The sequence below is a fragment of the Meles meles genome, chromosome 16 (assembly GCF_922984935.1).
Source record: "Meles meles chromosome 16, mMelMel3.1 paternal haplotype, whole genome shotgun sequence".
In the NCBI taxonomy this organism is placed as follows: Eukaryota; Metazoa; Chordata; class Mammalia; order Carnivora; family Mustelidae; genus Meles; species Meles meles.
Genome location: NC_060081.1, coordinates 57,537,371 through 57,606,706, shown reverse-complemented (window position 1 = coordinate 57,606,706; position 69,336 = coordinate 57,537,371). Strand labels below are relative to the sequence as shown.

Below are 69,336 nucleotides of genomic sequence, written 5' to 3'. Positions count from 1 at the left end.
AGCCCAGAGTTGTGGGTGGGTATTCCTGCGAGTGGGCTAGCCCCCATGCCTTCCTGTCACCCACTGCGTCCCTGCCCCATTTTGCATGTTCCTGTATCCTCTTCTTCCCACCCTGTCCCGGAGCTGTCCAGGGGGAGGGAGGGAGAGAGAGAGAGAAGTCCCTGGGGAGCAGTGGGATGGAGGTCCCTGGGGAGGGTAGTGGGATGGGATCCAGGAAAGGACCAATGTGGAGAGGAAGTACAGTGGGTGGAAGTACAGTGGTCAGTGAGTTGGGGGTGAGGGGCAACAGGGGGTAGGGGTCCCCAGTGGAGCAGTGGGCTGGGGTGGGGAGCAGGAGGGTAGAGGGACACACTCACCCAGAGCCATGCAGGCCCACCTTGGTGTGCAGGCTCAGCTGCACCCCAAAACCAGGCAGCAGCTTCAGTGACACCTTGGGCAGTGTGAGTTCCTCGATCTTCAGCCTGGGATGGGCATCAAGGAGAGGGCCACTCACCTCCAAACGCCCCCACCCCACAGTGTCATTCCGTTAGTGCTTGGACCTTCTCAGACCGGTGGTGCCTAGAGCCTCTCTGGCCTGTGTCCCACATCCTATCTGTAACCCATAAAGCCGACTGTGGGCCCAATTACTTTGCCCACAGGGCCTCAGTCTTTTCAGCTGTAAAGTGGGCCAATACTAGTTTCTGCCTCAAACGTTGCAAAGACAAGTGAGATAAATGTGTGTACTCAAGCTGGTACCACATGTGTTCAGTAAATGTAATATCGTGCTTATTGGAGGCTCAGTGAATTAAAGTGTTCTCACCCCGTCCCCATGGCCTCCGTCCTGGTTCAGTCTCTGACCTGGATCATTGTCTTCCTCCTCGCACCCCCCAGACTCATGCACGTGCAACTCAACCAGGTTCTCAAGCTCCCCACAGCTCATTGCTTTCTCTGTCCTCTGGGCCTTTGCCCAGGCTGCTCCCTCTGTCTGGAACATTTTTCCGTTGACTTTCCTTCCATTCTGCATCCACCTTCAGCTAGCCGACTCCTCCTGGCTATCCAGGCTGACCTTGCCCTGATCACCACCAACCACCCCCCTGGGGCAGGCAGGTAAGGCCTGTGATTAATACCCACACCCCCCACCACCATTCTGGCTGGATGAGCTTGAACAGGTACCTTGGCTGCTGAGGGCATCAATCTCACCTGTTAAATGCTATCGATAACAGTCTTACCTCTAGATTCCATGGGATACTTAATTTACAATGTTCAACACAGTGCTAGTTACACAGAAAACCTGGCTAGGTGGTAATTAAGTTATAAATATTAGCCATTATGTGATTTCATTCATTCATTCAAAAATACTTTTCGAACATCCATTATATATCAAGCACTATTAATGATATTGGGGATATAGCAATAAATGAGCCAAACAGAAGCCCTACCCATCCTGGGGTTTATAACCTAGCAGGGGAGGCAAGAAACAAACCAGTAAAGCATATATGGGGCGGAGGAGGGATTCATCTTCTGGAGAACTTGAAAGCAGGCAAGGGGACAAAAAGGGTTTGTTCAGAGCAGGGCTTCTTGGAGTAGACACCCAAAGGATGTGAGGGAGGGAGCCAGGCAGATACCTGGATTAGTCCAGAGAGACTAAGCAACTTGCCTTAGCTCACACAGTGAGTAACTGACGTCAGCCCCAAAACTAGAGCCCTCAGCCACAGGGATGTGCTGCTACCATGTTTCCTGATAGGCAGTGAACTCATTATTTCCTGACTCAGGCTGGGACTGCCTATCCAGGGCTTCCCACATTACCCCCACTGCCTGCCAACAAATTGAAGACAGTCAATCTCTCCTCTCTTCCCCGAAGCAAAGAAAGGATTCCTATAGGGCTCATGGTAGGTGGGGAGTTGCGATGCCACAGGGTATGGACTCACCCAGAAATCTCTTCCACAACGCCAAAAACCCCTCCATAGCTCAACAGGCCGCCTCCTCCGAGCAGTCCCCCAGAGCCCAGGAGGCCCTGGTTCACAGATGTGACCGTCCCCAGGACGTTCTGCAGAATGGGCCCCCCAACCAGCGAGTTCTGGATGGCTGCAAGGACGGTTGAGGGAGGAAGTTCATTTTTCAGAAGGGGGAAGTATGGCGTAGAGAAGGACAGAGACTTGCCCAAAGTTACACCGCAAATCGGGTTTGGGACCAAAAGTATGACTAGGGCTCCTTGACTCTGGGCCACTCTGTAGCACCAAAAGAAAGGGCAGAGCAAAGGAGGAAGCCCACAGCCACCAGGGCTTGACCAAGATGGAAGAGGTGACCTCTGCTCTTCCTGGGTACCCCTGGCCTGACTGTAGATTGTGAGAAAGGCAGCACAGAAGGGACTTCCTTGGGGAGGCCAGGGCAGGCCGGGTCAATTCCCTGAAGCATTTCCTATTCACGGTTGCCATACATTACCGCTGAGACTGTGACCCTGGGCCGTTGGGCCATGGAACACCCCATGCCTAGTTGAGTTCCCCCATCCTGGAAACATGGGGCAAAGACGCTGGCCCAGACAGCCCCCTACTCTTCACCTACCCCAGCCCACCCGGCCCCATCCCTCCACAGCGCCGAAGACTGCCTCACACAGCCCACCTCTCAGGAGAAGGTGAGCTGATCACCCACGGGAACCCACAAGCAAACCTTTAGCCCCCGAGCTCTCTGAGTAGATGAGAGTCACTGCCTGTTTTCAGCTCTTCCTTAAAGCAGCCATCCTAGCATATCAGGGCGGACGTCCACACGGCAGCTGGACCCCTCACACACTACCCGCCTCAGGCTCACCTTTGCCAAGTTCATCCTTGTCAATCCGAGCGAGCGTGCCCACCTTCTCGAGCAGCCCCTGGCACGGAGTCGCCAGCCCCCAGAGGAGAAGCAAGGACCACATACCCAACATCTTGGATGGCACACCTAGCAGGGGCGGAACCGGGAGCTGAGGCATCCCTTGTGCCCAAGTCTTCGCCCGCTCCCTGGGCCCCATCACCAGTGTGGGGCCCTCCTGCCCACATGGCCTGGCTCCGTCCAGCCTCACTCCCAGGAGAGTAGCGGCTAATGTGCCTGACTTAGAAGTCTTAGTCCTTTGAATCCCCGGTGAACGTAGACCTGCAGGTCTCTGAGGGAGAGTGACAGAGAGACCTTCCTTTCCAGGACAGCAGGATGGGAGCTCCATTTCCTGGCCCTGCTTTCTCATTGGCTCATGAGGCCATCTCAGAAGGTGTGGCTGACTGGGGACCCGCTACTTAACATGTCGCATTTCTCTCCTCCCCGCTTTCTATCCTTCCATGTTGAAAGGAATGAGACAGAAGGTGAGAGCATGGCTGACTTACTAGTTTCATAGGATGAGACTTATCTTTATGGAGCAGCTGCGAGCAGACTCACATACCCATCTAACCCCTTGTGTAACCTCTGCTTAAACCCTGCTTCCCACTGCCTTTGAGATAGAACCCAGGCTTCTTGCCATGACCCACTAGGTCCCTGCCTGCCTCTTCGACCTCCTTGGCCAAGCCATTTTCCACCTCAGGGCCTTTGCACATGCTCTTCCTTCTGTTAGGAAGGCTCTTCCCCTGGTTCTTTGCATGACTGACTCTTTGTCTCAGGTTCTGAACAAATGTTACCAGCTTGGAAAGGCCTCCCTCCTTTCCTTTGTCTAAAGAAGTCTGTTTGTCACTAGACATCAATCAGAATATTTATTTTAAGGTGCTATCATAATTTGCCACTATGCATTATGTGTTTGTGTCCTTGTTTGCCATCTGTGTAAGCTCCACAAGGTCAGGGACTGTGTCTAGGGCCTCCGTGCATGATTGTGTGCTGGCTGGGCACTTGCTGAAGGGACAAGAGCGGAGGGAAACCCAGCCATGCCTTACTAACCTACCGTCTGCCCTGGCACAGGATGTGTCTGCCCAGGAGGGCACCTTCCCTTACTTGCACGAATGTACAAGTGGGTGCCATAGGCACCCGTAGCAATCTTGGCAGTGTCTATCTTTTTCTCTAAGATTCGTCCCAGAGCAGGTCCCTGTAACCTCAGGGTCACTTACAGAAGGAAATATTCCCACTAGGGGAAACCTAGATGGTTTCTATGGCTTAAAGAAAAATGGGCCCCCCCTAGAGCCCTGTCCGTAGGGTGGTTCGGTTCCTCTGTCCTCTATTGCACCCATCCCTGCCTTTGCCCCTGGATGAACCCCAGTTTTCCCATCGGTAAAATGGGATTTTTGTCCCATCACCCTCCAGGTAGCCCCAGTGCCCTCCAAGGGTGAATTCTTTCCATGCCCGTTATTCAGATGGGACAGCAGGATGGTCGTAGGGTCAATGGTTGGGGATCTGGATGAGGCTGGGGCTGCCACAGGCTGCCTTACCCACACCTGCAGCTCCACGAGGGGTGGGTGGAGGTTCCCAGCCTCTTGCCAGCTCCTCCACCCTCTTGGGCCTGGGGGCAGCCCTTATATGCCCACAACAGCTCTGGGGACACAAAGGGGCCACAGCCGCCAGAAATCCATCAATGGGTTATGTCAGAAGCAATTGCGGTTTTTCCTGCGGGCCTGAGCTAAGCCTTCCTTCTGGGGGGAGAGAGAAGGGGGAGGGGGTGGGGGCTGGGGTTAGTGCCCGGGGGCGGGAGTGAAGGTGTGGGGTTTTGGAAGCAGCCGGGTCCTCCCAGAGCTGGGGGCAGGGCAGGGCGGGGCATTCACCTGTGGAGTCTCTCTCCAGGGTTCCCCGAGGGCCACCCGGATGGTACAGAATCTATTCCGCCTCCCACCGACCCCAGGCCTGGCATGGAGATAGCGGTGAGGCCTGGAGAGAGGAGCTCTGCGCTAACTTGGGAGATGGGCACCAACTCCACCCCCACCTGCCAACCCCCAGTGTCCCCAGGCTCCAGAACAGGAGGTTTTCCTCCTTCCTGAGGCTGGTGCCCATGATGATGGAGAGAAATTCATCCATCCATCCATCCGTCTTTCCATCCATCCCTTCCTTCACTCGTACCCCCTTCAGCAGGCACTTGCAGAGTACCTACTGTTTGTTGGGCACCAGGGATCCAGAAATGAACAAAAGGAGCAAACCCCCAACCCCGCAGGAGGTAACCCATAGAACCACGACATGAATGCACGTGTTCTAGCAGCCACGTTTTTATAAAGGTAAAAAGAAACAAGTGAATTCATTTTAACAGCACAGTTTATTTAACCCAATATATCCAAAATATTGTCATTCAACATTTAATACACAATTATTAATGAGATGATTAATTAATGATTAATTAATGAGAAAAAGATGCTCTTTTTCTCATATTATGTCTACAAAATCTACTGACCTCACACCAAATTTGACTCATCACATTTCAAGCGCTCAACTGTCCTATTAGACACTGCAGCTCTGGAGGAAGGACCAGATAAACCCACGACACAGAAAGGCAGAGGCTGATGACAAGAATAAAGCAGGGGTGGGTGCAGCTTTCAATATGGTGGTCAGAGGAGGCTCCGATTGGTGCAGGCATGCCTTTGACCTGCAGGAGGAGAGGGAGTGGGGATGTCTGGGGAAGAGCTCATAAGGCCAAGGGCAGGGCAGTGGGAAACAGATGGCCAAGGAGGCGATGGGAGCCTACAGGTCACTGTATGGATTTAAGAGACTTTGGCTATTGTTTTGCCATCCTTCTATAGGTACTGGCTCAGGCACCCCCTCCTCCAGGAAGCCTTCCTGACCCCCAAGCCTGCTGTGATCCACAGCCCCCTGGGATTCCCTCTGTCAGAGTCTGTGACACGTAGATCTGTTGCCTTGTTTCTGGGTTTTTGTGGGTCTGTCTCCTGCCCAGAGCCCGGAACCACTACCTGGTGAGATGGGGAGGAGAGACGGTGTTTGCCGCATTCACCCCATAGCCTCAGAACCCCTGTCTTTACAGTATTCATCCTGATGACTTCAGACGCTGAGCCAGGTGATGCAATCACACCACTTTTTAAAAATTAACTTTTTATTCAACTAGAAAGCACATACAGAGAAGGGCCCAGATACTAATTTACAGCTCGATGCATAATTACTGATTTTTTTTTTTAAGATTTTATTTATTTATTTGACAGAGAGAAGATCACAAGTAGGCAGAGAGGCAGGCAGAGAGAGAGGAGGAAGCAGGCTCCCCGCGGAGCAGAGAGCCCGATGCGGGGCTCGATCCCAGGATCCCTGGGATCATGACCTGAGCCGAAGGCAGCGGCTTAATCCACTGAGCCACCCAGGCGCCCCGCATAATTACTGATTGAGGACTCCAGCAGCCCTTCGTGTCCACTTCGAGTCATTGCCTGTCGAGGGCGACCACAGTCCTGACATCCAACACAAGGGATGAGCTCCATGTGCTCTTGAGGGTCCGTGCGTGGAGTCGCGGGTGGGCACGGTTTCCTGCTCCATGTCTCTGAAACTCATTCATGTTGTGTGACGCAGTGACGTCCTCCCCTTTGCTCTCTACCGCTCTATTCTGTGAACATACCGCAGTTTGCTTCTCCCTTCTCCTGCGAGAGGCGCCTGGACTTCCCCAGATGTCCCTTGGGGCCCTGCAACGCAAGTCCAGCCAGACTAGCTGACTAACGCTCACCATTATAACCACTGCCCAGCCTGGTTCCTTGGAAGGCAGGAAAGTGCTACCTAGTTTCTGGCCTGCGTTGTCTTCTCCCAACTCCTTCCAAATACCATCCACATCCCAGACACCTGTAAGCTGCCTCAGGCCCCCAAGCTGAGTCAGAGATTGGGCCTGCCTGGGGGAATTAAAATACATATCTCCAGGCCCCACCTGGCCACCGTGACCCAGCAGGCCAGGGCTGGGGGGCCTGGGAACTGGCAGGTCTAACAAGCCTCTGAGGGCAATCTGATGGGCAGCCATATTGAGAGCCCCAGGGAGGGTGATGGGGAGCCAAGAAAGGGATTAGAGTGGGGAGGGGGGTGGGGGGATGGGGGGACTTGAGGAGGTCAACTACCCCCAGGCATTAGCTCCTAGAGTGAAGACACTGAAGCCAGAATTCTGGGGTTCAAAACCTGACTCTGACTGTCCAGTGACTTCTCTCGCAGAGCTGTGATTTCCCCATCTGCAAATTAGGTGCCCACCCTCCCCTGAGCAGTGTGGCTGTGAGGACAAATATCCTGGAAATGGACTTTAGGGCATTAAGAAAGGGTGCCCAGACTGCCCGGAAATCCCGGGGATGGCGAGATCCCTGGGAAGTCTTTGCAGAGTTGAGAGTGGGCTGGGACGGGAGAAAGCAGAGTGCGTGGTGATTGGGGTGGACACAAATTTGGGGGAGCATTGTGTGGTGTTCCTCTTCCCAGGGCTGGGCTCCTTGGCAGGCCCCTGAGTTGAGAGCTGTGGGGCCCAGGGTCAGAAACCTGAACCAGAAAGACTTGCTTCTTTCTCGCTCTGTTACCTCGAGCCCGTCAAACACCTTCTCTGAATTTCCTTACAGGAGAATGATGCGTCCCACTGCTGAGTGTGGCGTGAAAGGGGAAGGAGGAGGTTCACATGTGGGCAGACAGGGTTCACGTCCCAGCTGCACACGCATGCACCCTTGGGCCCGTCACGTCACCTCTCTGAGCTTCCACTTGTTCATGTAGGGCTGGGAGAGAATGGAAGGTGAGCAGGGCCCATGGGCTGAGAACCTCAAGCGTTACCTTCCAAGGAGGTGGGGTCACAGCACAGGGCTCCCCTGGCCAGCTTAGACCCCATTTCTGCCCCGGGGGAAATCCGGGGTAACTGGCCACTCAAAGAATGTTGAAATCAGATTAAGGTCAGAGCATCCGACCTCTCTCTCATTTCCCAGATGGGAAGACTGAAGTCCAGAGAGGAACTGTGGCTTGTCCAAGGCCACAGAATATGCCCCCAGTCATACCATGGGGGGAGCCAGACCTCCTGACTCTCACAGATATGTGCCTTGATTTCTCCATCAGAGCACTGGCCTGGGGAAGGTGACGGCGAGGCTTCAGGGGGCCATGTGTGTACTGTCGGAACATCCAAGGGCGGTCTGGGGGAGTGGAGGGGCGTCTCTGGCATGCCCAGGGTAGGGTATCAGCCAGCGCTGGGTCACCCAGGCCTCTGGATCTGCCAGGGCTGCCTCAATGCTGCCATTGTCCCGGCTTTGGGGAAATGATGGGTGATGGGATTAGGCCTGGGACGGGAGATAAGGAGACAGCCCTGGCATCCGGACCATGGCACCGGACCATGGCAAGGGAGGGCCGTCCCTCCTCTGTGGCGTCGGTCCAGGCCAGGCTGGGCCAGGGCGAACCTGCCAGGGCCCCATAGGCTCTGGGAGTGCTGGCCTCCCGACCAGACCTCTGGCCACACCATGCCACCCACAGACATGGAGCTCCCACCCTCACAGACCCACCCAGACCCCCCACGTACAAAGACTCACCCCTTGGGAGACAAAGATAGCCTAACAGACACACGCACTGAAACCCAGACACAGCCTCATGGCTACCAACCCAGGAGTTTTCGGGGCTGGAGCACCAACTGATCACTCCTGATGTACATTTTTTTTTTTCCCAAAGTCATGGATTTTTTTTTTTTTTTACATTCTAGCAAACTTTTTTACCAATTTTTAAGGTCCATATAGAGCAGACTTGTTTTAAAATGTGTTGTTCACTTTGTTATGTATAAACATACATTCACTCTCTATTTTTATTTTTAGTTGAAATATACTTGACATACACCCTTGTGTAAATTGAATGTGTACAGCATTTACTTGTAAACAGAGTCCATGTAGAGAACAGTAGCCGTGCCAATCTTGGAAGAGGTGACAGGCAGATACGGCAAATCCTGGGAGCCGATCCTCACGCGAGTGTTGTCTGTGAGACACAGAAATGCCCCTGCACAGACTCTGTACACGGGAACACATGGACACCCAGAGAAGGATGGGCACCAGAGCTCCTATCCCACTCAAACCGCTATAGTGGACCTTCCCGTCCGCACACACGCCCCAGACCGCCCTGACACACAGGCTGTTTATTGACTGGCATATGCTCACAAACACACAAGCTGGCCCTTGGCCTTACACACTTAGCATCCCCCCACTCACCACTGCCAACCTGACACACCTGTTCACATCTCTCTGAGCCTCAAAAACTCATCTGTGGCTGACACTTATTGAGCACTTACTGTGTGCCAGGCCCCGTGCTCATGAGGACTTTTCATCATTTGATTGACTTAAACTTCAGGAAAACACTGCAGAAGTTGGTACTGCCATCATTCCCATTTTACAGGTGAGAAAACAGAGAGGTGAAATGACTTGCCCAGGGCACATGGCAAGGAGACAAAGCCAGGATTTGAATCCAGGGAGACTGGCCCAAATTTCCAATCTCAGCCCTGTCTCCTGACTTGCAAGGTGCCTGGGGCCAGTTGTTCAACTTCTCTGAGCCTCATTCTCCTCATCTGTGAAATGGGTACAGTTCTCGTGTCCGTCGGGTGTTGTGAGGGTTGCAGAGGCTGATGTGGGAGAGCTTCTGCAGGCTCCCTGTGGATGAGGCCATCCTCAACACAAGATCTGGGGCAAGCAGCTGAGATGGGCAGAGAGGGGCTTTTGCCATTTCCCTTCCCTCATGAAGGGAGTCGGCCCTGTGCCTCAACTTCCCCATCTGTAAAATGGGGATGGCCATTGCATGGGTTATTGGGTGGATGAAATGAGATAGTACAAGTAAAGTCTGTAGCATGGCATTCAGCAGGCGATCCATATATGCCCACGTCTGCCCCGAAGGCTGTGACCAGTGTTCCTGTAGACTCCAAGCCAGTCTTACACTCCAAAACCCACTGAAGTGGAAGAAGGGCAGGCGTCACTTTACTACAAATAAAGAGATCAAACCATCAGATGTTCGTGAGGAGCTTTCTCCTGTTTATTGCCAAGGCCCAGCCCAAGCCAGCCCCTCTCACTCCTTGTCAAAGGGGGTGGCCACTCGCAGTAAGGGGGCCTGGCCCACTGGCTCCAGTCGGGGGCTCCTCCAGGGGGCGCAGCTGGGCAGGTCTGTGGGGGCAACCGGCAGGCGAATCCTGCCCTGGTCAGTTCAGCTTCAAGTTCAGCACCAGGGCATTCTGAAAGGAAGCAAAGGGCCAGATGGGGCCAGGGGACAATTGCACAGGATGGCTCAGGGCGGTGGCCAGGAAATGGAAGCCAGGGTGGTGTGTAGGAGCAGAGAATACGCTAGACCTTCCTGGGGCCCTTTGCATCTCTAAGTGTCCGTTTTCTCAACGATAAAGTGGGGACAGCATCCCTACCTCCCAGAGTGGAGAGGTCAAATGAGAAACACGTATATTTAATGCTCTCTATTAAATACTTGGCGTGCAGTGTAAAGTTAATATTTATTAAGCACTTACTGTATGCCTTTAGGTGAATTATCTCAATAGTTCTCTGAGGTAGATACACCCATATTATCAGCCCTATTTTAAGCAACAGAAAAAGGTGAAGTCATTTGCCAGAGGTACCAGAGAAGGGAAGAAGCAGGACTCAAGTTTCCTTCTGGGGAGCCCCTGGCCAAGGGGAGCCCTAGGTCTGAGGAGGAGGTTCTTGTTCAGGAAAGCAGCAGGATTGTACTGATGGCTGCTGCCCTCCTCAAGCCTCCTCCCTCCAGGCTGACAGAAGCAGGCTTTTGCTCATCACTCACTGGCCAAAAGTACTGACTGACTCAGCTTTTCTCAGCTCCTTTCCTCACCTCTACTATGCTCAGCTCTGCCAGGTTGTAATCCGTGTCCAGAAGGTCTGGAAGTGGGAACCCAACTTGGAGCACATCTGAGAAACACAGTAAAAGTCATTTAAGCTGATGGCTCTGCAGTGGATTGATTCCTCCTTAAAGCCACTCCTTGGCCACTGGGAGAAGAGTAGCGGGAAATAGCACAGGGACGGATTCATGATCTCTGCCAGCCCGCATGGCGTGGAGAATGTAAGCCTGGACACCACGTACTCACATCCCAGGTCTGGGGCAAGATCTGACTCATGGTGTGGGGTCCAGAGCCGATGGTCCCAAACTGTGGGAGGGGCCTTTGTCCCCAGACAGGTGACATTCAGACTCCATTAACTTCAAAGACCCGGCAGTGACGATCCACTCCCTCTTAGCCTCCCTTATCTGGGGCCAGTGAAGGGGATTTGAGGCCACCAAGGTGGCATCCCCTCCTTACAGTGTTTCTTGACACCAGTAAAATCAAAGCCCCCTGGAGCCCTCACCATTGACTACTGGGACGTACGCTTCTTGGAGATAATCAGTAATAAAGCCAGTCAACTTCTTCTCCTGGGGGTAAGAGAGAAAGAGAGAACACCCACATCACATCATTTGATTCAACTCAATTCAACAGATTTTTGCAGTCCTCACTTCAGCCGGGTCTGGAGGGCCAAAGGAATGCATATTAGAGACATCAAATTGTCCACCAAGGATCAAAACTGGGCTGGCCCCTGTTTGACTGTATGCTAATGCCCTACACTTCTACTTAGTCCCTGTTGAGTGACATGATGGGCCTTGGGTCATGATGCAGGCACGGAGGAATTGAGGACACAGAGGGTGACCTGTGGGTCCCATGTTGTTCCTACAGAAAACTCAGTAGTTTTGATCAGTCATCCATTCACTACCCCTCTGTACCTCAGTTTCCCCATCTGTGAAAATGGAATATAATAGTGCATATGCTCAGGGATTCAGTGAGTTTGGGTAGAGGACAGAGCACAGAGTAAGTATTTAGGAAGTGCTATTATTGTTATTATTATTATTGGTGCCGACTGGTCAGGTTCTGTCCTAGGACCTGAGGCTACAGAGACTAATAAAAATGACAGCTGGGCCAACCAACCCAGCCCAGGCTGCTGCTATGCACAACAGTGTAATTAAAATCAATCCACGGAGATGTCTAGATTCTATCCAGAAAAGGAGAGGTACTCAGAGAGGCTAAGTGAATTTCCCAAGGTCACACAGCAAGCTAGCTGCCCCAAGCCCCAGCTTGAGCTGCTCTATTCCCTCTGCCTCCATTTCAGGGGCTATCCCTGCAGTGCCAAGGGAGAACAAGCACAGTCTTGCCCTCAAACCAGACCAGAAAGAAGCACTTGAGATACTTACTTTGAAAGCACCAATCGATGAGGACTCCCGTGACAGGCTCAGTAATCTGCAGGGGGTTGCGGGGGCAGGGGAAAAGGAGTGGGCAGGGCAGTCAGAGCTACTGCTCCTGGCCATGGATAAAGGGGATGTCCAACACCTACAGACCCTCCCTGATGCAGAAGTCCCTATACAGCCTTCAGACCAGGTGCTCGTAAGTCCCTACTTGGATACTACCTATGACGGAGCACTCCTCTCCTTTCATTAAAGCCTATTTTGTTTCCTACAGCTCAAACCACTCCTTCTTCTCATGGGTCCTGACTCTTCCCTCTGGGTCTCCCAGCCATGTCTATGCTCCTGCCCAAAGCTAGGCATGCAAGGGTTTGCTGCCCAATGAATCAGTCCCATATCCCTGCAGGGCATAGGATTAAGACCCTTCACGTGACCCCATCCCTGCACAGCCTCCAATAAGCACTAACACATGATGGCACCCATGAGGGTCATCTGATTTTGTCTTCCCAAGTTCTATTCTTTACTCAGTAGCAGACCTCCCATTTTCCACTCTCATTCCAAGGCATACAGAGTCCCAGGGTGAGCACATCCAGACCTGACCAATCAGAACATTCCATCTCTGGCGTCAGTGGCTAGTTTCTGACTGGTGATGTGATCCATGCTAAACCAATGAGAAGCAGCCTTGGACTTAGAACTGAGCCCCCATTGGACAAGAGGCCTCTCTTGGTGTTGGGGCCACTTTGCCACCATCTAGGGACCGGCTGCTTGAGAATTTAGCCAACAGAGTGGACAGTGAAGATCAAGGGAGGAGGGAGATCCTGAGGATTTTGTGTACCTAATATCCAGCCATGCCTGAAATTAAGAAATTAAGATCTACCCCTAGAATTTTCAATTATGTGAGCCCAAAGATTCTTTTTTGGGCTTAAGCCAGTTAAGTTGGAATTGTCTCTGGCACCAAAAGAATCCTGGCCTGATACAAGTCAGATCCAAGATTAAGACAAATGTAAAAAGTAATGAGGAAGTAGTTGAAGTACGATAATGAATATAATGTATGGAGCCAGTGCTTCACATCGAGACAGAGCTCTATAAATGTTAACTATTAGTAGTAGAAGGACAGGCTTCCAGGAGGAGGTGGCATTTATGGTGGGTGCCTGGTGGCAGGTGGCATTTGGATGACATGGGCAAAAGCTTATTAATGGAAAAGGGGACATGGACCCATGATCAGACTCACTGTGCAAGAGCCTAGAAGAGCAGAAGCAGTGGTGGGAGAATTTGAGAGGGGCCTTGAGTGCCAGGCTAAGATTTGGGAGAAGATCATGCAAATAATGGGGAGCTATTGAGGATTCTAGAAGAGAGATGGTGACCAGAGCAGCCCGGCAGTGTGGGTCATGCTGGATGGATCAGAGGGAGACCCTGGAGCAGAAAAACCAAGCACTGTTGGTAATGCCCATGCAGGGGAACAAGGACACCAGCATGGGCAGCAGAATCCTACCTGTCCAGAGTGGTGACCATCTGCAGACGGTTCTCATGAACTGAGTACTGGATTTTCAGGTTGAAGTGCTGGCAGGTGGCAGAAGGGGACAAAAGCAGGAAGAAGGCAGTGGGTGCCCCAAAAAGGCTGGTAAAACCCAGGGGCTCCACCACCTTCCCTGCCTCATTGTCAGGGCAAAGTAGGGGTCTTCCTCTCTGCCCATCCCACCTTCAGGAACTGAATCTAGTAGTCTCCCCCAGCCCGCAGCCCAGGTTCCTCAGCATCTCTGTACCTGCCCCAGGACTAGACTCTTAAAAATATCTGGCACCGGGGCACTTGAGTGGCTCAGTTGGTTGGGCATCTGCTTTGGCTCAGGTCATGATCCCAGGATCCTGGATCGAGTCCCATGTCGGGTTCCCTGCTCAGTGGGAGCCTGCTTCTCCCTCTCCTCCTTACCCATGCTCTTTCATTATCTCTGTTTGTCTCTCAAATAATTAAAATTAATTTAAAATTAATTAAATTATTTAATTAATTTATTTAAATAATTTAATTAAATATTAATTAGATTATTTATTTAATTGATTTATTGTTTATTATAATTTACATATATTTATATATAAGTATATATTTATAATAAATAAATTTATTATTTATAAATTATAATTATATAAATTATAAAATAATTATATATAAATTATATATAAGTCATAATTATATAAACAATAAAATAATTATATATAAATTATTAATTAATTAATAACTGATTAATTAATTGAAATTGATTAAATAATTAAAATTAATTTAAAAATATATATCTGGCACCTTGTAGGTCCTTGCACACACCACATTATTGCTCCAGCCTTTGCACATCCTGCTATATCTACGTGGGGTGCCTTCTATCACCTGCATTAACCCTTTCTTTGGCCAGCTCCTGCTCAACCTTGAAAATATAGTGCAGGCATCACCTCCTCTGGGAAGTCCTCTGTGATTTCCTCAACTAGATTTGAGATCTTTCTAGGCTCCTATATCTCCCTAGGTGAGCCCTTTTCAGCCCTTGTATATGCTAATGAATGTTGGAGGAAGGAAAAGAGGTAGAGAAGGGGGGAAGAAGATAGACATGGAGGGAGGAGAGAGGAAGGAAGGACCCAACTACTGACCCTCAGTTTGTAGATCTTCCTAACCATTCAAAGGTTCAGTGGCAGAGCCAAGGATCAGATATCAGGTGACAGCTCCCAGGAGGTTAGGATCACATAATTGGGATTAATTAAGGATTTTTCAATACATTACTTGGCTATCAACTAAAATCCTACACTCCAGCCTTGAGTATCCATAAGGCGGGGCTTAAATGGGACAGAGATTGTACTCACACTTTCCAGGAGAAAGAGGGACACAGGAGTCTTGCCCCGCCGCCGAACAGCAAACATCTCCAGGGTGCCATGGAGGTGCAGTAGGCTATTGCCTGTCTCCATGGTGATCTTGGGGGGCTTGTTTATCCTGATCTGGGTCACCAAGGGCTTCGGCTTGGGATAAGCCTTAGCTACCTACAGAAACCAGAACACTCCCTTCAGGGCCCACCCTCAGATAGGCGGCTTCAGCTGAAACCAGGAGTCCATCATGAAGTAGGTGATTAGTGCCCTGGATACAGGAAAGATGACATGCAAGGTCTGGGATGTGTCTACTGGGAAACAAAAGAAGCAAAACAAGCAGTCTGGCTCTTTCTTATTAGACATAGAAAGTGTAACCCACAAAACCTGAGCTGTTTCTATGCTAGACCCAAAGAGGTCTTTATGGAGAAGTCAAGATGATTCTATATTAGACAAGGGAAATGTGACCTTGAAAGTCTGCCTCCCAAATCCCTTGTCCCTTCAACCAGAGAATAGGGCAGGGAGACATGGTGATCATGGGCAGTCAGGGCACTCACTTTAGGGATAAAGCCAGCCAGGGTCTTCGTGGTTTGTGGGGGCAGTTGACCAATCTACAAAATAAATCAAGGTTAAGATTACTGTAGTCTTCCCCTATCCTTCTGAACAGACACCTCCACTGAGTCTATAAGGTGAGCCCTCTGTGGTTCCCTCCAGCATATTATCACTCTGTGATTAAGTAGATAAGGAGCTCCCAGGTAGCCCAGATTGTGGCTTACATGACCCAATGTCCATGGCTCTTAGCATAAGGTCAGATGCTGAGAAAATGTTGGATGAAAAACTGGCAGACAGATGGGAGAATGGATGGATGTGATGCATAAGAGTAGTGTGGGTGGATGGACTTGTGGATGGATAGATGAATGGGGAAATGGATCAACAAATGAGTGCTGAATGGATTCGTGGATGGATGGATGAGCACTTACACAAGAGAATGAATAATAGATGGATAGGATGGAAGGATGAATAATAGGTGGAAGGATGAAAGGAATGATGGATGGGAGGCTGGGTAGGTAAGAAGAGGTGGGGTGGTCTGATAAGTGGATGGGAGAGTAGATAAGGAATAGATTGGTAGGTGGGAGGATGGATGAGAAGGTGCATGGATGGATGGAGGGTGTATGGATGGGAGGATGAATTGACAGATCAGCAGTGATGGATGGAAAGATGGATGAACGGCCAGATGAGTAGGAGTCTGGATAATGGAGAGTTGGGTAGGTAGATGGGTGTTAGGGTGGTGAAGGACAGATGTATAGACTCACTTCTTTGGTAGTATCAGACCCTGTTCTGGGTGTGGATGATATGAAGGGTGGATGGATGGCAGCTGGATAGATAGAGTCTCAGGCATGAAAACATGATAGTGAGATGGATGGACAAGGAGCTGATAACTGGATAAGAAAAGGTGGATGGATGGCCAGAGCATGAGACTTGTAGGTTGATGGATAAATACTTGGTTGCATGGACAGCTGGATGGACGGATGAGTAGATGGTGGTTGCCTGGACAGAGAGATGGTGGGTGCTGGCTGATGATTGAGACCCAAATCAGTCCCGGCAGCTCCAGTCTTGGTGCTTTCCCCAGCCCCAGGATAATTCTCAGAACAGACACACCAAGCAGGGACTGTCATTACGGGGCAGCTCACCTTTGTATCATGGACATTCACATCGAACGACTTCTGCAGAAGGGCCAGCTCTGCAGTGAGGAAGGTGGCTGAGAGCAGCAGCTGTGAGGAGCCTTCAGCATAGCCTTCAGGGAACTCGAAGGCCTCCCCAGCGTTGGCAGACTGGATGGTGTTGCCCCCTTGCTGCTGCACCGTAGGCTGTGGACAGCGGGGAGAGAGATGCTCGGCCTTGGCCATGAAGGACTGTGGTTGGGGACAAGACTCTGTCCTCCAAACTAAGTGGCACTCAAACCAGCCCTCAAGTCAGCAAGTCACTAGATGGAAGGGCCAAGAGCAGGCTATCTTCCCAGGGTACAGATGGGTAAACTGAGGCCTGTGAGGATAAGGGACTCAGTCACTAAGCCACAGGTGGTCGCTCATGGGATTGCTTAAGTAACCCCAGTGAATCTGACTGGGTTGGAGCGCTCATTGGTGTAGCCGTGCTTTCTGCTTATACTCAGAAGGAAGTGAGTGGCAAACAATGCAGGGCCTGGGAAAACGCACCAGAGGAAGGCCTCACAAGAAGATGATGTTGCGGGGTTTTTCTTCCCACTCCTGGAAGAGGCGTCTCACCTAGTCACCTGGAGTTCTGGAGACCTGGCTGAGGACCCACCTCTGCCACCGACTCGCAGTGAGACCCAAGTCCTGCCTCCCCCCCCACTACCTGGCCCCAGTGTTCCCATCGGTACAACTGGGTGAGCCACTCTTTGCGAGAAGCAGACAGCCTTCAGAAGGTGTGAGTGTGGGGTCAGCAGTCCTGGGAGGCAGCTCGGGACTCAGGATTCATGTTGAGAGCAGAAAGAGGGAGAAAGCTTCAGTGTCAGGGAACACTCTCCTGGTGGTCTTGGTCTGCCAGGGCCGGAAGGACCCTCCCACCCTCCACAGCCCAGTCCAGCCACTTCCCCAGCAAAAGCAGGCTGGTGAGATCCCAGGCCCCGGGTGGTCCCCTGGCACTTACGCTGAAGTCTACTTGGACGTAGCTGGCCGTGGTGGTCGGCATGGACGTCAGGACATATTTGATCGTGCCCATCTGGCCCACGGGCATGGGGGCTGTGCAAGAGGGAGTCTACTCAGAGAGGGTCCAACTAGGGGCAGGTTATAGACGCTGGCATCAGCCAGCTGCTACCTGGCCCTCTGTGTGACCCAAGGCAAGTTGCTTTGCATCTCTGGGACTCAGTAATTTCATCTGTAGAATGGAGCCAGTGGTGGCTGGCCTGGAAATCCCGCTCCCTTGCATCACTCTGCAGCCACAGAACTCGAGAGCTTCCTGAGGGCTGTTGTGGCTCAGTTCCCACAACAGACTGGCATGATCAGGATTCTTGGCCCTGTTTCACAGATGCGTAGACTGAGGCTCGGAGGAGTAAAGTGTCCCAGGCCATGCTGCTGAGCACATGGGCCAGTTTTCTTCATTCCCAGCCATTGGGTTTTCCTCTCACCCCACTAAGGAATCCCGTGAGCCCTGAGATAGCAGATGCCATAGATCCTCGGGGGCAGAGGAAAGAGTCAGGTATCATCACTATAGGATTACTATTCAGGGTGCGAGCTTTGTGGAAGATCCCACATGACTGCTGTCCTTGGAGTCTCGGGGGTCATGGATAGAATATTGGATGGAAGGCTGAGACGAAAATCCCAGAGTCCCTCAGGCCCTCAGGTTTCCCATCTGGACAGTCGGCGGGTGGACAGGCACTGAGACCTTAGATCTCTTCCATCCCAAGGCTGGGCTTGGAGCAGACACTTGAAAGCGGAATGAAGGCTACCAAATCCAGCCATCCTGATGTCCCCATGTGGGAGCGAGGCATGGCTGGGGCCACTCACCATTCAGGCTGGCCCACTTCCTGTTCACGTACACCAGGACCGCGTCGATGGCTGGACACATCTGGAAGCAGAGAAGGCGCTGGGCTGAGGGGACCCCGGCATGAAGGACTTCATTCCTCACAGCTGAATGGGACTCCATGGGGAGACCCAAGAGCCCTGGGGGGACAGGGACTGGAGAGGAAACCGAGGCCCCAAGTCACACAGAAAGTCAGTGGCAGAGCCTGGCCTAGAGTCCCAAGCTCCGGACCACAGTCTGCAGAATCAGCAAGGACTGGTTCCCCAGCAAATGGTAAGTATTCCTCCTTCTGTGCTCGTGGCAGACATCACTAGATGATCCAAGCACTTTCTCCCCCTGGGACAGCCATAGCCTCAGAGTCCTCTTCAGTCAGTCAGAGTGGCACTCGAGAGAAAAGGCGCTTGCCAGCCCTGGTCCGAGCACTGCCCTGGATGTGGGTGCGGGTGGAGGCTTGCTCCGGGCACTCACCAGGCTTGGAAGAACTTTGTGTAGCGTGCTGTCCAGGAACTTGTTGACAACCTTAGGCAGCATGCTGGACACAGAGGAAGGGACCAGGGCATAGATGGTAGGCAGTTAGGCACAGGAGACATACAGGGACACAACAAAGGGAGTGACTCAGGGAACCAGACATTGGGCAGGGGCGGCAACGTGGACCCCACCCACCTCCCCAGCCGCGGAGTCCCTCACTTGCTAGGCATGTTGGTCTTCACGCTGACCAGGATGATCTCACAGCCCTCGCTCTTAAACACGGGGAGGCCCGTTTCCTCATCCTGCAGAAGCCGGTCGGTGGCTGTGATGTTCAGAGCCACGATGATCTCCATGTTCCCACCCATGAAGCTGGAGGGGCGGGCAAGCAGGCATCATGGACAGCTATGCCACTGCGGCCACTATCCCTATCTCATCTTTGCTCTCAGTCTCAGCAGCTCTGGGAGGGGGAAAGGGTAAGAGGCACCACCCCCACAGGACTGAAAAGAGGATGGGACTTGCCCAAGGTCACAAAACCAGTCTTCCTGTTCCCTCTTGCTTTGGGGAATTCCTACACATCCTTTAAAACCCTCCTCAGCTATCATTATCTCCCCGAAGCCTTTTTTGATTGCCCTCACACTGCTAGTGCTTCCTCTGTCCTAGGCTAACGCTCAGTCTGTGATCGTCTGGGCTCAGGTCTGGTTCCCACCCAATGCAGGAACCAGATATGCCCACCTCAGAGCACAGCGCCCAGGCGGTCCACAGTAGGTACTCCATAAATGTACACAGAAGAGTAAGACAAGGGCATCCTCCTCTCACCCTCCCCTCCTCTGCCATCCTCACCTCTTGCCAGTGATGGTCATGCCGGTGGACACACACTGGAAGATACCCACTCCAGGGATGAAGTTCAAGGTGATGACAGGCAGCTGTACATCCTTCACTTTCATACTGGGAGGGGTCAGACATCCACAGCAATGAGAACCCAACAGTTGAAACCCAGGCCCCGAACCCGTTCCTCCACCACCTTGTCGGGAACTCTTGGGTAAATCCCCCCGTCCTGTCACAGGGATAAGCCTGCGTCATGGGGCCATCGTGAAACGCAAAGGCTGGAACCTGTTTGTACGCAGTACTTGCCATGTGTGAATCAGGACCCTTGGCTGGCCTTGGACTGTAGCCTTCCCCTTTGGGGGCTTCAGCTTCCCCATTGGCAAGATGGGGAGGTTTGCCAATGGTGTCACTGTTGGCATTTGGGGCAGAATAATTCTTTTTTTTTTAAATTTATTTATTTGACAGACAGAGATCACAAGTAGGCAGAGAGGCAGGCAGAGAGAGAGGGAGGGAAGCAGGCTCCCCGCTGAGCAGAGAGCCTGATGTGGGGCTCGATCCCAGGACCCTGAGATCATGACCTGAGCCGAAGGCAGAGGCTTTAACCCGCTGAGCCACCCAGGCGCCCCTGGGCGAATAATTCTTTATTGTGGGGGACTGTTCTGTGTCTTGTAGGATGTTTAGCAGCATCACTGTTTCCTGACATTGCCAAATGTCCCTTGGAGGCAAAATCCCGCATGGTTGAGAACCAAGAGTCGAGATCCAGGATAACAAAGGTGTGGCTCATCTAACACCCCCTATCACCACCATTGCCAACCCGAGCTCTCGGCAGATGCTGCTAATTGGTCACAGTCTATTTCCTGCTCAGTGCAGAGTGCTCAGAGTCCATCCTCCCCGGCACATCCCAGGCAGGCTCCTCTTCCTTCTGCCCTCTCAGGTCCTGGACACAGCATTCCCAGCCACCCTCTGCCCTGCCACCCCCGAAGCCCATCCCCTGCTCACTTGGTGATGCCCTTGATGGGCTTCTTGCTTGCCTCAGCTGCCATCTGTTCCAGGATGTGGCTCTCATCCATGGCACTCTGCACCTCTAGATGGGACGGGGTGAGGGGGTGTCACAGAGAGATGCTTAGTGGGGCTCCCCACTGCTTTCCTGTCTGGAGCCAACCTCTCAGACATCCCAGGCATAGGCCACTCACAAGTGGCACGACTCCATGCCCACAGTCCCTGTGCCCCACCCTGGGCTGGGTGATCGGGGGACTCAGAGAAGAGCCACACCTGGCCCCTGTTCTCCTCCAGCCTCATGCAGCAGACGGTCACCAGCAATGACAGGAACAAGTGACAAGAGCCATAGTATGCAGACAGTTGGAGGAACCACAGGAGGGGTTTGGTCCAGGAGGAGAAGAGTTAAGGAAGGCTTCCAAGAGGAGGTGCCCCATCGGCTGTTTCTTGAAGGAGGGATAGGAATTTTCACCGAGAGGCAGAGACATAACGAAGGCTAGTCCATGAAAAATGCATAAGTGGAGAAGCGAGGAAGAAGGCAGCATAGAAAGTCAAGAGAGAAATTCAGCAAGGCTGGAGGGCGGGCCCGGACATGACAGGGAGGACGCAATCTGTAGGGGGCATATCATGGAGGTCCGAACCCCAAGCTAGAGCATTGACTTTATCCTGTGGCCCAGCCACTCTCAAAGCTGCGTAACGAGGGAGCATCTGAGAGCTTGTTAAAGATGCCGGTGCTGCTGGTTCCCCGCTGGGGGTCCCAGCCCCGAATGGCACCATGCCAGAAAGACCATCAGAGACCGATTCCCCGAAAGGGGACGAAGACAGAGCCAGAGGAATTGTCATCAGCTCTTTGCAGCAGCCCGTGACTTCGTTTCCCCGGACGTCGTGGAGCTAGGAGGTGGCAAGTAACTTTTACTCAAGGCCCCCCAGGAGAGCGTAATCTCACACTTCATCGTATGGACTGGTCACCCTATTTTCACATTTCTTTACATTTTGCATTTATAGATGAGCAGACCCTAACCCAGAGCAGTAACACCTTGCCTGAGGTCACACAGCAAATTGTTGGCAGAGCTGGGGTTTGGCTCCGGTCTGTCTTCCACACAATCCTCTTATGGCCCTAGGCCTGCTGTCAGGGCCTGGAGAGGCTCTGGGAAAGCAGGGTTTCCAGCTCTGCCTCTAACTTGTGGAAGGACCCTGGACAAGTCACCCCATTTTCTCTGGGTCTCAGTTTCCTCCTCGGCCAAAGGGAGGAATAATATCATTGCCGTTAACTTTTATTTTGAGGACCATGGGATGCTCAAGGCCATGCAAACAGGAGCAGTCACCACGCCCCACCTGCCCCCAGCCCTGCGCCCGGCCCGCCAGCTCACCGCGGTTCATGATGTCCATGCCCAGCCGCAGCCGTGCCCCGGGGTCTGCTCGGGTGTGGGTCAGCGGGCCACAGAGGGCCAGAAACAGGATCCGCAGCATGGCTCCACCTGTACCACGGGGCTGCAGTTGGGTACAGCCCCCCAGGCCCCAGTTTCCCTGGGGGCCTCCCATGCTCCAAAAGAGAACAGGCCCCCTGGATGGTCTTAGGGGTCCAGGAGCCTTTGAACTCCAGCCAGTTCCACAAACCTCATTGCTGACTTCCAGAGGGGTCAAAAAATGTCTGGATTAAACACAGAGCCTCAGGGGCACCCCAGGAAGGTCACTTCCCTTTTCCAAGCCTCAGTTTCCCCATCTGTGGGCATGATGTATTCTGACCAGCCTGCATTATGGGGTCAGTGGGGGCGGGGGTTCAGCTGCTGTTTTTCATAAGTTCAAGGGCAGCTCAGTGCCAGGCAGTGCCGGGGCCACAGAAGGGACTGGGAACTCCCACCATAGTATGGGAATGGGGGAACCCTCTGCTCCCCCAATCCTGATACTACAGCCAATGGCATCCCCCACTTCCTTTGGCTCAATCTCACTTCCAGAAATCTCAACTCACAGCTCCTTAAGGTCCCTTGAGATATTACCACACCAGAAAGGAAACTGAGGCACACACACAGGTCTGGTAGGCAGTGAGTAGAGAACTGAATAAGGAAAGCTTCACCCTAGCCCCGGACTCCCAGAAATCCCGCACTCTTACTTACCAAGACCTGAAATTCTCCCAAGCAGAGGGCAAGTGTTTATTTCAGGTTTGAGCTGTGGCCGAGCAGATTTAAGGAGGGACCGTGGGGCCTGGCCCGAGTCACCCAGAGAGGGAGAGTTCCAGCTGGACTCCTGCTAACATCAGGCTCTACCACTGGGGGCTCCATGGACCCACAGAGCTGGGCGCCTACTGGAGCCACCTCCCTGGCCAGAGCCCATACCTGCGTTCATTCATTCACCTCACATTTACTGAGTGTCTACTATGTGCCAGGCAGATCAGGCCACAAGGTACACATGGCAGAGATAGTCCTACTCCTCCCGAATCTTAAAGAGAAACAAGAGAATGGGATAGAGTGCGTGCATGCATGCGTGCATGTGCGTGTGGGGGGGTGTGCGTGCGTGTGCGTGCTCACTCAGGGAATGAAGGCTGGGGTGGTCAGGGAAGAACCTGAAGAGAAGGAGATATTGAGACTGAGACCTGAAGGATGAGAAGCAGCCAGCTTTTAAAATGCCAGGAAGGGCGCCTGGGTGGCTCAGTGGGTTAAGCCGCTGCCTTCGGCTCAGGTCATGATCTCAGGGTCCTGGGATCGAGTCCCACATCGGGCTCTCTGCTCAGCAGGGAGCCTGCTTCCCTCTCTCTCTCTCTGCCTGCCTCTCTGCCTACTTGTGATCTCTCTCTCTCTCAAATAAATAAATAAAAAATCTTTAAAAAAAAAATAAAATAAAATAAAATGCCAGGAAGACCATTCAGGCCTACAATCAACATTTGCTAAATGAAAAAGTGATCTCTTTCTCTCTCATTCAATTTTTAAAATTAAAAAAATTTTTTTATTAACATATAATGTATTATTAGCCCCAGGGGTACAGGTCTGTGAATCGCCGGGTTTACACACTTCACAGCACTCACCATAGCCTCCCATTCCATTTTTAAAGCTCTCTCTGGGCTTAAACATAATTGGTCTTAGTGTTTCCTCGACCTCTGTAAACACACACACTCATGTGTCATGTGCATGTGTGGGGTACCTGCATGCCCAAGGCCAAGCCTCTTTGAAAATCCCCAGAGTTACTGTGAAGTTCAATGTCAGGATGACCTAGCAGGAAGGGGCTTGGTGAAGGTCTCCTCCGGCCCCAACCCCACCTCCCAGTCCCAAGACAGCCCACCTCAGTCTCCCATGCCTAGGCCAGCACTATTTCCAGGTATTAAGGCCACTCTGGTAGGGAACACCTGGGTGGCTCAGGGGGGTAAAGCATCTGCTTTCAGCTCAGGTTATGATCCCAGGGTCCTGGGATTGAGTTTCGCACAGAGTCAGTCCAGCATCAGGCTCTCTGCTCGATGGGGCGTTTGCCTTTCCCTCTCCCTCTGTCCTTCCCTTCCACTTGTGCTCTCTGTCATGCATGCTCTCTCCCTCTCAAATAAATCAATAAAATCTTTTTTTTTTTTTAAATGAAAAGCCTACTTGGGGGATAAGCAGCTTGGGGTAACAGGGTTGTGTGAGTGTTTCTGGGACAGTCAATGATGAGGTTTTGTTTCTGGCATTGCTTGTCCTTTGCCTAGGCTGTTCTTCCTTCTTAGAATACCCTTCCCTGCCCCTATCCACAGCCTACTCATCCTCAAGTCCTAATTTCAGCCTTTGTCTCCTCCACTAGGAGGAGGAGACAAACACCCCCAGTCTCAAAGATCACAGCTTGAACTTGACTGTCTTAATCCATCCTATTGAAGATGAGTGTCTCCAGCTGTCCCCACCCTATCCTTTGCTCACACGTTTTCCTCCAACTGAAGTCCCTTCCCCCTCTCTCTGCCCCTGTTGCCCCAGCTCAACTCTGAGCTCCTGCAAAGCAGGATCTCCACGGTCTTCCCTCAGCCTCAGAGCCCAGCGGAGCCCCTCAGATCTTCTGTCTCCATCTTGCCTAAGTCCTGCGGCATCTGAAAATTTCAGTGGCTTCCTGTGGGTTGGTGGGGAACCAGGCAGGGGTCGGGACATTGATCCAAGCCCTGACCTTCCACCCACTTGCTGTGATCTCAAGCAAGTCCCTTCTCTCTGGGCCTCTTCTCATCTGTAAAATGACAGAGCTGGAGATGACACCGTCTGGGGAGAGTTCCACGGATGGGGCCTGTCCTTACCTTGCTGAGCCCAGGGATAGCCTGCAGATGACAGACCTCTGCCTCCCAACCCTGAGACGAGAAAGTCCTTATATTCAGGAACCTGATTAGCTGTTTGGGTAATTAAGGGTTTAATAAGGCCCAGATAATTATCTAGCGGCCCAAAGAACAGGAGCCCCGAAGCTCACGTGATGCTTCAGTCTGTTCCAATGTCAATAACACAGAGGAGGGGAGTGGCTGGGGAGCCTGGGTGCTGCACAAGGGTGGGCACTGGGAAGGGGAGGATGCGGTCGCCTTAGCTGGTGTCAGGGCTCACAATGCCCCCCCCCTTCCCTGCATTCAGCACCTCCCACCAGGCTGGACACGTAGTTGGCACTCATCTGTTTCTTCCACGAACGTTTAATTGAGAACCTACTGTGTGCCGGGCCTGTGCAGGGCACTGGGGTGCTGCACTGAACAAGGCTGTTGAGGTCCTCCTAGAGCCTACAGCGGGAGATAGATGTGCCACAAATTGACAATCACAGAGCCAGGTCGTTCCTGGGGTGGTAAGGATGGTAGAAGCCGCTGACCCAGGGGGATGAGACAGGAAGGGAAACAAGGAGTTGACGTTAGTGCCGAAGATTCGTGGAGCAGAGGGTATTACAGCTGATGTCCGAGGAGCGAGCAGAGCCCCTGCTCAAGGTGTTCCAGGCCGGTGTTGGCAAGTAGGCCCGGCAGACATCGCCGGATCGCCGGAGATGCACAGGGGACGCAAGGAGCTAATGGCCCCACGGGGGATCCTCAGAGGGACCCTCCTGGAGGAAATGCCGGGAGCTGGTGAATAGCCGCTCAGCTTCTCTCCAGGTCCGAAGCCAGGACAATGAGGGCAGGGGGATCCCAGGGCCGCACCCACACCGGCCACAGAGCTGGGGCTGGAACCTGGGCTTGGCTGTCCAGCCTCTCATGTGCTTTCCATGATGCCCTAGGAGGTCTGGCGGGGGGACCCCTTGAGAGTGACGGAGAGTCCCGGGGTGCTGCTGGAGGACGGAGGTTTTCTTCATCCACCCCGCAGGGAGCCCGAACTCTGGAAGACAGAGGAGGCTACTCTGCTCCATGTGCGCTGGGGTTCCTGAGGCCAGAGGGGGTGAGGGCCTGCCTGAGGTCAGCGGGAAGGAAGCCAGGTTGGGACAGGAGGAGAGAAGGTCCTAGGTCGGCCCAGTCAGGCTCCATCCTGATCTGAGCCCTGAGCTGGAGGAGCCAGTCCACAGATAGCATCGTTTTATCCCTGCTGATCCGCCCCTGACAGGCAGACGGACAGACAAACGTCACCTCCTCCTACCAGGGGCAAATCTCCCCCCCACCACACACACACTGTGTGCCTCCAGTCAGCCAGCCCTCCCTGCCTCTCCCAAGGGCCATTCTGGGTACTGTGGGGAGAGCAAGGAGGCAAGGAAGGACATGGTGGGGAGGCTGGAGAAACCCCCTGGCTAAGATGTCCTGGGAGAGAAAGAGCCAAGGCAAAGGCTTAGAGGGCAAGTGTGCAAGGCGTGCGTGCAAGGCATGCGTGCAAGGTGGGGATGGAACTGGGAAGGAGCCAGACCTGAGCGGGTCAGTGACCTTCTGAACACACCTACACTCTCCTGTGATAAATGAGGGAATTCAATGCGTCCCCATCAGAGTGAGGGCAATGCTGACTCTTCTCAGTGGCGGGCAGTCGGATCCCTGCACTGATCGCTTCCTGCATGGACCCTGGATCCCGACCCCACAGTCTGTTCCTAAGTTATTACCTTCCTCTCCTGGCTGGGTCTGTATCTTAGCATTTTATCTTTCTCCTATTCTAAATCACCCAGCCCTGGGCTAAGCCTGTATTAAGTCCCAATAAAAATAGGATTAATGAATGAATTAACTAACCAAATGAAAGAAAAGTTGTGCTCTCCTGAAGGCAGTCACGAGGTTGGATGTTACGGCCGTACCTCTCCCCCCTCTCAGCGCTGCTCACACCTGCCACCCGCCATCCAGACTCTGGGTTTGTCCAGGCCCCTCAGCCTGTCACACTAAGACTTCAGGGTGAACCCGTAAGCCTTAGAGGGAGACAGGCTAGTGTCCTACTGCCCCAAAGGCCTTGCTCACTGAGGGTTGGAATTCAGGCACATTTCACCCCCGGAGAAACATAAACAGAATGCGAAGCCTGTATATCTAGGCAGGAAGGAACACTCTGTCTGGCTAAGAGCTTAGGTTATCAAGGGAAAAAATCACATGGTTTTCGCCTGTCAGGGTTTGCATCCCTTGTCTTCCCTAGGCCATCTTGTCGTGCTGACCCACGGGGTTCGGAGAGCTTGTAGAGGTAAAGGAGAGAGACTGGCTTGTGGGGTCACAGCCCCAGGAAGCAGGCTCCCTTCTTCCTACAGACACTTGCCTGTGGCCCAAGTAAGGCCAAGACAGAGAGGCTGTCCAAGAAGGCAGTGCACTCCCTGTCACCTGAGGCTTGTGACCCAAGGACAAGCCCCAGATGTGGGGACGGGGGAGGGGGGTGCTGGACATCTTATTCCTGGAGCCCAGGAAGGCCTCGGGCTTAGGTGTCTGCTGTCACATCCCGCTCTGAGACCTGGCACGTGGCTCTCCTGGCTGGGCCTCAGTCTTCACCTCTGTCAAATGGAACCCCACAAGCCTGCCTGCCTTGTAAGGCTCCTCTGAGGTTCTAGAAACAAGATGGGGTGTGACACTGTAGAAGGGGGACACCACCAGTTGAGGACAAGACGTGTCAAGTGTCACCGTGGTATTGGTAACTTCCAGCCATTCTGCGGCTCTCCAAGGGCCCCCTTTCAAAATCCAAGCTTCCCCGGGCAAGCAGGAGAGGGAGGCAACAGATCTGGTCAGCAGAGACCTGGTAACATGCTGTTCTTCTGCAGGTGCCTTTAGTGGCTCCAGGGACAAACAGGACCCAAGAACCGGATGGAGGTCGCTAGCTTCAGGTTTGCGCCAAGTTCACCAGGCCTGGCTGGAAGTTGTGGCTCAAGAGAAAATGTTTAATGCGAGAGGGGACAGGTCGGTACAACCTGGAGGAGCAGAGCGACCTGCTGCTCACATCACAGGAGGGGGAGGGAAGGGAGGGGAGGGAAAAGGAGGGGAGGGGAGGGAAGTGGGAAGGGGAAGGATGGGAGGGCAGGGAGGGGTACTCAGGCATTCAGAGAAGATTGAGCAGCCTGGCTGGATCATCCAGCTCGCTGGTGATGGCTAAGCGTGGCTTTGCCTCAGTTTCCTCCTGGTGGTCCCCCCTCAGCGCTGGTATAAGAGTCCGCTGGATACCACAACGTAGCCCTGGAGGGCAAAGAAAACCATGGGCCAGGCTGGAGGCCACCTGAGGACTAATAGGACCCCCAGCTGCCCTGTCAGCCTGGCTTTGAGCTCACGCTCTGCCACTCTTGCTGGGTATGTCCTGAGGACAGTCCTTTGCCTCTTCCGGCCCCAGTTTCCTGCTGTCCCTTGGGAGTGGGAACAGCATCCACCCTGCAAGCCCACAATGGGGACGCAGCCAGAGCACAGGGGCAGATCCCCCAGTGACACAGTCTGGTGGGCGTGATGGGGACCAGCACTGTGTTAGGACTGGGAGTCCAAACACTGAGCGTCTTCTCTGGGTGCAAGTCTCCCCAGCGGAGCCAGGAACCTCCCATATGTCCTCTGCTCTCTACACGGCACCGCAGAAACGTGCTCAGGGCCTGCTGATCATCCATTCATCCATCCATTCATTCATTCATTCAACAAATCTTCATTGAGCCTCTGCTCTAAGCCAAGCCTCTGACCTACGTGAAGCCCTGTGCCATCTGCTGGGAACAAGGCAGACCCAGTCCCTGCCCATGCGTAGCTCATTGTCCAATACCATAATCATTATTAAATTAGAACCAATTAAAATTAAATAAAATTTACAATTCAGCTTCAGAGCTGCACTAGCCACATTTCAAGTGCCCAGCAGCCCCCTGGGCCCAGTGGCTGACTGTGGCTACTGCACTGGACCGTGCAGGCTTCCATCTTCACAGAACATTGTTTTGGACAGTGCTAGTCTAGGGACCTTTGACTTTGGACCCAGTTGGCTGGACTTCTGAGTACCAGGCTGGGTCAGCCCCTGACCACGTCTGTTTGCGAGAGTCTTGGGGAAATTCCCACTAACAGCCCAGGCTCCAACATGTGCCGATTGTTGCTTTTTTGCAGGGTGGAGGGCAGGTCCCTCAAGGGCCTTGGGACCATAGTTCTTAAGCAAGCAGGGCATCATATCTGGAAAAACATCAGTGGGTCCCTCTTGGGGGATCTGAATAACATGCAGATGTTGGGCTTGTGGGACCTTGGCTAAGCTTTCTGTCCTATGCGTGTCTTGTTGAGTGAATAGAAAGAATATTATCTTTTTTTTTTTTTTTTTTGATCCCGGGTGAAACAGAAAGAAGTTGTAGAGTCTCACCCTGGTCAGTGGTGACTGAAATTCCCCTGGGCCCACAACTTCTCATCATGGATAGTGATTTTAGAAGGGTCGGGAAGGCCCCTGTCCCCCATCCAGCCTGCAGGGGTTTGTGTACAAAGCTGGACCAAGTTTCTCTGTCATCTTCCCCAGACACCAAAGGGCTATGCCCACCCCAGGGCGCAGATCACGGGTTGACTGAAACTGCCAAACGTGGCCTGGCATGATATCCGACGAGGACTAAAGGGTGGGTGAGACCTTTGCCCCAGTGTCTCTGGACGTCCTAAATTTTCCATCTCATAACGGCTAACGATTCATGGCATGGGTCTCAGCAGGAAGAGCAGACACCCCCAGGCCCGGCTAAGCCGGTGACCCCACTGCTGGTACTGGCAGGGAGGGAAGACAAGAGGGGGTCCTGCCTCCCCAAACCCAGCCTTCCCCCGAGGGTGGAGAAAACCCAAAGACGCACCTCATAGACGAAGACCTCAGAGTTGACATAGCGAAGGTTGACGACCTTGGGGAGGGCGATCCCCATGCCCAGGAGAGCTGCAGGAGGGGAAGGAGAAACAGAGCTCAGCCCGCCGGGAGCCCCACTGGGAGCCAGCCCCGTTTGAGGTCCTCGTGTGCACTGTGACACAGAGCCCCCCACATGGCCAGGGAGGGAGAGCCATCATTATTATACTCACTCTACAGAAGGGAAAACTGAGGCTTAGGGAGGAGAAAAAACTGAAAAACTCCCACCCTCTTCACCTCTGAGCCCGGGAGGTGGGAAGGTGCCTGGACGGGAACGTGGAGCCGTAGTGCGTCAGGAGGGAACCCTGGGGGCCCACCGGCGTGGAGGGCAGGGCTCACCATTGAGGTGATTGAGCAGGGGCTTCTGGAACAGGGTGTCCATGAGCGGGCGCACTTGGGTTGTCTGCAGCCGTGTCGTCAGGGAGATGGGGGGCCATTGGCCCGCTCCAGTGAGGGGCCGGGAGAGATGGACAGATGGGCCATGCGTGAACACACAGACAGACACACAAAAAGCAGAGACACAGGTCGGGGGAGGAGGGCAGGTCACCCCTGTCCTGCCTTCAAGCAGAGTCCAGCTACCCTTGGGGCCGGGTCGGCTTTCGAGAGGAGACTGAGGCCAGCCTGACAGATGCCACACGGCCGACAGGTGGCTGGCGGACTGCCCGATACCAGGTGCCCAGCCACCTTGCTGGTGCTGACCAATGGATGATGGACTGATGGTGGGTGGCCTTAGGGACTGACAGGCCGGCCAGTGAAGGGCTGCTTGGTGGCTAAGGACCCAGCTGCATCACGTGGTCGAAGGAGCAGCCAGCCCCGTGTGGCACCGGCTTGTCAGATTTACCAATACACTCCGAGATTCTTGGACTGACCAGTTGTCACCCACCTGGCAGGGACAAATTGGCCGACTGACTGATCCCACAGAAGAACCAAGGCTGACCGGCCGACTGACCGGCTGACAGCCCATCTGATGGGTGGGCCCCCGACTGACCACTGTTCCCGAGCACCCTGGGAGGAAGCTTGATCATGGTGTGCTAGTGCATGGGTTCAAGGCCTGTCCTACACAGGGAGGGGTCTCTGGAGGTCCCATCCCCATACTCACATCAATGAAGCCCACATTGGAGGAGGCCACGGTGAGCTGGATATCCCTGAAAACGAAACAGGAGGGTCAGGGCTGGGGTCTAGATCCCCCTTCCCACCACACCACACATGCTGCCTCCCAGGCTCCTCTGACGGACGCAGTGACAGGTGACACTATGATGAGTGGCTGCAGGCCCACTGCACAGAGGAACACACCGAGGCTGCTGGATCCAGGAGGCCTTGCTTACCCCAGCACAGATGTGGTCCCCCGAAGCTTCACGTTGGACATGGAGAGTTGGAGGCTCAGGTTCACAACCTGGGCATGAAGGGAGAACAAGGTCAAAGAACACAGAGCCACAGAGGAGCCCTCGGGAGGCCGCTGGCTCTCACCCATTCCCTGACTGATTCAGGTGTTCAAGGAGCATCCGTATGTGCCAGGCCCTGAGCACAGCACAATGTGAACGAGAGAGACCAGGCCTCTGCCCTTGGGAACACTCACAGGCCAGGGGAGGAGGTGAACAGTGACCAAAGTAACCAGACAGGGTCCTTAGGAGCAGGTGCCTGGAAGTGGTAGCATGGGAGGGGGGCGCTGATGGGGACCATCTTTCTCAGGGTGGTCCAAGAAGGCTACCCTGAAAAAGGCTGCAACATTTAAGCTGAGACTGGAAAGATGAGGAGAAGATAGCCATGCCAAGGGCTAGGGAAGGAGTGTCCTAGGTGCAGGGTCCAACAGCACGTGCAAAGGGCCTGTGGCAGGAATGTCATGGCAGAGAGAAGGAACAGCAAGGACACCACCGTGGATAGAGCAGAGCAAGTGAAGAAAGTGGGGCAGGAAGTGAGATCTTGGGAGTCACAGCCCTCCCGGCCAGCCTCACCAGCCCACCTCACTCACCACATTGAAGGAGAAGAGGGACCGGAAAGCCGAGTTGGAGGCCACAGCCTGGACCTCCACGAAGGGCTGCAGCTGAATTGTGGCATTGTTGGTATGAAGTGTGGCCACGGGTGTGGCACCCAGCCTCACCTTTAGTGCCACAGGCATGGGCTCAGGGAACTGGCGGGCCACCTGGGGGAATGGAGGAGGAGAGAGGGAGGAGTGCACCTATAGGGGCAACGTCTGGGTGGCTCTCTACACATCGTGCCTCCGATGCTGATCAAGCCACCAACCATATGTGACTGGGCCACAGAGGTATGTGTGGCCTCAGGCCCCTGCCCTCGGGGGCACCCAGCCTGAAGGGGGTGGCAGGCATGAAGATGGGCACAGCCTATGTGATCTGTGCCAGGAGGGACAGTAGCTCAGGGGCTGTGGGAGCTCAAAGAGGCCCCTGGACCAGACTGAGGGTTGGGTCCTCCCCTAGGAAGCCACCCCTGGGCTTGGTTTTGAAGACAGAACAAGAGAAAGGGAAGCAGAAAGGGCCCTTCACACAGAGGGCAGCGCTTGGACAAAGGCACAGAAGGAGGGAAACAGCACGATGTCTGGCGGGGGCGAGGGGGAGCATCCCCGGGGTGGGGAAGGCGCAGCGGTAAGGACAGAAGCTGAAGCCCACAGGGACAGATCCCAGCCAGCGCAGGCCCCCAGTCAGAGAACCTCCCACCTCAGTCCCAGGTTTCAGTCCCTGAAATGACTAAAAATGTCACCAACCTCAGGGATGAGCTGGCCCAGCACGGACGTGTTCAGCAGGTTGTCCTCCGACTTCTGAAATCAGCCCCCAGGTCCCGACAGGGTTTAGGGCAGCCGCTCCTCAAGCTCGAACACCTCTTGCCTCCCCTCGGCCCCTTTTCCACCTTTCCAACAGCCACCCTGTGTCCCCAGAACTCGGGCGCCCCCCCCACAGATTGGCCCCTGTGGCCCCCCCATGGATTAGCCCCGCAGGGCACGCCTGTCCCCTGTGGTCGGGGCACGGGGTCCGACCCTCACCAGCTGCCCCGTGATGTCCAGGTTGAGGGCACCAGCCTTCTGCAGCAGCAGGAGGGCAGAGTCGAAGAGGTCCTGGGAGAGGCCCACAGTTGCCATGGCACCAGCGGCCCCCACATGAGCGGGCAGCACGAAGCGGGCGGCCTCCACGGGCAGGACGATGGGCTTACCCAGGAGGAAGAGAATGGCCTGTGGGGTGGGTGGCGGCAAGAGGGAGAGAAGCGGTCGCCTCAGTAGGGTGGCAGCTCCGTCCCCGACCCTGGGCTCTTAGACGCCCCCCACCTGACAGGCCTCACACCCGTGTCTGCCTCTAAATGCCATTCCAGCTCCTGTCCCTTCAACACCCCTGCTCCTCTAGGACTGTCCCAGGAACCCAAGGACTCCTGAGGCAACAAGGCCCCCCAGCTCTGGGCAGACAAGGCACTTACACAGACATCCAAGGAAATGTAGTCCTCAGTGACGGTGGGCGCGTTGACCATGGAGTAGTGGATCTGGGACTCCGGACCCACAGGGGTGAGGCCTCGGTAAAAGCAGGACAAAGAAGAAAAGATCGTACACTTAGCCTTCTCCACCAAAGCCTCACTGATCCAGAAAACTCCATTATCGGACAACTTTGGTTAGCCAGACCCAGGCCAAAGAACAGAAAAGGGAAGAAAAAAGGCCTCTGAGTAAGGGACCTTCGGTTGCAAAACTCACACACCCAAGAATCAGCCACTCGTGGCCTACGGACTCTTGTTAAGACAGTATTAACAGCTCGGGTTTTTGTTTTCCTAATCAGAGAAAGACGAGAGACACCTAATTAGAAGGAAGGAAGAGGGTCACACTCCCCCTGAAAAAAGCAAGAAGGAACCGCAGAAAAAGAATATGGCGCCCACACTTATGCAGGTGTGGACGTTTGACTTACACTGTCCCATTCAATCACCAGCACGATCCTGTAAGATTAGGAGCCATTTTACACACACACACGCACACACTTTGATGAGTTCAGTTGTGCCCAGGGTCATGTATCTGGTCTCCTTGGCTCCAAAACCACGTTCTTTCTCCACCTAATTCCACAGCCCTCCTACAGAAACTCAAAGGCACACGCCCTTGGGGCCATGCAGTGCAGAAGCACGGAGCAGGGGCTCCCCAAGACACCCTCAGGGAGTCCTTCAGGGAGGCACAGAGGAGAGTCCAGTTCCTATAGGGTAAGTTTCCCCCAAAGCTCACCATATTCTGATTGGGAAGGTTGCAAAGGGTGAGTGCCTTGTGGGAACCGTACCTCTGGACGCAGTGAGGCTAGCCAGCATGGCAGGTGAAGCCTCAGCCCCGTGGCCAGGAAAGCCCAGCTGTTAGCAATAGGTCCTCAAAGGCTCCGAATGACCAAGGGGGGGTGTGTGTGTGTGCGTGTGTGTGTGTGTGTGTGTGTGTGTGTGTGTGTGTGCGCCCCCGCATCAGATTTCTGCCGGATTTTCTATGTCTCTTCTGGATTTAATTTTATCTCCTCTAATGTTTTGGTAGTTTCTTGTGATCATAAAAGCAATACACTATGATTCCATTTCTACAGCTCAGTAGGCTATCAAAGATTGGGGTACTGGCAGGAGGGGGGCAGCTCAGAGGGACTTGAGGGGCTGGCGAGATGTTCTGTATCTCGAGTTTGGTGGTGGTCCCGTAACTGTGACTCAGAGGACAGTCACCAAAAAGAATATAGGACTCCGTGTTTTTAAAATGAATAAAAACATGGGAAATTTTAAAATAATACATATTCACTGTGGACATATAGACATTTTTTGAAGGATGGGGAAAAAAATATAGTCCCAAATCTCAAATTTATTTTTTTCAGTACTTTCCTCCACAGAGACAAAGGCCTCCCATCTGTCCCTCCCTCAGTAAAGCTGCGATGAAGCTGAGTGTCGCTTCGGGTCCTTCTGTTTTCTTTACAGAGTGCCACTATAGCTTAGTTAAGGGCACAGCTCTCAAGGCGGACTGACTGCCTCAGTTTCTTCATCTGTAAAATGGCGCTAATAACGCTATAGGAAATATTGGCGTTCATTATACTATATTTTGCCAGGCATGTTGCTAGGTGATTGAATGGCCTTTTAAGTTGTGCTTTTTAGTGACTCTACCAGCTCACACTCTAGGTACCCATGACTCATATATACAATCCCCGAGGCCTGAAAGCCTAGATTTCCTTTACTAGATTGTTTTCAGTTCCTCAAAGAAAAGGGCAAGAGCCAGTCTTTGCTGGGAACCCAATTACAAGACATCCTGATGGAGATCGCCACACTGAGGAAGAATGGAGGGATGAATGTTTACTGAGCCTGCTGTCCTCCAGGCCCTTCACCTGAACTGTCTGGTAGCAGCACGTGGGAGAAATGGGAATTCTGAGCCCATTTTTTTTGGATTGAAATAGGCTCAGAGAGATGGAGTGACTTCACTAAGATCACACAGCAATGGAGCCACAAGGCCAGAATTTAACTTTATGTCCTCCGATTCCAGATCCTTTCTCCTTGCCCTCTTGGTGCCTCCTGTTAAGGTAACAGGAGTGGCTGTCATCAAAGAATGATCCCTGAGGGGACTGTGAGGTGGGCCATGAAATGTGGGCAGGGCAGTGGCTGGACACGTGAGCAGGAGAAAACCAGCACAGGTCTGTCAGCCGGTGCCTCTCACACCACACTGAGGATTTTAGGCTCAGAGTCTGCAATTCCCCATCTATTAATCGGGGATACTGATGCCATCTCGTGGGACTGTTGTTAGAAGTTGGCACAAGAAAGCCAAAGCTAGCTTGATGTGAAAATATTCACTACAGAACCCAACGCAGATAAACGTGGACGCTGCCTCCCGGCTGAACTGCAGCATGGCCCCTGCCTCCTGTTCCCACACACCCATTCCCGCACACCTGTCCCACGTTGTGTCACCGTCAGATGTAAACCCCTGGCACAAAGGAAAGCCGACCAATTGCCAAGTGCAGCTCGCAGCAGTCAATAGCTCTGGAGTTTCCAAAATCAGTGATGGTGACCCAGGGAAAGTGCTAGAATCCCAGGCAAAGCCGTCAGATAGAAGAAAGTGTGCTTCAAACAGGAGCATCTTCAGACAGGTGGTATGGGGAAACAGAGGGAAGCCTGGATTCTGCTCAGAGCTCCCCGAGCACATGTTACCTCCCAGATCAACAAAGGAAGCATTTTTGGTGAGTCTGGGGACAGGTAGGGGGTCACCAGTGTCGTTATTAATGTTGATGAGTACTACTGAAAAGAAGACGAGGCTGTGGTATATGTGTACAATGGAATACTATGCAGCCATCAAAAGAAATGAAATCCTGCCATCGGCAACGACGTGGATGGAACTAGAGGGTATTATGCTAAGCGACATAAGTCAATCAGAGAAAGACAATTGTCATACGATCTCTCTGATATGAGGAATTTGAGAGGTAGGGAGGTGGGTCGTGGGCGTAGGGAAAGAAAAAAAGAAACAAGATGGGATCAGAAGGGAGACAAACCATAAGAGACTCTTAATCTCACAAAACAAACTGGGGGTTGCTGGGGGGTGGGAAGGGAGGGATAGTGTGTTTGGGTTATGGACATTGGGGAAGGTATGTGCTATGGTGAGTTCTATGAAGTGTGTAAGTCTGATGATTCACAGACCTGTACCCCTGGGGCAAATAATACACTACATGTTAATACAAATAAGTAAAAAATAAAAAGAAGAAGACGAGGCTGGCCTGCTTTCATAGCTTTTAGCTTCGTATTATGAGATGAAGTCCTGATCGAACCTTGTTTAGGCCACCACCAAAGCCACGCTTCCGTGTGGACCGTGCGTAGTAGCTGCGAACCTGGGGACCCAGCCTGCAGTCGGGGAGGAAGGCATGGGGGGCGGTGGGGAGGAGACCGATGAGTGGTGGGGGTTGGCCAACATACAGCCCAGGTCCTGCTCGTCAGGGAGGACGCAGGTGCGGACCCCTTAGTCTCCAAGAGCCCCTCAGGGGGAGTGAGCCCCAGCTGCACACCGCAGTGCCTGCTCCCGAGCACGCCCTCCTTCCCTGTGTTGCTGGGCGCCTTCCCCACCCGTGTCCCGAGGACCCGCTGCATCCGAGCCTCTTATGCCACATTTTGTCTCGGGGTCTCCTTGTGGGGGCTTTCTCCTAGTATACGCCTTGTCCACCTTGGATAGGAGGATCCCCGGGAAGATCAGAGGCGGACTACCAGCCTGACAACAGGTGGAGAGGAGAGAGAGGCTTGCCTCTGGGTGGGGGGGGGGGTGACCCCCGAGAAGGGGAGCAGGGGCGGGGGCACTTGCAAGTAGATGAGCCTGAGTTCTGCTGAGCACACACTGAGTCAGAGGAGCCCATGAGACCTCCAGGAGAAGGGGTGCAGCAGGAAATGGAATGTGAGAGCCTGAGCCCCAGAGTGCAGGGGGAGAGCCCGCCAGACACTGTGGGAGATGTGGGAGCAAAGCCAGGGAGGATGAGGTCTCTGAGTCTCCAGGCAGGGGAGGAGAGAGCTGCAAATGGAATGTACTACACACACACAGACACACACACACACACATACGCAAGCATGCTTGCACACTTTTACACACACACTAAACATTTGAAGACTCGATTCTAGAATTCGGAAATTCCTTGAGTTCATCAAGAATTGTTCAGTCATCTTATGATTGTTCTCCCAGAGGTCAACACTGACTAGGGGGGATTTTTGAAGAGTCTTGGGGGTCCCAGCAGGGATCAGGGGCCCCAGTCTCCCCTCCCCCCTGGCTCCCAGGTCTTACCAATTAAAGTTCCCAGGTGGACATTGAGGCCTTGCACCAGGTTGGAGATGCTCAGGCACAGCTGCGGCAAGACAGAGGGGAAGGCTGGTGAGGAAGGCTCTGGGGCTGTCGGGGTGAGGCCGGGAGAGTCTAGGGTCCTAGTCCTGGGCCTGGCATCCCTCCCTTCCTCCACCATCTGGCCAGCATCTTCTAGCACCTCTCCTGGGCCCTGAGGATTCCGAGAAGCTAGGGCCCGTGGGCACGGAGAAAAGAACAGGAGCAGGGGGCCACACCCAAGGGGACCACAGCTGGGCCAGGACAACTGAGGCAGGGAGCCTGCTGCATTGGGACTCAGAGGGCCAGCGGAGGGGAAATGCTACAGGCAGGGAAGGCAGGCGGTGGTCAGTGAGCAAGACTGGAGTTCTCCCTGGGCACAGTGGGCAGCCTGAGAAGTATATTAAGCCAGGGTCAGTATGACCGAAGGTGGGACTTCAAGAGGAGCGACTATAAGGCCAAGGGTGGTCACAGCCCAAGGCAGGCAGAACTGAGGAGACTGGGCCAGGGGAGACCAGGCAGCAGAGGAGAGGGCCAGGTCGGGCTGAGCTGCCTTCAACCCTCAGGCCTCAGTCTTCTCATCTGCAGGATGGGAATGCTGGGGCCCGCCTCCGATGGGTGTGGGACAGCATCAGGTGGGTGGATTTGAGGCTGTAGGGACCGAATCAGGAGATGGGTTGGGGTGGGAAGGGGCTGAAATGGACAAGCGGCTCCCCCCGCCCCTTCCCCCAGCAGTGGGACCCTAGCCCGAGGGGCACCATCTCTCACTCTGCCAAACTGTTCCAAACTCCTCCCAGATGTTAATGTGCCCCACCTCTCAACCACTCCAGGTTGTGTGTGTGTGGAGGGGGGGATGCCCAGGAAGGGAGGCGTACTCTCTGCAGGACAGGTGTGGAATTGGGGGCGGAGGGAGGTTAGGTGACTCGTCCACATGTCCCAGCTGGGAAGGTGGGGAGCAGGGTTCAAAACCAAGCCACCCCCGACTCCAGTTCCCACGCTCTTGTCCACTTTCATTTTGTCTCTTTTTCATAAGCCACGGGGCCCCTGAAAGCACTACCTCCACCCCAGCCTCCGGCACAAAACTGGGGCTGGCCCAAGAGCCTGAGCCTCTCTCCGCCACAGTGCTCACCCACCCACGAACCTGCCCTTATTTGGGCCTCTCCATCACTGCCCTGGACCCTCGCCCCAGCCTCTTCCCTGCCCTCATGGGACAACGGAGAAACAGGGCACCTGGGTGGCTCAGTCGGTTAAGCATCTGACTTCAGCTCAGGTCACATCCTGGGATGAAGCCCCGCATCGGGTTCCCTGCTCAGTGGCGGGGGACGGGGGCTCTGCTTGTCCCTTTATTTCTGCCCCCCCCCCTTGCTTCTGCTCTCTCTTTTGCAAATAAATAAATTAAATCTTAAAAAATTTAAAAAGCAGTAAGAATCGCAACCTCTCCCTTGCCTACAATGCCCCATTCATCCACCACGTCTTTTGAGGTTAGAAGGTCCTCCGTCCCGGGAGAGCTGGTCCTTTACCTTGTTGCGCAGCACAGCTTTGATGTGCTTCTGCACCGGGACCAGCAGCCCAGGCGCCACACTGAGAGAGGGAGAGAGAGAAGGTGCTCCTAAGCTCTGGGTCACACATTCGGGCCTGTTTCTCTTGACAGAGCCACCGTCTGAAGCAGAAGTGTCTCCCCCAAGGCAGGGGGCCAGGAGCCCCATTCCACACCTTGCCAAGTGCCGGACACAGTACCAGCACCACTGTCTCCACAGGTGAGGAAGCCAAGCCTCAAAGAAGAGGTCACTGGTTTTGGGGTTTGGAAGTGACCAGAAGTGATGATGAGGCCAGGCGTAGGAGAGACAGAGAATATGTTGCAAAGGCCAGACTCAGCCACATTCCTGGTCGGTGGGCATCATGGCCGCTCTGAGCCCGGTGAGCTGCAGGTGCTTCCTGCTTGGGCTCCAGTTCTCTGTGACACACCCAGTAAAGTCCCTTCCTCATTCTGCACCTCAGTTTCCCCTCTGAACAAGGGGAGATGGGTGTAAGTGGTTTCTCAGCAGGGATCCATAGCAAACCATGGTTCCTTGGGGTTTCGTAAAGTTTTTATTTAGATTTCAGTTAATGAAGCATCTGTTTCTTGGTTTGCCTCTCTCTCTCTCTTTTTTCCCCTTTGTGCCTCTGCTTTGTTTTTTAAATTCAACATATGAGTGAAATCATATAATATTTGTCTTTCTCTGACTGATTTATCCCTTTTAGCGTTATACTCTCGAGCTCCACCCATGTCATTGCAAATGATAAGATTTCATCCTTTTTTATGGCTGAGTAAATTTCCATTGTGTGTGTGTGAGTGAGTGTGTGTATCCATTGAATTATCCATTCATAAGTGTTGATCTGAGCCGCAGCCCAAGCTCACTGACTGTGCCTCAGAGGAGGTGGGGAGGCGGCAGCTGAGGTTTTAATGCCGTTAACTTCTGGGCTTCCCTTTCCATGAGCAGCTGCTGCCCATGAGGATGGAGAGGGCCACAGGACATGAGCACGGAGGGACTGATGCCCAGCCCCCTCTGGGGGAAAGGCCAGCTCCAAATGCCCACCCAGCTTACGTGTGACAGAAGGCGAGTCAGGCTACCGGGGTTCGAACGCACTCCACCGTTCGCCAGTGGTATAAACTTAGGCAAGTCACTTACCTATTCTGTGCCTCCATTTGTAAAATGGAGGGAATCCTTACATCTTCCTGGCTGGGCTACTGTGATGTAGCAAAGGGCTTAGAACCTGCTCTGCACACAACAAACAGGTGCTCCAGAGGTGGGAGCCACGGATTTGACTCACAGTGAGGTTGTCGGGTTGACAGGTCCCAGCCCCCTGGACCTCAGAATCCCCATCCCTGCAGGGAGGGACAGCCCCTGAGGCCTACAGTGGCCACATCAGGCCAGCATCCTCCCTGAGTACTACGGCAATGGTTGGTGTGCCACGGGCTGGGGGGTGGGGCGGGGCACTGGGGGTGCAGGAGAGGGGACATGGCCTCTGGCTCCACACTCTCTGTGTGACTTCGGGCAAGTCCCTCCCCTTCCCTGAGCCTCAGTGTCCTCAGCCATAAAACAGGTGTGATCCTTGGGGTCTCTCAGGCCCCTCGTGGCAACTGGGTGAAGGCTGGAATAGGAAGCTCAAGAAATGGAGCCACCGCCTTGGGGTCGGACCCTGCAGCCCAGCCCCCACCATGCACTCACCCGGCGCTGCCCTCAAACACAGCGGCGGCGTTGAAGAGTGGGAAGCAGGCGGAGATGCTGACCACGGGGGTCCTGATGGAGCCTTGGGCCACGCCGGCGTCGGCCAGCAGTACCACGGGCAGCGTCAGCTCCAGGGGCTCGGGGACTCTGCGGGACACCCATTCCTGAGCCCTGGTGGCATCGCCCAGCACAGCCCACCCTGCAAACTCCGCGTCCCCCCAGTCCCCTCCCCCAGTCTGGGCCTGCCCTCCACTTGACACAGGCAAGACCCCCACTCAGCATGACACGGCCCCCTGGCGGGGCAGGCTCAGGGCCCTCCACACTCCACTCAAGGTCATGGACATTGCAGCAGATGGGTGTGAACTCTGGCTCCCAAAACCCTCTCCCTGTGACACCCTGGACCGGCCACTGCCCATCCTGAGCCTCAGTTTCCTCTTCTGTCGAATGGACATGAGAGTGACGGCCCCTCTCTCTCAGCTGTGCTGAGCTTGCTGTGAGGTAACCTCGTGAGTGGAGCCTGGCCCCCAGCCAGCACTCACACAACCGCCGTGTCAGCACGGACAAATTCAAATCGAAGAGATCCCTCTGAAGGCCCAGCCGATCTTTTGGAAATCAGACGCATACAAAGTGACTGAGACACAGGAATGATTCTAATAATGACATTTGCTGAGCACCGACTCTGTGGCTCGCACTGTGGAAGGGGAGGCGTGATTTTAACTACAGCATGGAGCCCTTCCCTGCATTCCCCAGCGCTGTGCTGCAGAGTTCCCTCCCATTTCACGGAGCGGGAGACTGAGGTCTGCAGAGGTGAACACTGAGGGCTGCAGGGGTGAACCTGCTGCCCAGCACAGCTGCAGAGCAGGGCCTAGGGTCTTGAATTCTCACTGTCTCATGCCTCCACGGGAGGGGGGGAAAGAGCACCAGACGGAGTGCTTGAGTGCAGGACCTGGGAGTTGCTTGACTCTCTCCCCTCACTCTGTCCCTTGGAGCTTCCCTGAAATCCCTCTGCCTGCCCCACCAGGAGATTCACTCACCGGAAGACCTTGAAAGTAAAATTGGCTGCCACCAACATGCGTACCCCAAAATTGGCAACGAATTTCAGGTCGAATTGGGACACACGGACATTCGAAATCTGGATCCTGCGGGGTGAGAGTGGAGGTGACTCGTGGCTCCCATTAAACCTTGAAATCAACTCCAAGGCGCCTGTTACAAGCCGTATCCCCACTGTTGAGGTTGCGAGGAGGAACTCTATTGGAACCATGGGATAAGGAAGAGGTAGTGAGTTCTCCACTATAGGGGCATGTAAGCCCCGTGGTTGTTGGACAACCAGCTGGCAGGGAAAGGGTGCAGACAGGATTCCCAGCCTGGGACAGGAATGGTGGGAGATGAGTGTTTGGGTCTTGGAGGGATTTTAGTTTCTGAGAGAGTTCGGGAAAGCTTGGAAGGTGGGACCCACAGAAGGCAGAAATCCCCTCTGTAGCATTCTCGTCAACAGCTTCTGCTGGCAGCCCTCCAAGGACGGGAAACTCATTCCCTTCAAAGCTGCCTATGCTGATTGCTAAGTACTTTCTAAGTAACTTTTCCTTTTTTTCCTAAATGAGTCATCTTTCCCCCTACATGTAGGTGGGGGTGGGAACAGACATGACAAAATGATATGAATTTGAAAAGTCACATCAGAACTCCACCCTCCAGGCGCCTGGGTGGCTCAGTGGGTTAAGACTCTGCCTTCGGCTTAGGTCATGATCTCAGAGTCCTGGGATCGAGACCCACATCGGGCTCTCTGCTCAGCAGGGAGCCTGCTTCCCCCCCCACCCTGCCTACTTCACTGCCTGCTTGTGATCCTTCTCTCTCTGTGTCAAATAAATAAATAAAATCTTAAAAAAAAAATCTCCACCTTCAAACACTTTCACTGTTGGCACTTGGCGGACATCTTTCTGGGGCTCTCTCTGGGACACAGGCTGACCTAGACCCTGCTTCTGTTTGCTCGACAGCCCCTTGGATAGAGTCCCACTTCTGCAAGCAAGCACACTCAGTGCTGTGGGCCAACAGTCACGTGGGACCAAGCCTGAAACACTGAGCAATCCTCGACTGTCGGGTGTGTCTGTTGTCATCCCGGTTCACCATCCCCAAGAGCCGTGCCCCATTCCTACCCTCGGGGCCCCACCCTGGGGGTCTCCACCCCAGCTGCTGGTTGGTCCGCCCAGTGTCTGAACATTTTAAATGTTTTTAAATTAGTCATTCAGAACTTGGTAGGTTTTAAATATATATATGACTTCTCTTGGGAACCCAGAGATCCAACAATAGTGAGTCTGTTCCCACGTGGCTGGGGACAACTCCCTTGGCCCTTGGATCTGAGTTCCAGATGGCCCCCATCTCCTTTGGCCTTTGAGTCTCTGTGGGGGTGCTTAGGCTCCGACTTGTCTAAATCTGGTGTCTCATTTTTGGAGAAAGTAGCCAAGGGTCCTGCCAGCCCTGGGGACCTAAGAACTACAGTCTTGGCCCCTGGAGGCAAGACTAATTAAAGAGGCGCCAGGCTCCCCCTGCCCCCAAGTCTCCGCCTCCGTCCCACCTCCTTGATCATCTGTGACCACTCACTTAAGGGGTGGGAGAGAAGACCTCATCCAGCTGTTGGGAAACACTCCCCTCTATGTGGGGTACTCATCGTTGGGGGGGTGGGCAGCAGGCTGAAGCATTTCCCCCTCTAGGTGGGAGCACTCACCTGGTGGGCTGGTGCACCTCTCCATTCCAGTCCAAGAAATACGGGACCGTGACCTTCAGGGCCTGCTGGAGAGGGGCTTTGCCGATTTCTGACACTGCGGGGCCGGAGCAGGATAAGGTCAGGATGCCCGCCGGGGCCACCAAGCAAAGCCACACAACTCAACACCATCTGCCCCACATCTTGGGCAGGGAGGACGCAGAGGCTGGAAGGGTCACCCTGGCCCTCGGACGGGGACGGGGTGGGAGTAACAGCTGGGTCACAGGGAGGCCATCACAGGGACATCACTCACACTCGGCCCCGCCAGGCCTGCTTTTCCTCTCTTGCTTCTGCCTTTCCAAATCTTACTTGTCTGCCCCGCTCCTAAAACACAAGAGCATCCTTTGCTCTTTTGCAAGACTCTGATCCAATCCCATCTCTTCAGGAGCCTTCCCCAAGTCCCCAAGCAGAAGGAGCATTTCCCAGTAGAGGGGGGCAGAAGATGGGGGTGCTATTCTGAGGGGCCAGAGTTTGAGGACTCTGGAGTCCCTCAGATCCTGGGTACCAATCCCAGCTCTGCTACTCACTACTGTTGTGGCTGCTCTGTGCCTCAGTTTCCCCTTCTGTAAACTTCCAGTGATTTTGATGGTGCCCATCCTATAGTGTCTCCTTAAAGCCTTGGGGCACAGTGGATGTTGGTTCTTACTGTCGCTATTTACTGTGTAATAATGGCTGTCTCTTCTCTAGCTCTCCCTTTGAGCCAAGCACTGTTCTGAGCGATGTAGCTATGCCCCTCTGCCCGGTTTACCGAGAGGTGAAGACACCCGGCAAAGGGGAAGTTGGAGAGGCGGAGGCGCCCGGCATCCGAGCCCTGGACTTCCTCATACACCTGTGCTTCTAGGCGAGGGAGGTGCTAACTAAGCAATTTAACACGAGTGGAACGAAGACGAGGAGTAACGGGGTGGGAAGGGAGCACCAAATGAAGAGTCCAGAGCCCTGAACTTTGCTCAGACTCACTATGGGAACCAGCAAGTCACTGCACCTTTCTGGGCCTTAGTTTCCTTAGGACCTGGAGCAGGGAGCCCATAGTCTCTATGTTCTCGATAGCCCTCCCCAGTCTGGCCTTCCGTGGCTGAACCAAGACTCGCACCCAGGCCCCTAGACTCTATTGACGGTGCTCCCCCGACACAGGGCTTCAAGTCTAGGACTTGCAAGATGGGATTGGAAAAATGCTGTGAAGAAGCCACCCAGCCCCACCTTAGAAAGAGGTGTGTGCGGACTGGGCCTCCCGCTGGATTTCCACCAAGAACATAGGCAGGTGTGCCTGAGATGGCTCGCTGGAGACAAAGGAGCCTCACAGAGGACGGGCAGAGGGAGGCCGGCCAGCGGAAGGCAGAAGGCCTTGTGTCCCTGCCTGTCGCTTCCGTGAATGGCACCATGTGTGCCAGACACGGACTAACACGGGTCACTGACCCCCTTCACTGCCTGTCTCTCTGCCCGGATACAAGGTCCTGGAGGCTGTGTGAGCGCCACAGGGATGCTGCTGCCTCGATGCTCCGTGGCCTGGGCCACCGAAAGCCTCTCCTGCAGGCTGACTTGAGTGCCTCACCCTGTAATCTGAGTTTGATCCGGTCTTGGGGGAAGTGGCTTCTGATTTCTCACCCCTGACCCAAATTTGGTGGGATCCTGGCGGGAACTGGGGGAAGCTTTTGTCCCTCCCTGGATCTAGGTTTTCTCATCGTGCCTTCCTCCGGGGATAGGGCAGGTCTTAGAAGGAAGGATGGGGCAGTGTCATAGGATAGAGACCTTGCCCGAGGGGGCCCAGAGCAGGGCTGGTCTTTTCCCTGTGACCCGACAGAGATCTAGCTCCAGGACACTACCTCCAGGTCCTCGTGGGGCTTTTGGGGTCACGGACACAAACACACACACACACACACACACACACACACACACACACACACACATGTGCCCTTGGGGCCATGCCCGTGCCCACGTGCAGACACCCAGGGCACGGGCGAGCGGCTTGACTCTTACCATAGCCCAGCACGGCCTTGTTGAGTCTGACCACGGTGCCCGGCAGGGAGGTGCCGACCACCGGCAGCAGCAGCGCTAACAGCAGACCCAGCCCGTGCGCCCGAGCCATGGCTGTCCTGGCCACTGCCCCCCGAGATCTGTGGGCTGGGGTGGGGACAATATCAGAGAGTTTGTCCAGGACGCGCCCCCACTCCAGGCTGCTTGAACCCCACCCCCCACCTGGAGGTTGCAAGGCCTGCATGGTGATCCCAGCCCTGCCTGAGACCCCCCACACGTCAATGCCACGTCTCTGCATCGAGAAAGATCGCTCACCCTGCCTGCTTCCTCAGGAACCGCAGGGAGACTGGGTCTGAAAGAGGGCCCCAAGACCCAGAGAAGATGGGACCTTGCCTGAGGCCACACAGCAAACTAGAGCCGGCTGTAGGACCCAAGCCGTGCCAGAGGGAGGCTGAGAGCCGCTTCCTGCCCTGAGGAGAGAGCCCAGGCCCACCACCGCAAGGCCTGGGGCTGTGTTTCCTGATGCCGGGGTCCAGCCCATGTGACAGCCCATCCTAGTGTCCCCCCTGTTCGAACCCTCCCAGAGGAGGACCCAGGGGAGCTCCGATCCTCGTCTCATCCTGTACCAGGTGAGGAATGTTCTAAAAGCGGACCTCTGCCTTCCCCCTCCCTCCAACCCTTCCAACCCAGCCCAGCCTGGTGAGCAGATCTGAGTCTGACTCAGGTGTGGGGGCCCACTGCTGAGATGGGCTAGTGGAGGCCCAGCGAAGTGGCACTTGCCCAAAGTCCCCAAATAAGACCGGGGATGGACCCTTCTGTAGAAGGCGGTCGGAAGTAGTATTCCCATTGAACAGATGGGGAAGTCGAGGCTCCTTCCTGGAGGAGTGCCAGCCACATCCCCATTCCTACCTCAGGTGGTTTCCTGGGACAGGTGGATTCTCAGCCCCAGCCAAGGCCTCCTGAGCCCCCTGGCAGGTGCGGAAGCTGCTTTATGAAGCTCCTGGGTGTGCAGGGCCCACTTCGAAGAGACTCAGGGAGGGGCCGGTTTGCTTGTGGTTGGGAGTGTTTTCCCTGCAAACATGGCCTTTCCCAAAATGTTTCATCCTTATATGTGTGATGGGCCTGCCACGTAACCAGGCTGCTGCCAATGGCTACAAGACCCTGGGAATGGGCCAGTCTGGGGCCTCCTAGGCCAGAAGATCTGTGGAAAGAGGCTTGCTCTTTGGGGGTCCCCCTCATCACCCCAAACAGACCTGGCCTGGCTCCAGAGGACATGGCTGCCCCAGGCCAGGGAGCTAACTCACTAACCTCTCCAGCCTGGTGCCTCTAAGCTCTCAGAAATGTGACCCTTTTAAGGGCAACAGACGACAGGATTGTCTATGTGTTTGTGCATAGGACATAGTTTACTGTGCGCAGGAAGCAATGGCGTAATGGCAGGGAGAGCCCATCTGTCCCTCTGCGTGGCTCAGCTGGAGTATAGGCACAAAGGGACTTGGAGCCTTCCCCCACTCCAGAGCTCTCTGTGGCTCCCTCTGACTCCATACCAGCCCCTACGCCAGGACCAGAGGCCACGCCCACCCTGTGTTGGATCCCCACTAGGGCCCACAGAACTGCCAGGGACCACAGACACCAGCAAGCCCTCCTCTGAGAGCACAGAGCCCCCCTGCCCCCTCACACCCTACTCACCATGGCTGGGGCAAACAGCAGGATCGGTGGGAAGGAGCACAAATATTGACCAAAGCCACTCTCGGTGTTTGCTCTTGGCATGAATACTTCCTCTTCTTCGACATATCCAGTGTGGGGCACGTTGACTGACAGCCCATGGGCACAAAGGAGGGAGATTCTCAGCCCCTTCTCCCTACAGCAGTGGCCAGCATGGTTGGGTGAGCACCTGAGACTTGCAAGGCACTCCGCCAGCCACTTTGTCTTCCTCCCCCAGGACGGAAGTGGTTCTGTTCACCTCTAGAGCCAGTGCCTGGAACATACCAGACGCTCAGTGAGTATCTGTTGAATGAATGGATGAATGAATGAATGAACAACTGAAAGGCCCTTGTACCAATTCTGGGGGCAGCATTTCAGGGCTTCCCCTTCACTGAATATTCTCAGGGGTACCGTATGAGTTTCCTGTTGCTGCTATAACAAATTGCTACGAACACAGTGACTTAAAACACAAACTTATTATCTTATATTTCTGGAAGTCAGAAGTCCAACATGGATGTGGCATGGCAGAAATCAAGGTATTGGCAGGACTTTGTTCCTTTCTAGAAACTCTGGGGGAGGATTCGCTTCCCTGCCTTTTCCAGCTGCCGGAGGCTGCTTTCACGGGCTGCCTTAAGGCCTCATCACCTTCAAACCAGCAAGTTGGGGCTGAGGGTTCCTCATGCTTGCACCATGTCCTTTCTGCCTCCCTCTTCCATTTACAGACCCTTCCGGGATAAGCCAGAATATTCTTCTATCTCAAGATCAGTTGATTAGTGACCTTAATCCCATCTGCAAGCCCCAGATCACCTTTGTTCTGTAACCTAACACAGTCCCACGTTCAGGTTCTAGTAAGCAGGCGTTCTTGAGGGGCAAGTCTTTGGCTTCCCACAGCAACTTAGCCTACAATTTCAGCAACCACCACCCAGGGACAAAAGGAGTTCCTTTTAGTTTCGTAATCCGAATAAACTCTCCATGGACAGGGCTGACGGAAAAAAAAAAAAAACGTAGCCAGACATTTCCACTCTGTTATGCTTTTATTTGTCTCTAGGAAATGCAGAATTTTATTAAAACAACAGCATATGCAGTATTCTGTGTTCTGCGAAACGTTCCCCAGAGAGCAGACCCACATATAAGATGCCTTCACGTAGAGCCCAAGCAGGTGGCAAGTCTGGGAAGCTTGGAGCAGGGAAGGAGCTTGGGCGGGGCGGGGCCACAAAGAAAGCCTGGTCTTGGTATTGGAGCCTCTGCTCTGCTCCTGCCCAGCCGCTGAGATCCTGGCATGACCCTTCCTGTCCTGGGGCCTCATCTTAAGAAGTGGAAAGTGGGTCAGAATGGGTTCGGCCAAGGGGGAGTTCCGAACCGAGCTAGAGACTGGGCAGAGCCCTCCCCCCGCCCCGCCCCCCTGCTCTATGAGGTCACAATTGCCCACCAGCTCCACATGACCCGGAGAGACCCTGCGCAGCCCCTGCCAGGGAACGCTAGGAGCTGGCGGCAGTGGCAGCCACTTCTCCCTTGCCAACTCCCGCAGAGCCCCAGTACCATTCCCCCTCGATTTCCTAGAGAAGAAAATCGATGCCACGGTCCTCAAGGAGCCCCGTGGAACTGTGTGACCCGCCAGAGGATGTCGTCCGGCCCAGGAGGTGAGGACGGCAGCCCCTCCCTCTGCCCGGTTCTTTGCAGTTTACCAAATGCTGGCCCTCGGCCCTCTCCCGGGAGATGAGCGGGCATGACTGACGGCCTCGACAGAGGCAGCGGTCAGGGAGGTTTGACGGTCGCTTTCCTAAAATCTCTCCGCCAAGGGAGTGGAGGGGCGGTCATCCCTTCAACAGGTGCTTATTGAGCACCTACTGTATGCGGGCACTGGGCAGGGTGCCGGGGACACGGGCTGCACCGGGCGGATGGTCTCCCTGCCCCCATGGAGGTCCCAGGCTAGCGAGGGAGATGGCTGATAAGTGGACCTCTGCCTACCGCTGGGCCCCCCAAAAGGGGGGTGTATATTCCAAGAGGGTATGGAAAACAATCCCCTGCAGGAAGGGGAGAACTTACCAGAACTTCAGTGTGTATATTTTCAGCGCATCCTCTTTTGATTTCTATTACTTGGGAATATATGAATAGATTTGCACATTTGAAAGAGTAAATAATATATATGTGGTATTATAGATATCATTTCTTTTTTTATAAAGATTATTTATTTATTTATTTATTTGACAGAGAGAGATTGAGATCACAAGTAGGCAGACAGGCAGGCAGAGAGAGGGGGAAGCAGGCTCCCCGCTGAGCAGAGAGCCTGATGCAGGGCTCGATCCCAGAACCCTGAGATCATGACCTGAGCTGAAGGCCGAGGCTTAACCCACTGAGCCACCCAGGTGCCTGTGTATGTATCATTTCTTAAGAAATAAACATAAATCCATTGGAAGAGGGTGTAATAATAAAGAAATTAAAAAAATGTGTTATCTCACACACCAAAAGGTCCCAAGGGGTGGGTCGCTCCAGAACACGTCAATTCCACGGGTCTGCAGTGTCCCCAAGACCCAGGTCCCCACCATCATTTCGCTCTCCCTGTTGGCCTCCCCGCTGTGACAGCTGGTTAGTGCAGCTCCAGCGGCCTAGAGAAGCATGGCTATCTAGGTACAAAGAGAACGGGACTTGCTTCCCGTGGGTCTCATTTTAGCGACGAGAAAGCCTTTACCGCAAGTGCCAGACCCCTATACCTAGCCCACCCCACCCCTCACCCCTGCAGACCCCCCCCCCACCCAATGAGCAGCAAGGCACTGGGGGTAGGCTTAGAGCAGGCTTAGAGCAATCGAGATCATCGAAACTCACACAGGGTAGGAGGAGGACAAGGACCATAATCAGACTCCTGCCAGCAAGGGGAGGGATTGGCTTTAGGGCGATAACCACTGATGACTACCACAGCAGACGGAGTCCTCTTTCTGGGAGACCCAGCAAGTCTCAAAAGTCTCAAAAGAGACTTGGGTTTGGGGTCGGTCAGACTTGGCTGTGTCCCTGATTCACAGGTTGGAGGTCTCAGGCAAACTTCTCTGCACCTCAGTCTCTCAATCTGGAACAAGGGGGCACCACGTTTCTTGAAAATTATAAAATGTGATTGTGAATCTTGTCATCCCCAGGGTCGCCCCAAGAGGCCGGAACACCTGCCGGGTAACAGAGGACAATATGTCAAACCCGAGTGAGCAGGGAGGGGAGGGGGATCCCGGGGTCTTCGTGAAGAGCAAGGAGCCGAGACTCAGAGATGTCCAGATGGGCACCCCGGGGTCACCCAGCGAGGGGTGGGGTGGGGAGCAGGGATGTCCGCCCCCAGCTCAGGGTGCTCCTCTGGTGTCTGCAAGGCACAGGGTCCCCGAGGCTGGCCCTGACATGACAGCCCCGTGCTCTCTGCAGGTGATGCCTTCGTGTTGCCCATCCGCCTCAGTGCCCCAGCCCCGGGCCTGACCCAGTGCCTGCTGGCCTGTGTGTGTACGTATAAACTGAGAACTGCCCTGGAACTTCAGCGTGGGCCGGGGAAGAGGGCCCAGCCACAGGCTGGGCTGACCTGGGGTAGTAAGGCCTCCACTTGGCTGCCAGGGAGGGAGGGAACTCTGAAAGTGTCAGGGGTGTCATTCCAGCCAGGATCTCTTTGGTGGCTGGAGAGAGGGTGTCAGAGGGAGACATGCCGTTTGGAGGCAGAGCTGTCGGGCGCTCCCCTACTCGACCACCTGCCTGGGCCCTGGACCAGGAGGCCATTGGTGAAGTCATGGGGATGGTCTGATGTGACGCACCCTCACTTCCGGAGCATGGTCTGAGCACACCCTAAAGATCGGTCACCTGCCCCTCCACTTACTCGTCACCCAGTCGTTCCTCGGACCATCTGTTGTAATAGCCGTGCACCCCGTTAGCTCAGCCAGCCAGCCATTCAATGAGTCAACCATCAGGTCCCCCCCACCTTTATCTGCTAATATTCACACGCACCCAGTCGTCCACTTGTCCATCCTTCTAGCTAGCCTTCCATCTACTCATGCTGCGCTCATCGGTCTTCCGACTCGGCCAACTTCCAAGCTGTTGCCTCACCATTCTTCTGTCCGTTCATTCATCCTTCCACCTACTTATCTATCCTGAACCCCAACTTTTTATCCAGTTCCATGCTGGGCAACACGGGGCCCCCAGGGATAAACCAGACAGGGACCCTGCCCTTAAGAAGCTCCCAGTGTCTGGGAATGGGCAGAGGCACACCCCAGACTTCTTGTGCTCCGGAGTCCCTGTGAGGTAGCCATTAACTGCCAGTCACAAGCCGGGCTCACCTCTAGGACCTGTCCTCCCTCAGAGCTGGTGCTGACCCGTAAACAGAGCAGGGTTACCCTGGGCTCCATTAGAAAACTGGGAGGGTTGGGGCACCTGGGTGGCTCAGTCAGTTAAGCAGCTGCCTTCGGCTCAGGTCATGATTCCAGGATCCTGGGATCGAGCCCCGCATCTGGCTCCCTGCTCAGCGGGGGAGCCTGCTTCTCTCTCTCCCTCTGCCTGCTGCTCTGCTCTCTCTCCCTCTGCTTGTGATCTCTCTCTATCTCTCTGTCAAATACATAAATAAAATCTTAAAAAAAAAAAAAGAAAATTGGGAGGGTCTCCCAGCAAGAGGACCTCGCCCCCTGCAAGGCTTTGGAGAATAAGAACAAGGGCGCAGCTGCTCATGGCTCTCCTGCCTCCTCCGCAGCCTGGATCACCTGCCTGGCTTGCTTCCTGAGGACTCAGGTTCACCAGATTCTGTTCAATACCTGCAGGTGGGCATGGGCAGGCGAGGGGAGGCTGGCAGAGGGAGGTTGTGGGGGGAAGCTGGCAGGGGGAGGCTGTCAGGGGGAGGCTGGAGAGGAGGAAGCTGATGGGGCTGGGAACATGCAGCCGGCTACCGTGGCAGCCCCCTCACTGGTTTGAACCTCCTCTTGATCACCAGACCACAGAAGACATCCCAAACCTGGCTTTTATTATATCCCCTCGCCTCAGAACCCACTGTGACTCCCTCCTTTGCCTGGAACCTTCCAGAATCCTTCCCCATGCTTCCTTTTTGAGCTGCCTCGTTATGTATCCTGCTGTGGACCCACTGGGCCAGCAAGGCTAGGGTTCTTACCCCCTGGGCCTGCTATTCCTGTTTCTGCCCCAGTACCTTGACACATGCTGTTTTTCCTGCTTGGAGAGCAGGTCCCGTCCCTTCCCTTCACCTTTCTGGTCCATGCAAACTCCTCCAAATTCCTACAGAGCTTTCCACATCATTCATTCACTTAGAGTTTGCATTCCAAACATCTTAATGCCTATTCTGGACCCAGCCTTGACTCTTACCACTCCTGAGCTCCCAGTAAGGAGAAGGCAGACAGACACCAAAATCAGTGGTAAGAGGAGGTGGTCAGTGTTGACTCTGGAGGTCATAGAAGGAGGGGATGTTCATTTGTGCTGAACTCTGAAGGATGTGGTTACCAGGACAGAAGGGAAGGGACAGACAGTTCGCAGATGGAGAAAGGGTGTGAAGAGGATGTGGGTGACCACTGTCAGTGGATCTCTGATGGCCCCAAATACTGGGTAAGAGCTTTCTTTCCCCTGTGATGCTGCGCAGCCCCAGGACTCAGCCAGTGTCTTGGAGGGGGTGTCTCACTGCCAGGTAGGAAAAGGGCAAAGGCCAGGCCAAGACTTGCTAGCCTGTGCAAAGCCCTTCTTCACCTTGACTGCTGATTCTCTGTCTTCCAGATGCAAGCTGTTCTTCCAGAAGCTCATGGAAAAGACAGGTGTTCTGGTCCTCTGTGCTTTTGGTACGTTTCCAGGGCCCTGCCCCAGGTGGAGGTATCCATGAGCTCTCGCCCAACCTGGGGAGGGAAAGAGTGAAGGCTCTGACACTGACTGTGTCATCCTGGGCAAGACAGTGACCGTCTAGGAGCCTCGGTTTCCCCATCTGTCTAATGAGTGCTGCTGTGAGGAGTAAATTAACTGATGACCAAGGAAATTTTTGGCAAGCTAAGAAAAACCTTGAAAACTGTAAAGTTCTCCCCCAGCCACGACACGGTCATTATTACCTGGTTCTGAGTTTTCTGTGGCTCCTTCCGGCCACTGCTATCACCTCCCACATCATGGCTTTACCTTCCCAAGCAAAGGGATCTCCTCTCTCCACTCAAGCATATTGGCCCAGGGACTTGGGGTTGGGGGAGGGGTGTGGATTTCCTAGCAAATTAGAAATTCCAAGGAAACTTAACCTAACAAATAACATTTTTTAAAATAACAGCTTTATTGAGATATAATTTGCAAACCATAAAGATCACCATTTTTCACGTGTCTAATTCACTGGTTTTTAGTATATTCACAAAGTCCTGCACCCATCACCACTATCAAATTCCAGTATTTTCACTACCCTCAAGAAGACATTCCTCAGTCCCTATCCATCCATTTCCCATTCCCCCTCACCCCAGACCTAGAAGACCAATCGTTAATCTACTTTCTGTCTCTATGGATTTGCCTATTCTGGGCATTTCATATAAATAGAATCATATGATACAATGGGGTCTTGGTGGTTTCTTTCACTTGTCGTGTTCTCAAGGTTCATCCATGGTGTAGCATGGCTCAGCATTTGACCCTTCTTTATGGCTGAAAATATTCCATTGTATGGATATGCCACATTTTGTTTGCCCATCTACTGTTTGATAGATATTACAATTCTTTCCGCTTTTTGACCGCCATTAATAATGTTCCTGTGAGTGTTCCAGTGAAATCTTTGTGTGGATATGTGTTTTAAATTCTCTTGGATATATATTTAGAAGCAGAATTGCTGAGTTATGCAGCAAGTCTCTACTTAACTATCTGAGGAATTGCCAATTTTTTTCCAAAGTAGCTGTACCATTTTACATTCCCACCAGCATGTATAAGGGTCCAGTTTCTCCACATCCTCACCAACACTGGTTACTATCTGTCTTTTAGTTTAGCCATCTGAGGGTGGCGGTGGGTATCTCATTGTGGTTTTTAGTTCATTTCCCTAATGACTAATGATGTTGAGCATCTTTTCATGTGCTTATTGGTCATTTGTAGATCTTCTTTGGAGAAATGTCTATTCAGATCTTGGCCCATTTTTAAATTGGTTTGTCTTTTTATTATTGACTTGTAAGAGTTTCTTATATAGTCTGGATACAAGTCCCTTATCAGATATAAAATTTGCAAGTATTTTCTCCCATTCTGTGGGTTGTCTTTTCACTTTCTTGATGGATGTCCTTTGTGACACAAATTTTTTAATTTTTAAAAAATATTTTATTTATTTATTTGGGAGAGAGTGTGAGCAAGAGAGAGAGAAAGCATGCACAAGCTGAGGAAGAGGCAGAGGAAGAGGGAGAATCAGACTCCCTGCTGAGCAAGGAGCCTGTTGAGGGGTTCGATCCCAGCACCCTGGGATCATGATGTGAGCCAAAGGCAGATGCCTAGCTGACTGAGCCACCCAGGCACCCCAAATTTTTAAAATGTTGATGAAGTCCAATTTATATTTTCTTTTGTCTATATGTGTTTTAATGTCAGATGCAAGAAACTAACTTGCTATAAAGACTTACTACCACTTTTTCTTCCAAGATTTGTATAGTTTTAGCCCTTACATTTAGATCTATGATCATTTTTGCACTAATTTTTGCATATGGTGTGAGGTAAGGATCCAACTCCATTCTTTTGAATGTAGTTATCCAGTTGTTCGATTTATTGAAAAGACTATTTTTGCCTTATTGAATTGTCTGACGCTGTTATTGAAAATCAATTGATCAAAACCCTCAGATTGTTTTTCAGAGTCCATAGTCTCTCATGGTTTTGAAGGGGCGGGGAGTGGGAGGTTGGTGGAGCTAGGTGGTGGGTATTAAGGAGGGCACGTATTGCATGGAGCACTGGATGTGGTGCAAAAACAATGAATACTGTTATGCTGAAAAGAAATATAAAAAAAAGAAAATCAATTGATCATAAATGTGAGGATTTATTTCTGGACTGTTAATTTTATTCCCTTGATCTATATGTCTATTTGCCAGTACTACCCTGGATTGAGTGCTATAAATTTATAGTAAGTTTTGAAATCCAGAAGTTTGAGTTCTCCAACTTCGTTCTTCTTAAATTATTTTGGCAGTTATATTCCTTTACATTTCCATATAAATTTTAGGATCAATTTTTCCATTTCTTAAAAAAAGTCTACTGGAATTTTGAGAACGATTGCATTGATTCATAGATGAATTTGGGGAGTAGTATTACCTTAACAATATTAAGTTTTCCAATCCATGAACATGGGTTATCTTTCTGTTATTGATATATATCTCCATGTCTTCTTTAACTTCCTCCAGTTATGTTTTGTTTCTTTCAGAGTGCAAGGTTTGTGCTCTGTTAAAATTATTCCAAGTATTTTCTTCTTTGAGATGCTATTGTAAATGAAATTGTTTTCTTAATTTCATTTTCAGATTGTTTATCGCTTGTGTTTAGAAATAGAATTGATTTTCATATACTGATCTTGTATCCTTGCTGTATCTAAAGGATCCTAAAGTATCCTTGCATAAAGGATCCTAAAGTATCTAAGTATCTAAGTCTTAGATACTTTAGGATCCTTTATGCAAGGTATTGTCATCTGCCTTTTATTTATTTTTCTTGACTAATTGACCTGGCTAGAACCTTTAGGACAATGTTAAATAGGAATAACAAGAGTAGGGGCACCTGGGTGGTTCAAGTAGTTTAAGCATCTGCCTTCAGCTCAGGTCATGATCCCAGGGTCCTGGGATAAAGCCCTACACTGGGCTCCTTCCCCAAGCAGGGAGCCTGCTTCTCCCTCTCCCTTGCTTGTGCTCTCTCTCACTCTCTCTCAATAAATAAATAAAATCTTAAAGAAAAGGAATAGCAAGAGTAGACATACTAGTCTTTTCCTTATCTCTGGAAGAAAGCATCCCGTCTTTTACCATTAAGCATGTTGTTAGCTGTGGGTTTTTCATACATGGGTTTTATCAGATTGAGAGAGTTCCATTCTATTCCTGGTTTGTTGATTGTTTCATCATGAATAACGAATAAGTTTTAAAGACTTTTAATAATGGCTTGAATGGTAGGATTTCAGGTAGTACAGAGATCATAAAATGCAGGGAAGACCATTTTATTTTCTTCTCTTCATCAATTATCCCCAGTAGAATTGGGACAGGGGAAGGAGATGGGACATAGATTATTTGGTTTATGTGAGACACTTTGCATAGATGATATTGTTTGATCATGAAGTGGATATTACTGTTATTCCCATTTTACAGAGGAGGAAATTTAGGTATAGTGAGATTAAGTAAGTTCTTCCAAAGTTGAGCAATGTTAGTGCCAAGGCTGGAATTTGAATCCAGATACCTTAATGCCAAAGCCCAAGCTTTTAACCTTTCATCTTAAATGGCTTCCTTTCATTCTCCTGTCCCCACAGGATTCTGGATGTTTTCTATGCACTTACCATCCAAAATGGAAGTCTGGCAGGTGAGTCTGTGCTCTCTTCAGGCCCCACCACTGACTAACCTCACTCCAACCAGACAATGTTGCCTCCATCAGCTCCTCTCACTCTCACCATATCCGGACCCTAGTCAGTTCCTGACTCATCCCAGCCCCAAATCTCTGCCCCTACCATGACACCCACCTGGAACACATCTCTCCCACCAAAATGTGACTTTAAAAGGTCAGATACAATAGGTCTTCTTCTTACAGAAGGAGTCACCTGTCCCTCACTCCCAGAGGTGACCTATCTGTCCTTTGCCAAGTCTCCCTCCTAAAGTGGGAGAATGAGGATGGAACACAATTCTTTCTCTACACAAGGCAGTTTGTTCTGCTCAAATGAAATGAGACCATTTGCTTTGTGGTTCCTGGGGAGGAAAGAGGAGGAAATCCGTGGCTAGAGATCCTTGTCAGAGGACAGTAAAAATTCTCAGAAGGCCTAAAGAGAAAAAGGATCTGAGTAGCTTGTCCCTTCCTCTCCTCTTCTCCCCTTTTAGACTCCTTTATATACTTCAGGATCCAGCTAAAATGTCACTTCCCTCAGAAATTACAGGTGGAGGTGATGATATTCCCCTTTCCTCCCACAATTTTCTGTAATCATGAATGCAATATTTTGTAATCATGACTATTTTCCCAACTGTATTGGGAGCTCTCTTGAAGACAGTGCCCGGTCTGATTCATTCCAGTGATGTCCAAACTCAGGACTGGGGTACAGTGCTACCACTATCAATGTTAGTTGACTGATGATCAGATGGAAATGTGGAATGGAGAGAGAATGGATGGGACAGTGGAAGTGATGAATTCAGGGATGTGGGGAAATGGCTGTGGGGATAGATGGACAGATGAATGGGAGATTGGATGGATGAGAAAATGGACATATGGAAGGGCAGATGGGATATACAGGTGGATAAATAGATGGATGGTTGGATGGTTGGATGGTTGGATGGGTGGATGGATGGATGGATGGACGTATGGTTGCTGAGAGTTTGGATAGAAGGGAAAGTGGAATGGTTTGGTGAAAGGGTCAATATATAAAGTAAGTTATATGGACAGGAGGGTGGATGAATAAGGAAATTTGGCTAAACGGAAGAGTAGATGAGTGGGAAATGTGTTTGGATGGAATAGTGGATAGGTGGAAGCGTGGATGGATGTGGATGGATGGATTTAAAATGGAGGCTATATTGGGTTTTGGATAGATGGTAGGTGGGTGAATAGATAGATTTATGGTTGTGGGAGAATGGATGGATAAAGTTCAATTGGGCCCAGATTAGGCCATCTGAAAAAGATCCCTTGCTTTCCTCAACACCCTACCAGGATGACAGCATAAATAGTCCACTGCAAAGCTTGAGGTAAGAAAAATCTACTAAATAGTCTTATTATCACCTAAAAAACAGAACAATATCTAGGGCCTGTGATGTATTGCCTAAGATTGTGGGCTCTGCCATCAGACCAACCTAGATTTAAATCCCAGCTCCCATACTTCCTACCTGGCTAAACTTTTGCAAGTTACTTCACCTCTCTGGGCCTTTGACTTCCCATTTATGAGATGAGGCTAACACCCACCTTGCTCTGGGTAATTATGAATATTAAAGAAGATGCAAAGTGTTCTGAATAATTCCCAGCCTAAGGTTAGTGCTCAACAAATGGTAGCTGAGTAGAAATTTTAACCAACAAGATACCACCTGGTGGCAGCATCCTTAATTGCAAATAAATACTCAGGAATATTTGGAAGGAGTAAGTTGAATTTTAAAATATTCCAAGTAAGAAGAGGAGCATGAATAGTATTTCAAAGAACCTGATGGATAGGCCAGGAGAGTGAGAAAATGTGATGCTAATTCTCTGTGGGCTGACTGACAAAAGCAGAAGCTGAGGGTGAAAAGAGCAGCATCACAAACCAGTTGGTCCATGTTTTAACTCCTTCCTCTTAAGAATGTACCAGGAGAAGGTGCGGCATCACACTGGGGAAATCCAGGACCTCCGAGGTAACATGACCCAGCTCATTGCTAAGCTCCAGTTGATGGAAGCCATGTCAGACGAGGTGAGATACTGGCCATTCTCCTCCCAAACATCTGACTTCTCTCTTTGTTTAATGCGTTGTTTCATTTCTCAAGTTTTGGTGGAGCACATCCCCCAACAACTTCCTGGAAGAGAGTGAAATAGGAGGCTTATTAATTTGCTTAGAACTTGCACATTTGAAAATATCTTTATTTTATTCTTGCCTTTGATTGATAGTTTGGCTGGGTATAAAAGCCTTGCTAGGAAAGTTTCCCCTGAAAATTTTGAAGGAATTCCACTACTGTGTTCTAGTTATACTGTTGCTGTTGAGAAGTGTAATAGTGCTAGTACTGGTCCTTTGAGTATGGTCTGTTATTTTTTTTCCTATCTCTGGGATGTTCTTCTTATTTCCAGTGTTCTATATTTAACCTATTTGGGGTGGGGTTGCTGAGCTTATTGGATCTATGAGTTGATGTTTTTCAATAGTTTTTTAAATTTCTTAGCTATTATTTCTTAAAAAAAACATTTTATTTATTTATTTGACAGAGAGAGAGTGAGAGAGGGAACACAAGCAGGGGGAATGGGAGAGGGAGAAGCAGGCCTCCTGCTGAGCAAGGAGCCCAAGGCAGGGCTTGATCCCAGGACTTTGGGATCATGACCTGAGCTGAAGGCCAATGCTTAATTACTGAGCCTCCAAGATGCCCCAGCTATTGTTTCTTAAAATACTGTTTCTTCCCCATTATCTATCTCCAGTCCCAGGACTCCAGTTACATCTATGCTAGATTTTTAGAGTGTGTTCCATGTAATTCCTATGCTATTACCTGGTGGGTTTGATTTTCATTCTTTTTCTCTATATGCTTCAGTTTTTTTGTTTTCTATTCACATTTCTTCAGGTTCATTAATGATCTCCTATTCTGTTCTGTCCAATCTACTATTAATTTTTTTTCCAATAAGTTCTTGTTCTCATATGCTGCACTGTTTAGTTCTGGAATATACTTTTGGTTCTTTTTCAAAAATTTTAATTCTGTGGTGAAATTCTCCAACATAATTCTCCAATAAATTTTATTTTCTTTTATTTAACATATTATCATAGTTATTTTAAATCCTTGTCTACTAAATCCAATATTTGGATCATCTATGGTCTTTTTCTATTGTCTGTTTTTCTTTGGAGTATCACTCATATGGTCTTGTCTCTTCATGTCTAGATATTTTTTAGTGTTTTTCTGAACATTGTGTATGAACTATATGCTCCAGATATAAATTATAACTTCAACTAGAGAGCGTTCTCCCTTTTCTTTGTAAGGAAGATGAGTACTCTGATCACTTCTATGTAGACCTTCATTCAGCTGATTCAGACCTGGATTGCAATTTGTGAAAGATTTAGTCAGAGGTTAAGCGTAACCCTTCAATATTCTGCCCATGCAGCTTCAAACTTTTGATAGATCTCTTAATGGGAAAGATTGACCCTATGTCTGAGGCTTCCCAAGTCTCCAATTTTGTCTTCCAGCCCTGCATCAATGCAAAATCTCTGACCCCAGGGGTAACCTTCTCTGCCAGGGACAAGCTTGCATTCTCAGCCTTTAATTGTGCCCATGATTGGTTTAGTCCTTAGGTGCAGCTACAGCTTCTCAGTATTGATTCACCACTCCTTCTAGGACAGTGGTTCTCAGAGTATGGCCCCCATACCAGCAACATCAGCATTACCTGGGGAAATACTAGATATTTGAATTAATGGGCCTCCCTTTGACCTACTAAGGATGGGAACCAACCATCTGTGTTTCAACAAGCCCTCCAAATGATCCTGATATATACTAGGAAGATGTTTGTAAGGCTTTAATCTCTTGCTTATTTTGTTTTGAGGTCCCCTCACTAAAAGGGACTTAGTTTCCCAAATGTTGTGAAACTGGGAAGTTTTACTCTGTCTTTCGGAAGTTTTCAAGTAGCTCTTTAACCTCTTCCATAGTTCTGGGCTGCAATTAACATCTTATGGGGAAACTATTCAGGTTTGAGGCTCATCAAGTTTCCACTTTTGTCCTTTTAGATTTTGTGACTATTAAAATCTTTGTTGCTTTCTCTTTCACCAGTAGCAGCCCTTATTCAGCCTAAGCCCACGTCTTCAGCCCATGCCCAGAATTAGCAAATGCCCCCAGGGATTAAAATATTGTCAGGGAATTTCAGAATGGTTCTCTCCTCTCTAGAATTTTAATCTCTCTTGTCCTCATTGCTCCCATAGCTCAGTGGTGGCTTTAAAATATGATTTAGTAAACTATATGGCTTTTCCTAGTTGTTTTTATAGTGGAAGAATTGATCTTCTTTAATTTGCTAAATCTTATCTGGAAGCCCTACATCTCACCTTACATCTTAAATGTCATCATAGTATGCTGATGGTCTGGCTACCCTTGGGGCCATTACAATGTGGAAACTCATGTCTTTTAGCCCTAAAAAGTCTTCTTTACTCATGTGATTAAATGGGTGTTTTTCCCCCAGCCATATCTGTTTTATTCTCATTTTTTAAACTCCTATTTTTTGGATGTTAAATTTCTGAACTCATCTTCTATTTTCTTCCAATTCTCCCTTTTTTCTTCTCTCTGTTTGTTCTGAAATTGAGAACATGATCTCATCTTTATCTACTGAAACGTCTACTGGATTTTTTGTTTCTGTTATTATATTATGAATTCCCAAGAATTTTCTTTTTTGCTCTCCGGGTGTTCCTTTTCATAGATTTCTATTCTTATTTTGTGGATGAAATATATTTTTTTTACCTTTTGGGGGTTTGTTTGTTTGTTTGAAGATTTTATTTATTTGACACAGGGAGGGGGGAGCAAGCACAAGCAAGGGGAGTGGCAAGCAGGGGAGAAGCAGGATATCCCTACTGAGCAAGGAGGCCGATGTGGGGCTCCATCCCAGGATCCTGGGATCATGACCTGAGCCAAAGGCAGCCACTTTAACCAAGTGAGCCACTGAGGTGTCCCCTTTTCTTACCTTTTGGAGGTTAGGCAGGTCATCAAACTTTCCAAGTTTCCACATCAACAAAACAAATAACAACTGTCCTGTAACACCGTGGCTAGTCTGGTTACTCTTGTCACACAACAAACCACTCCAAAACTTGGTGATGCAAAACAATCATTTGATCACTCTCAGAGATTCTGTGGGTCAGGGATTCAAGCAGAATGCAATTTTGTTTGCCACTGTTCCACAATGTCGGAGGCCTCACCTGGGAAGACCTGAAGGGTGGGGTGACTTGGCGACTCTATCTGGACCCATCTGGAAGTTTCTTCACTCACATGTCTAGAAGTTGATATTGGTTATCAGCTGGGAACTCAAGGCTGTTGATGAAAGCATGCATATGTGCGCTCTCAATGCTGTGTGGTCTTCCTCACAGCATGGCAGCTGGCTTCCAAGAGTGAGTGTCCCCAGAGGACCAGGTAGAGCTATAGCCCCTTTTAGGCTTAGCCCAGAAGTCACATGGCATCACCTCTGCCGTAGCCACAGGCCCACCCAGACTGATGGGAGGGAACTCTAGCCCCGCTCCCAACGGACAGAGTACCAAAGTCATATTGAAAGAAAAGTGTGTCACAGGAGACTTTGCTACAGCCATTTTGGGGAAATACAATATGCCAGAGTTTTCAAGAGTCTGATACAAATAAAAGCCACCATTTCCTGAGCACCAACTAGGTTAAGTGCTTGTAGGCTTTATCTGGCAGGAGAGCTAGAAGCTAAGAGCCCAAATGCTGGAACCGAAGTGCCTGGGTCTGCCTCTTACAAGCTATAGGACTTCGTACATGCTACCCTTTTTTTTTTAAAGATTTTATTTATTTATTCATGAGAGACAGAGACAGAGGCAGAGGGAGAAGCAGGCTTCCTGCTGAACAGGGAGCCCAATGTGGGACTCGATCCCAGGACCCTGGGATCACAATCTGAGCCAAAGGCAGAAGCTTAACTTACTGAGCCACTCAGGTGCCCCCCCCCACACTCCCTTTTGTACCTTAGTATTTTTATCTTTAAAATAGGGGTGATCATAGCACATACCTCCTAGGGTTGTTGTGAGGGGCTAAAAGTGAACACATGGGACACCGAGGCCGGTCCTGGCACACACGAGCAGCCTCCTTAGTCCTGGCTGTCATCCCCATAGTAGCAGGAAGGGGACGTGAGTATCGTCCCCGTATTCCAGACAAGAAGGCCCGGATTCAGACAGGGGGTAACTAGCCCCAAACCCCTCAGCAGTGAAAGTCTGTCTGACTCCAGACCCCCTGCCGCTTCACTTCACCCAGAGTCCTGTCCCACATAGGACACCCTGTCATGGGGCACGTGGAAGTACTGAGAAAAACCAGTGTGGAGGTGGGGTAGGGATGGCTCTGTGTCACCCGGGCCTCCTCACAGGCAGCGACTGGGGGAATCTTGTGCCAGGACCCGCCACCGTCTCCACAGGCAGGGGTAAACAGTTAAGGACAAGGGAGTTCTTGCAGCCGCCTGTCACCTGGCATGAACACACGTGGGGACGTGATCTGGGGACATCAGCACACAGCTTGTGTTTTCTACCTCCTCAGCAAAAAATTGCCCAGAAAATAATGAAGATGATACAAGGAGATTTTATTGAAAAGCCAGACTTTGCCCTAAAATCTATAGGTAAGTGAGTTCCCCTCACCCCCCATACCCCACTAATCTGCCCTCCTCAAGTTTCCCCAGAAGCTCTTCAGATGATAGATTTCTGTTCAGGTCTGATGCACTCTCTGCTACCAAAAAGTTCACGGTCAGAGCTAACCTCTGTCCCCCAGATGATTTTCTTGCTACAATTTTCTGTTGTCTCGAAAGGGGAGCTGAGGCAGGGAGAGGAGTGCCCACAACCCATCTACCCACTCACCATCCTCCAGACCCAGAGGCCAGCAGAGCCGCACCTGCCCCACGTTGGGGAGTCCGACCACATAAAAACCAACAGGGGCCAATTGCAAGTGGGAATCATTGCTGTGGAAAACCAGAGCAGGTGGGGTGGGGAGAGGGGCCCCGGGCAGAGGGGTGTGCGGGAGGACCTTTGAGTTGCGACCTGGCCAGGAGGGAGAAGTATTTCAGACCCAGGGGAGCGCCGGTGAAGTTACCCTGTGCGGACACAGCAGGGAGCGCAGGAGAGGCAGAGGGAAGAAGGCGAGGTGGGGCGGGCAGGGTGCACTGGCTGGCTGGGGTAACCCAGATCCAAGGGCATGCGGTGTCAGAGGGCATTGGCTTAGGCTGTCAGGGCAGGAATGCCCTCCTCTGTGAAATAGGCCTAACAATAGCCGTGGAAATAATGAGGCTGACATCAACGCGGAGGAAAGGACTTCGGTGGGCTAACTCATCTCACATCAGTCCTGTGGGGTGGACGTTAGCATTCCTATTGGTGCTACTCTTCTTACTCCCATTTCCCAGAAAACACTGAAGTCCAGAGAGGGCCAATGACTCACCCAAAGTGCTAGCCTGGCGCCTGGTCCGGGCCCAACCTGACCCTCCCTCCCATACAGGGGCCTCCATCGACTTTGAGCAAACGTCAGCCACATACAACCATGACAAGGCTCGCTCCTACTGGAACTGGATCAGGCTGTGGAACTATGCGCAGCCCCCGGACGTGATCCTCGAGGCAGGGGGGATTGGGGGGACGAGGAGAGAGTGGCAGGGGTGTGGTCAGGGTTCTGGGAGTAGGACCTGGAAGCGGATACCGGGGGTACGCACAAAGGAGGTGGGGCTCCAGGGTTGGGGGAGAGGTAGGAACAGGAGACAGAAGAGGCAGGGGCAGGGAAGGGCGACCTGCTTTGGCACTGGAAGGAGCCCCCCGCAACTCCCCCTCAAGACTTGAGGGTCAAGGAACCCTCACAGCCCCAAGCAGGCCCCTGCCCTCCCTGTGCTGGGCTGAGGGAAGGCTCATTCTGGCTGCCAGCTCTCAGAGGAGCTTCCTGGAGTTGGTGGTATTCGAGCTAAGCTTTGTCGATGGAAGGATCTGGCTCATCCAGGAGGCAAAGGGCAAAGGAGGTCCAGGGAGCCAGGGTGGGATGAGGAATTCACCTTCACCCACCCACCCAGCATAGCCCCCATTGCACCTGCCCCTTCCAGCCCAACATGACGCCTGGCAACTGCTGGGCTTTCTCGGGGGACCGAGGCCAGGTGACCATCCGACTCGCCCAGAAGGTCTACCTGTCCAACCTGACACTGCAGCACATCCCCAAGACCATCTCGCTGTCAGGCAGCCTGGACACCGCTCCCAAGGACTTTGTCATTTACGTGAGCATGCCTCAGCAGGGAGCGAGGCTTGGCTAAGGGGACAGCCTCCTATGGTGGGACTCCAGACACTCCATCTGCACAACCCAACATGCTAGGGGGGCCGGATGGGGCTCTGTTAAGGGAGGGTGACCGGGTTCTGAGTTGATCACAGCCTTTGAGGTTGGGAGATAAGCAAATACCTTATTTCGAGCCAAGCTTTTCAGAGCCAGTTTGGTCTTCAGATGCCATTAACAAGGAAACTGAGGTCCAAAAAGGGTCAGGGAAACACCCAAATCCTGCAAGTCAATGAGAGTTAGGAGAGGATCCTCGGACTTTTGATTCCCAGTAGAGTGCTCTTTCCTAACCAATATTCTGTCCTGCAATGGAATGATGCCCAATGAGGTAGGGAGTTCCCCATCCTGGGAGGTATGCAAGTCTTGGCTGCAGAGGGGCAGCACCCTCTGAAGGCCCTGCCCGTACCTGATACTTTCTCCTTGGTTCTGATTCTACAGGGCATGGAAGGCTCTCCCAGGGAGGAGGTGTTCCTGGGGGCATTTCAGTTTCAGCCAGAAAACATCATTCAGATGTTCCAGCTCCAGGTAACTGAGAAAAGCAGCCTGTGTTGAGCACATATTGAATGTACATGTGCAGGGCTTTCCCCAGGGAACCCCTTCTCACTCCTGAGTGTGCACAACGGTCACCAGCCCACGTGACAAGCGAGGAAACTGAGACTCAAGAGTATGGAGCCACTGCCCAGGGCCAAAAGTGGGACCCCGAGGAGATCCATCCAGCTTCTAGGATTTACATCATTTCCCCCAGCCTGCCTGCTGCAGTTCCTCCAGGAACAGCAGATATGGAACAGGCTGCTGCTGGCTTCCAAATTAACATCTCCGTGCTGGGAGGCCCCGTCATCAGGTCCTGATCTAACGGAGGCCTGAAGGGGCGGAAGCCAGGAACAGCAGCAGGACTGTGAGGGATGGATGGTAGAATGGCGCTGAGACTCAGGCTGACACTGACCCAAACCCCGACCCCACAAATCTGCGTGGTCTTGGCCATTTCCTTCCTCTCTGGGCCTCAGGTTCCCCCTTTGTAATTCCTTAGAAGGTTCAAAGCATCCAGTGAGATCTCAAAGGCCAAGACCCCAGCTTTTGCACTGGGCTCCATCCCTGAGGGAAGGTGGGGGGCAAAAAGAGGAGGAGGCAGCTCTCACTGAGCGAGTGTCTACCAAGTGGCAGGCCAGTTAGCTCCAGGACCTTGTTTCATGCCCACAGCAAACCTGGGAAGAAGATATTACCCCGCCCATCCTACAGAGAGGGGAAACTGAGGCCCCACAGGGGGCAGCGATTTGCCCTTGGGTCCCGCAGCTCTATGTGCCAGGGCCCGACGGCTGGCATGTTTTCTCAGTCACAGTATATCCGTCCTTCAGGCCTCAGCAACTTCCGTCCCAGCCCCTGAGTATCAGTTTCCTGTGTGGCTTCAGGATAGTCCATTCTGCTCTCTGAGCCTCAGTTTTCCCACCTGTGAAATGGAAGAGTTCCCTTCTACCCCCAAACATCCCTCTGGACAGGCAGAATGGAAGCCAATGGCTCCAAGTCTGTGAGTCTCTTCCAGAACCAACCTGCCCGAGCTTTTGGGGCAGTCAAGGTGAAGATATCGAGCAACTGGGGAAACCCACGCTTCACCTGCCTCTACCGAGTGCGCGTGCACGGCTCCGTGACCCCACCTAGAATGCCCTAGAGAGCACCCGAACCAGAGCCCCTACCCCCAGAGAGATTAAAGTTTATTCTTCACAGCCCAGCCCAAGTCTGAGTATTTTTGGTGCCAGAGGGATGGTGGGCTACCACATGGTATCTGAGGCCACAGTCCAGCGTGTCCAGGCCCCCTTACAAGAGCTTCATGAGGCCCCATTTCACAGATGCAGATAGTGAAGACTCTGAGCAAAAACTTGCCAGAGGTCGCCACTCACAAATGCAGCACCAGGATTTAAAGCTAGGCAGTCTCCCCCCGTACCTAAGCCATCTCCCTGGCTTCACATCCCCTGGCTCTGCCCCTGACTCAGCTGTGACCTTGGGCAAGACCTGGCCCTTCCAGGGCCTCAGTGTACCCATCTGTACAACAGAACAAGAGTGTGGCTGTTGTGTCAAATGAGGTGGGGGATTAGACGTCCCACCCTTGCCCACCACAGAGTGTTTCATCACACAGACCATCTGCTGTGTGACATTAGACAGGACACACACCCTCTCTGGACCTCCTTTTTCTCAGGTATCACATATCTATTCCATGTTGGACCTCCAAAGATGATAAGTAAACATAGTAAAAAGAACCCACAGAACGGGAGAAAATATTAGTAAATGATATAGCTGATAAAGAATGAATATCCAGAATATAGCAAGACTCCTAAAACAAACACAACAACAAGAACCAAAAAAAAAAAAAAAAAAAATCGAAAATGGGTGAAAGACTTGAATAGACATTTCTCTTTAGAAATATACAAATGGGGCTACCTGGGTTGCTCAGTCGGCTAAGCAGCTGCCTTCAATTCGGGTCATGATCCCAGGTCCTGGGATCCAGTCCCGCATCGGGCTCCCTGCTCAGTGGGAAGCCTGCTTCTCCCTCCCCCACTCCCCCTGCTTGTGTTCCCTGTCTCTCTGTGACACTCTCTGTCAAATAAATAACAAAATCTTGAAACAAACAAACTGGCTGCCAAATACATTTAAAAAAAATACAAATGGCCAATAAGCACACTGAAGATCACTAATCATTAGAGAAATGCAAATCAAAACTCCAATGAGATACCACCTCACATCCATTAGGATGGTTACTAAAAAAAAAAAAAAAAACGCTGGTGAGGAGGCGGAGAAATCAGAACTGTGTGCGCTGTTGGTGGGAACGCAAAATGACACAGCCACAGCGGAAGACAGCAGGGTGGTTCCTCAAAATATTAAAACTAGGAGCTCCTGGGTGGCTCAGTGGGTTAAAGCCTCTGCCTTCGGCTCAGATCATGATCCCAGGGTCCTGGGATGGAGCCCCGAGTCGGGCTGTCTGCTCAGCAGGGAGCCTGCTTCCTCCTCTCCCTCTGCCTGCCTCTCTGCCTACTTGTGATCTCTCTCTGTCAAATAAATAATCTTTAAAAAAATATGAAAACTAGCATTGCCGTTGGACCCAGCAATCCCACTGCTGGGCGCACAGCCATAAGAACTGAAAGCAGGCTCTCCAAGAGGCATCTCAACACCCATGCTCCTGGCGGCATCGTTTGCAACAGCTAGAATGTGGAAGCAGCCCATGTGTCTGACAGCCGGTGAACAGACAAAATATGACATGTACACACCATGGAATATTATTCAGCTTGGAAGAGGAAGGAAATTCTGTAATAAGCTACAACATGGTTGAACCTGGAGGACCTAATGCTAAATGAAGTTCCAGAAAGACAGACATGGTATGATTCCGCATACATGAGCTGCTGAGGGTGGTCCAATTTGTAGAGATAAGAGGTGGACTGGTTGTCAGGGCCGGGGGGGGGGGGCAGGGGCCAGGGAGAGTGGGGAGCTAATGGTTTAACTGCAGAGAGTTTCAGTTCTGCAAAACAGAACAAGTTATGGCAATGGCGGGTGGTGATGGGGGCCCCTGATTACGAATATAATTAAAGGTTACACTGAACTGTAACCTTTAAAATAGTTAAGATGGTAAATTTTGCTGTATTTTACCACGATAATTCACACACACACACACACACACACACACACACACACACACACAGAGCTATAAAATATCTTAAATCCTTTAATGGAGAAAATTTGGGATAGAGACTTAAGAAAATCCTATAAATTCAGATAGCATATTCTATCATCATTGTATACTGGTCGAAGTGCAGATGTAAATTTTTTGAAGTTTCTCTTCCCTAAAGCAGTCACTCATTTTGCATGCATAATCTTTGCCTTAGCTGAGTCCCACCTGTTTACTGTTTACTCAAGAGCTTAAGGAAGTGCTGAAAACAGTATCCAGGATCATTACCTACTGTGACTCCAACCACAGAGCTCTCAGCACAGAGCATGGCACACAGTGGGCGCTGGGTAAATGATCACCAAAGTGATTGTCAACCTCCATCCCCAGGCAGGTGATAGGAGGCCCAGTACTCTGGGGAAGGGTGTGGTGATAGTGCTCCTAAGCAGGACCCCAGAGTGGCAGACAGGCTGACCAAGCTGGAAAGGGCCCAGGGAATGGAGCCTACAAGGGAGGGAATTCATCCAGGAAGGGGCAGGCAAGTACAGATGCTGGCAAGGGTCCGGCTGGGCATTAGAAGGATGGATAAATCAGAAATATGTTAGTCCCCTGGGAGGGCACCCTGGACTGGCACCTGTCCTGGTGGAGAATCCATCCCTCTGGCTATCC

The 69,336-nt window shown here is 52.1% G+C and overlaps 4 protein-coding genes across 4 annotated transcripts in view; 1 reads left to right on the top strand and 3 right to left on the bottom strand.

The window, feature by feature from the left end:
- The window catches only part of BPIFB3 (BPI fold containing family B member 3), a 15,651-nt gene extending 12,749 nt beyond the window's left edge, over window positions 1–2,902 (bottom strand). Inside the window, exons 1-3 of the mRNA XM_045981580.1 lie at window positions 2,785–2,902; window positions 1,908–2,064; window positions 357–461 (exon numbers count right to left, since the gene is read on the bottom strand). Of these exons, the coding sequence (XP_045837536.1) occupies window positions 357–461; window positions 1,908–2,064; window positions 2,785–2,896 (374 nt within the window). The 5' untranslated portion in view covers window positions 2,897–2,902. The remainder of the gene's footprint in view (window positions 1–356; window positions 462–1,907; window positions 2,065–2,784) is intronic.
- A 7,104-nt stretch (window positions 2,903–10,006) lies between these two features.
- On the bottom strand, window positions 10,007–22,161 carry BPIFB6 (BPI fold containing family B member 6). Its single transcript, XM_045980083.1, has 15 exons — window positions 22,062–22,161; window positions 20,695–20,779; window positions 19,711–19,815; window positions 19,090–19,239; window positions 18,871–18,934; window positions 18,387–18,447; window positions 17,530–17,621; window positions 16,554–16,730; window positions 15,420–15,473; window positions 14,866–15,039; window positions 13,520–13,587; window positions 12,040–12,085; window positions 11,166–11,229; window positions 10,657–10,733; window positions 10,007–10,039 (listed from the first exon to the last, which is right to left on the bottom strand). Exons 1-15 carry the CDS (start codon window positions 22,159–22,161, stop codon window positions 10,007–10,009), a joined length of 1,350 nt encoding a protein of 449 aa, XP_045836039.1.
- Window positions 22,162–28,159: 5,998 nt separating this feature from the next.
- Window positions 28,160–45,655, bottom strand: BPIFB2 (BPI fold containing family B member 2). Its single transcript, XM_045981821.1, has 15 exons — window positions 45,547–45,655; window positions 43,537–43,630; window positions 41,852–41,956; window positions 40,818–40,964; window positions 39,129–39,189; window positions 37,576–37,636; window positions 33,261–33,352; window positions 32,836–33,021; window positions 32,560–32,613; window positions 31,813–31,983; window positions 31,169–31,236; window positions 30,943–30,988; window positions 30,183–30,246; window positions 29,800–29,876; window positions 28,160–28,201 (listed from the first exon to the last, which is right to left on the bottom strand). Exons 1-15 carry the CDS (start codon window positions 45,653–45,655, stop codon window positions 28,160–28,162), a joined length of 1,377 nt encoding a protein of 458 aa, XP_045837777.1.
- Window positions 45,656–48,816: 3,161 nt separating this feature from the next.
- On the top strand, window positions 48,817–66,724 carry SUN5 (Sad1 and UNC84 domain containing 5). Its single transcript, XM_045980094.1, is given in 14 exon segments — window positions 48,817–48,884; window positions 50,373–50,431; window positions 50,644–50,718; window positions 51,947–52,013; window positions 52,969–53,030; window positions 56,666–56,715; window positions 58,042–58,076; window positions 58,657–58,765; window positions 63,270–63,348; window positions 64,215–64,330; window positions 64,801–64,968; window positions 65,460–65,546; window positions 66,559–66,678; window positions 66,680–66,724. Coding segments are annotated over 14 exon segments (1,140 nt in total).
- The last annotated feature ends 2,612 nt before the right edge of the window (window positions 66,725–69,336 follow it).

Bases quoted from the DNA above. Each gene is read 5' to 3' on its own strand.
- BPIFB6 (XM_045980083.1), bottom strand. From the start codon at position 22,161: ATGCTGCGGATCCTGTTTCTGGCCCTCTGTGGCCCGCTGACCCACACC. The intron at 16,731-17,529 runs GTAAGTGCCAGG...CGCTGTCCACAG, and splicing joins ACGTCCAAGTAGACTTCAGC to CCTACGGTGCAGCAGCAAGG. The intron at 13,588-14,865 runs GTGAGTACAATC...GCCACCTGCCAG, and splicing joins CCCTCTTTCTCCTGGAAAGT to CACTTCAACCTGAAAATCCA.
- BPIFB2 (XM_045981821.1), bottom strand. From the start codon at position 45,655: ATGGCTCGGGCGCACGGGCTGGGTCTGCTGTTAGCGCTGCTGCTGCCG. The intron at 37,637-39,128 runs GTAAAGGACCAG...GTCTTGCCGCAG, and splicing joins AAGCTGTGCTGCGCAACAAG to CTGTGCCTGAGCATCTCCAA. The intron at 31,984-32,559 runs GTTGGTGACATT...CCATTCCCCCAG, and splicing joins TGGGCCAGCTCATCCCTGAG to GTGGCCCGCCAGTTCCCTGA.